This window comes from Triticum urartu, chromosome 5A (assembly GCF_056163025.1).
Source record: "Triticum urartu cultivar PI428250 chromosome 5A, HENAU_Tu73, whole genome shotgun sequence".
Lineage (NCBI taxonomy): Eukaryota > Viridiplantae > Streptophyta > Magnoliopsida > Poales > Poaceae > Triticum > Triticum urartu.
In genome coordinates, this window is record NC_141877.1 from 29,671,353 (window position 1) to 29,743,441 (window position 72,089).

Here is a 72,089-nt window from a genome sequence, read left to right on the forward strand (position 1 = left end):
AGACCAATGAATTGTGGGTTTATGATCAAGTCTATCTATGAACAATATTTGAATCTTCTCTGAATTCTTTTATGTATGATTGGTTATCTTTGCAAGTCTCTTCGAATTATCCGTTTGGTTTGGCCAACTAGATTGGTAGTTCTTGCCATGGGAGAAGTGCTTAGCTTTGGGTTCGATCTTGCGGTGTTCTTTCCCAGTGACAGAAGGGGCAGCAAGAAACATATTGTATCGTTGCCATCGAGGATAACAAGATGGGGTTTATTTCATATTGCATGAATTTATCTCTCTACATCATGTCATCTTGCTTAAAGCGTTACTCTGTTTTTAACTTAATACTCTAGATGCATGCTGGATAGCGGTCAATGAGTGGAGTAATAGTAGTAGATGCAGAATCGTTTCGATCTACTTGTCACGGACGTGATGCCTATATACATGATCATGCCTAGATATTCTCATAACTATGCTCAATTATGTCAATTGATCAACAGTAATTTGTTCACCCACCATAGAAAACGTATGCTCTCGAGAGAAGCCACTAGTGAAACCTATGGCCCCCGGGTCTATTCTCATCATATCAATCTCCATCACTTTTATATTGTTTTTCTATTTACTTTGCTTTTACTTTTTACTTTGCATCTTTATATCAAAAATACCAAAAATATTCTATCTATCAGATCTCACTCTCGTAAGTGACCGTGAAGGGCTTGACAACCCCTAATCGCGTTGGTTGCGGGTAGCTATCGCTTTGTGCAGGTACGAGGGACTTGCGCGTGGCCTCCTACTGGATTGATACCTTGGTTCTCGAAAACTGAGGGAAATACTTATGCTACTCTGCTGCATCATCCCTTCCTCTTCGGGGAAAACCAACGCAAGCTCAAGACGTAGCACCACTCTCGCCCCCGCTCGCCCCTTCCTCGACATTTTGCTCCTACACTCCATTGGGCATCGAATACATATCAATAAGAGCCTGAAAAAACAATGAACAAAAGAAATACAGTCGACCGTTAACAAGATGTTACACGGTGAATCAATAAGATACTTGACAATGCAGAATCATACCTGTTCCGGCTGGCGCAATTGGTCGAATGGAATCACGAGCTTGATGTATCGCAAGCTTTGCTATTATATTTGGATCCTATGATGTTTCTTCCTCCCTCTTATCGTATTGAGTTTCCCTTTGAAGTTTCCCTTTGAAGTAATCTTATCGGATTGAGTCTTTAAAGATTTGAGAACACTTGATGTATGTCTTGTCGTGCGTATCTGTGGTGACAATGGGATATCACGTGATTCACTTGATGTATGTTTTGGTGATCAACTTGTGGGTTCCACCCATGAACCTATGCATAGGGGTTGGCACACGTTTTCATCGTGATTCTTCAGTAGAACTTTGGGGCACTCTTTGAGGTCCTTTGTGTTGGTTGAATAGATGAATCTGAGATTGTGTGATGCATATCGTATAATCATACGCACGGATACTTGAGGTGACATTGGAGTATCTAGGTGACATTAGGGTTTTGGTTGATTTGTGTCCTAAGGCGTTATTCTAGTACGAACTCTAGGGCTGTTTGTGACACTTATAGGAATAGCCCAACGGATTGATTGGAAAGAATAACTTTGAGGTGGTTTCGTACCCTACCATAATCTCTTCGTTTGTTCTCCGCTATTAGTGACTTTGGAGTGACTCTTTGTTGCATGTTGAGGGATAGTTATGTGATCCAATTATGTTAGTATTGTTGAGGGAACTTGCACTAGCGAAAGTATGAACCCTAGGCCTTGTTTCAACACATTGCAATACCGTTTACGCTCACTTTTATCACTTGCTACCTTGCTGTTTTTATTATTTCAGATTACAAAAACCTTTATCTACTATCCATATTGCACTTGTATCACCATCTCTTCGCCGAACTAGTGCACCTATATAATTTACCATTGTATTGGGTGTGTTGGGGACACAAGAGACTCTTTGTTATTTGGTTGCAGGGTTGCTTGAGAGAGACCATCTTCATCCTATGCCTCCTACGGATTGATAAACCTTAAGTCATCCACTTGAGGGAAATTTGCTACTGTCCTACAAACCTCTGCACTTGGAGGCCCAACAACGTCTACAAGAAGAAGGTTGTGTAGTAGACATCAATGACCCGCTCGACCAACACCTTCACATGTGCCTTCTCTTCCGGGATCACCCTCAAGGAGGAGGGCTTCTCCACTCGACCCAAGGAAAAGGGGGGAAGTACAGTCGACTAACCCGGGGTTGGCTGGTCCTTGCAGTAAAACCAGGTCGACTGCCAGCCCCGGACCGAGTCGGGAAGTATCATAGCTGGGAAGGTGCTCTTGTTCCTCATTTGAATTCCAAGGCCCCCGCACATTTGTATCATGTGCGTCCTCTCGTCACTCGGGTTGGCCTTCTTGACCGTCTGGGAGCACCACGTGAATATGTGCTTGAAGAGACCCCAGTGCGGTCGGCAGCCCAAGAAATTCTCGCACATGGACACGAAAGCAGCAAGATACACGATGGTGTTTGGAGTAAAGAGGTGGAGTTGAGCCCCGAAGAAGTTCAAGAAACCACGAAAGAAAGGGTGGGGAGGCAAAGAAAACCTGTCAGGACCCCGATTCCAAGTCACACCGATCTAGCCTGTAACACCTCATATCACTTTGCGGCCTCACGCACGGTATTCACACGGGTGTCGCCTTACCATGGCCTGGGGCCGTTTGCGCCTTTTGGCTCACGTATATGATAGTGTCGCTAGCATCCATATGACAGAGAACCCGGGCCGACATGACTAGTCGTGAACCCAAAGTGGCACTAACTTACGGGGGCAGGCATACATGAATCAACGTCGAGCATGTCGGTCAGCAGCGTGCGAAACCGGGCTGTAGCACTGGGCTAACAGGACTCCAGGAACCCGGGATATAGCAGGCTAGGCAGGACTCTGGATGTCACCGCGTGACATTTCCCCGAAGGGACAGACACAAGAAGTGAATCACATGCCGGCAAGTCAAGTGTTCCGGAGCAGTAGTGCTGGGCTAGCAGGACTTCGGTGAACCGGGCTGTAGCGGACTACTATGGCTCATGGAAGCACAAGACTACATTTCCCCATAAGAGAGACTACCAAGGATAAATAACTAGGTTGTCGGATCCCACACATACCAAGCATTTCAATCATACACACAATATGCTCGATATGTGTAAATACAACATGGCATCACAACATAACTCTATGACTCTTATTCATTAGGCTCCGAGGAGTGAGATATATCAAACATGGGTCTCATGACCCAACATTCAGAGCATACAAGTCAAAGCACATGCGGAAGCTTAACATGTCTGGGTACAGACATCTACAAATGAAAAAGGCTGAGAAGCCTGACTATCTCCCAGATCCTGCCGAGGGCACAAGATCGTAGCTGAGGTAACAAGCTAAGCGTCGAAGTCCACGCGGAACTACTAGCGAGACTAACGTCTCTCTGCAAAACATAAAATAGGCAAACGTGAGTACAAATGTACCCAGCAAGACTTACATCAGAACTAACTACATATGCATCGGTATCAACAAAAGGGGGTGGTGGAGTTTAACTGCAGCAAGCCATCTTTGACTCGGTGGCTATCTTAAACTACGACTGCAAGTAACTCTTTTGAGGTGGCGCACACGAGTCCACATATTCACCATATCAATACACCACTATGGATCCGCTCCCGTCTCCCTACGAGAAGGCCATCCATAGCACCCACGCTTATCTTGCGAGTTTTAGAGTATCCACTTTTGACTTGTCTATGAACTGTATAGGCAACCAAGTAGTCCTTTACCGCGGACGCGGCTATTCGAATAGATGATGTTAACCCTGCAGGGGTATACTTCTTCACACACGCTCTCACCACTTACCGTCGTTTACATGACATGTACTCGACAACCTTCAAGCGGAAGCCCAACGAGGGTGTCGGCCACGGCCTACCTAAACACTCAAGTCTCTAGTCCAGGTTTATCGCCTATCCAGGTTCCATCCGCAGGGAGTCCGGCCGAGGTTTCCACATACGGCCCCAAATGATGTGTATAGGATTCCGAGACACCAAACGGGTGCCCGGCATGCCCAGCCACGGTGTATCTACCGCATCATAGCCCACCCCTAGGGTCAGCGCTATGCACGGCCACCAACACATAACCTATAAACACCAGAAACTAGTTGCAACTCCTGGACAGAGGAATAGGGTGGTTAAGAAACCAAGAGGGTCAATTAACGATCCCAATGCATGGTAGTAACTAGTTCTTAAATCACATATACAGATCTCGGTGCTTATGGACGATTCCAATGAAACAACCCACCATGTACTCCTACATGGCCTCTCATCGATACCTTTACCAAATCGTGTTCAACACACTTAGCTCACACACAGTAGGACTTGTTCACAACTTTCCAATTCATCCCCGATGAATCAGACCTGACACAACTCTAAGCAATAGCAGGCATGACAAACAATCATGGATGAGTAGGCACATCAGGGCTCAAACAACTCCGACTCATGCTAGTGGGTTTCATCTATTTACTGTGGCAATGACAGGTCATGCAGAGGATAAGGGGTTCAACTACCGCAGCAAGTAACAGATGAATCGTTGTTTTCCTAATGCAGTAAAAGAGAGCAGGAGCGATAGAGTGGGATTGTATTGGAATGAACAAGGGGGTTTTGCTTGCCTGGCACTTCTGAAGATAATATAGTTCTTCATCGGTGTCATCGATCACGTCGTCGGAAACATCGTCGACTGAGAGGGGATGGTTAGCGATAAACAGAGAAGGACACAATCAATGTAATGCAACAATATGATGCATGAATGTGACATGGCAATATGCTGTTGATTGGCCTAATGTAACTAGCAACAAGTTAAATGGAGTTGGTTTGAACACTAGGTTCAAATTCAAACTCCATATGCGCTTTCTTATATGCCATTTAATTGAATTGTCCTAAACAGAGGATATAAGTTGCTCTAACATGCATGAAAGTGCCATAAACATATTCTTTGGATTTTTCTGATCATTTTTCATATATAAATTATTTCATTTGGAGTTACGGTTGAATTTCTATGATTTTTAGAAGTTTTAGCTATTTTTTGGAATTTCCTATATAAGAATAAATCCAGAAAAGGATTTACTGTGTCAGCCTAGCGTCAGTGTGACATCAGCGGTCAACTGAGACGGTCCGGGCCAACCCTGACCTGTGGGTCCCGTCTATCAGTGTCAATTAAACTAACTAAGTTTAGTTAGCGTTAAACTAATACTAACCTAGTTTAGTTAGTGGCCTGGGGCCCACACGTCAGTGAGTCAGGGGGGAAGTCAAACCTAGTCAACCGGGGTCAAACTCGCTAGAGTTGACCCGCGGCTCGTCGCCGGCAAGGCCAGAGACGGTGGAGGGGCTCGGGATTTGACCTCCGGCGACCAAATCGACGGCTGAGCCCATCTACGAGGAGCTGGAGCTCGCGCGCATCGACTCGTAGGGTTAGCTTCGGTCGGGTGGTCTAAGACGACGGCGGTGGCAACGGCAACGGCGGCCGAAGTTCAGCCGAGCTCGGGGACGAGGCTATGGTGGCCGTGGGGTTGCGTGCTTGGCTCCCACGGCACCTACACGGCACGGCGAGCACGTGGGTGAGCTCGGTTGGAGGCTACGGCGTATTCGGTGGTGCTGCGGGGAGAGCAACAGAGGAGGGGAGAAAGCACGGGAGAGAGTGAGAGAGCGGTCGGGGCTGCGTGGCGTCGCGAGGGAGGCCCAGGGGGACGAGGGGGAGCGGCAGGAAGCAGGAGGTGGCCGGGCGCGTGCCGACGTGCCTCGGCCACGCGCGCTGCCTATTGGCGCGGGGAGGAAGACGACAGGGGAGGGGCCAGGTGGGCTGGGCCGGCCACTTGGGCCGCCAGGTGGCTGCACAGGTGAGTTGGCCCAGGTAAGTTATGTTCTTTCCATTTATTTCTCTTTTCTATTATTCTGTAGACTTTAGGGCTTTATTAAAAATGCCAGGGCATTTCCAAAAACCATGAAACTAATCATGGCTACTGTTTAGAATATATCCCACAGTAAACATTTTAGTTTATGATTATTTGAGCATTTAAAATGTTTTGTAGTATTTAAATGCCCAAATGCAAATAGAGTAAGATTTAATTCAGAGCCCAAATATGTCATGGAAAAATGTGCATCACCTTTGGTTACTGTTTACAGCATTTTCCATAAATGATGAACATTTTTGAAAGCCATTTGGATTTATTGAAAATATTTTAGGTGAACCTAGTGCATTCCTTTGATGCTAGGGGTTTGGTCAGTCCCCATTTCAAGTTTCTGAGAAAATTAAACATGATGATATGATGATCATGCAAGGACAAGCAAAGGCTAAGCTAGGGCTGTGACAAAACCCGTGGTCGACATGAGTGGCGAGGAGGACGCACTCACCCTCCTGCGGCTGCGGCTCGGTCTCATTCCCCGGGAGCCGCGCCGATTGGTGAGGGATCAGTCCCCCTCAACCAGGCCGTCGATGTTGTCTAGACTGATTGTCGAGCGGAACCAGTCACCCAGGATCTAGCCTGGCGGCAGACCGGACCTCGACGAAGATCCGCCCCGGCTGGTCTTCTTCCCTTTCGCCTTCGTCGTCGCCTTCTTTGCGTGCTCCAACGCCACCATCTTCTCCTTCCCCATGGCAGCGAATCGAGTCCGAGCGGGGCTATGACGCCGAGAGCGGAAGCAGGCGCAGCGGAGAAATCTGAGGAAGAAGAAGGAGAATGAGGGCGCATTGTTCAAAAGCCCGGTCCGGTGCCTTTTATAAGGACACTTTCGAGTGACTGACTTGTAGGCCCGGACAATTTTATCAAATCCCACAACAGTCATGTGCGCGATACATGGCGAAAAAGGTGGCGCGGGGATCGAGGCGACCTGCCTAATCCGTCCCGATTACCGCGGCCTCCCCCACCCGGCACGCTTCCCTAGATTCGAATCCCACGAAATTCGCGGACAGCAGAACAACTTGACAGATGGAAGACATCCTCCGCATCATCACTCAGAATTCTTCAGTAAAAGTTCACTGGGCAAAAACTAAGAATGGATCAAGGCGACTGAAAAAGAAGTTGGTGTCATCACCTCAGTTCATTGATCCAGAACAAGATATACTCATAGCACTAAATATGAGTCGGAAGTGTTCTCAACTCCTTCCTCACTCAAACTCTGATCCATTCGGGGGCTAATGATGAAGCTATGTGCCTAGGGTAGGGTCATGGATCTGTCCAAGATACCCTCCCCAAGGACATCTCTAAAGGAACCAGAAGCATTTGAAGAAAAATCATCATCCACTCGACCATTAAGCTATGTTCCACTCGACAGTATCGAAGACACTCGGCCGTATGGACAATCACTCGACTACCAGGAGATCTAGAACCACTCCACTCTGCAATGGTCGGGAATTAAGTCATAGCTTTAATGGTCATTATGTATCTTTATTGCAGGCGTTACCAGTAACATCCCCATCTTTATGTACCTTAAACCCTTTGTAACTGAGGGCGGGAGGAGTCTGGCGAACTCTATATAAGCCACCCTCCTCCTTAGGGACAGGGGTTCGCACCCTCTGTAACACACATGCATATAATCCAGTCGACCGCCTCTGGGCTCCGAGACGTAGGGCTGTTACTTCCTCTGAGAAGGGCCTGAACTCGTAAAACTCACGTGTACAACTCCTCCATAGCTAAGATCTTGCCTCTATATCCCTACCCCCATTCTACTGTCAGACTTAGAACCACGACACATGGTGCACAACGGGATGCCCGCGATTACCTTTGCATCGAACGGGAGGAAGGTGACATTGATCCTATGCTTGTCCCATGTGGCCGTAGTGGCGTCTATGATTTCTGAGACCAACTCGGGTGGGTTTGCTGAGATACAGCCGTGTCGTGCTGTGCTGGCCCGTGACCGGCCGGGCACGTGGGCTATCGTGCCAGCCCAACAAAACTGGTTTGTTTGGTCAGGTTTGGTTGCAATTGACGGTGGCATTATAAATGCCGGGAAAAGTTTGTTTTTGCCACTCTTGCTTTTGCCAATTTTGCTTATGCCATTCTACAATTTGACATCTCACTTTTGCCACTCTTTGCTTTAGACAATACATCACTTTGCCATTCCATGGCAAAAATGATAATTTTTCATTTCACTTTTGCCACTCTTAGCTTTTGACAATGAATCACAATTGCCACTCTGAAAATTTTGCTTTTGCCACGGAATGGCAAAAGTGATGTATTATCAAAAGCTAAGAGTGGTAAACGTGGGAAGTCAAATTCTAGAGTGGCATGAGAAAAATTGGCAAAAGCTAGAGTGGTAAAAACAAAGTTTTCCCAATATATAACCGGCCCAAACACTAGCGTTTGGCAGCTCGGTCGGGTCTGTGGCGGGAGGAAGCGGCCAGGTCGGAGGCCTAGCGAGGCCTAAGCAGTCACGCGTGGCTCCCGCGTCGCCCGGTGCCCGCCGCTCCTCCGGCGGCCTGCATCACCGTTGCCTACTGCTGCTCCTGCCGGTTGAAACAGGGAGCTTCGAACTAGGGTTCTTGTTGAGAATTTGGGGGAAAGTAGGTACAGCACGCCACTGGCGGCTAGGGTTTACACCCAATACACAAAGTCATGCCCTCTCACACGCAGGGTTGCTGGCTTTATAGCCATTACAAGTTGGGAAAAGGTGAAAGAAAACAAAACAGAGCACATGCGCTTGTCGGAGCCGCTACAGCTAATTCACTAGCATCGCCAACCCTTGGGTGGTAGATCGATGAAGGAGAGCTGCCCACTAGATCAAACCGTTATCTTCGCTCTAGAGACACGCGATGACAGATCTATGGCTACGGTGTCTTCCGGCATGCGGGAACAGGGGAATGATAAGAACAGAGCCTGACAATACCCCCCCCCAATTGAAACTGAGCTTGTCCTCAAGCTCTGAAAGATGGAAAAACCTTCTGAATAAACGTAGAGTCTTCCCAAGTAGCTTCCTCCACTGGCATATTGGTCCACTTGACTAACCACCTGACGACAGGAATACTGATGTTTCTTTGCTTCCTTGGAATGAGTGTTCTTTCCAGCACAGCTTCAGGCTCCACTTTGATAATACCATCAGGGCCAACTAGTGGTAGCATAGGGGAACGTATGACTGTTGGCCCAATGTGCTTCTTCAACTGGCTGACATGAAATGTGTCATGCAGCTGGCAGCCCTCTGGCAACAGTAATTTGTATGCATGGTTTCCAATACTTTCCATTACTCTGAATGGGCCATAAAACTTGGAGTGCAGCTTCATGTGCCTATGCAGACTGAGAGAACTGTGTCTGTAAGGTTGCAACTTCAAATAGACCATGTCCCCCACTACAAATTCTCTTTCCTTCCTTTTCTTATCAGCAAAGAACTTCATTCTAGATTGAGCTTTCAGCAGATTGTGCTTGATTATTTCCAGTGCCAATTCTCCGTTATGCAACAGATCCTCATTATCCTCACAAATTACATCAAGAAAGGCAGATTCAGCAATCATAGGGGGAGGAAAGCCGTATAAAGCCTGAAAGGGTGTCATTTTTAATGATGTGTGGAAAGAAGTGTTGTACCACCACTCAGCTAGTGACAACTACCCATGCCACTTCCTTGGTAGTTGGAAACACATACATCTCAAGTAGTTCTCCAAACACTGATTAACTCTTTCTGTTTGACCATTAGTTTGAGGGTTGGTAACTGGTGCTCAAGTGTAACTTGATCTTCAAGGACTTAAACAGTTGCTGCCATAGATGACTAGTAAAAATTATGTCTCTGTCAGTGACAATCACCAATGGCATCCCATGTAACCTGAACAAATTATCAGAAAATGCTTTTGCAACAGATTGCACTGTAATGGGATGTTTCATAGCAATGAAATGAGAGTACTTGGTGAATCTGTCAACCACTACCAAAATCAAGTTCTTGTGTTCAGACTTGGGTAGCCCCTCCACAAAATCCATGCTCACATGTGCCCAAGCAAAATCTGGCACAGGAAGTGGTTCCAATAATCCAGGGTAAGGAGTGTGCTCAGCTTTGTTCAACTGGCAAACAGGACATTGCTTGACAAACTGCACCACATCTTGCTTTAAACCCTGCCAGTGAAAAATTAATTTCACTCTCTGGTAAGTAGCTCTTTCACCCGAATGGCCACCCAATTCCGAACTATGGAATGTTTGGAGGATTTCCTGTCTAAGGTTAGTAGCAGCTCCCACTACAATCTTGTTATGAAATCTCAATATTCCATTCTTGAAGGAATAAGCAGTGGTATTATATTTATCCACAATACATTCAGCTATGAGCTCCTTGATTTTACTATCATGATGATAGTTTGCTGTGACTTCCTTGACCTTAGCACAGAAAGAGGGAAAACCTTATGGCTGAAGTAAGATATAGGTTTTCCCTCTTGCATCAACACAGCTCCCAATCCATACCCACAAGCATCTGTTTCCAAAATGAAAGGTTTGGAGAAATCAGGCAGTACTAACATAGGGGTGCTGGTAAGCTTGTTTTTCAATGTCACAAATGCTTCTTGTTGCTCTTCTTTCCAGGAGAAACCCTCCTTCTTTAAGCAATCAAATAGTGGTCTACAAATTACTCCATATCCCTGGATAAACCTTCTATAATATCCACTTAGCCCCAAAAAGCTTCTCAATTCAGTTACAGTAGTAGGAGTTGGCCAATCTCTAATGGATTGTATCTTAGATGGGTCAATAGAGACTCCCTCAGAGTTAATAACATGACCCAAATATTCAATCGCATGCTGTCCGAAAGTGCACTTTTCCATTTTTGCATATAGTTTGTTTGTTTGCAATATATCAAACACCTGCTTTAAGTGGTCCTTGTGTTCTTCCAGAGAGAAACTGAACACCAAGATATCATCAAAGAAAACCACAAAAAATTTGAGATGGCCAAACAATAAGTTCATTAATGCCTGGAAGGATGGAGGACCATTAGTTAGTCCAAAGGACATAACTAGAAATTCAAACAGTCCCATGTGAGTAGTGAATGCAGTTTTTGGTATATCCTCTTCTGCCATCCTGATTTGGTGATATCCATTTCTGAGATCAATTTTAGAGAAAATCTTTGCTCCTTTGAGTTGATCCAGAAGGTCCTCAATCATAGGAATGGGATATTTAGTTTTGATAGTTATAGCATTCAATTTTCTATAATCAGTGCATAACCTCCAAGATCCATCTTTTTTCTTGACCAGTAGCATAGGAGAAGAAAAAGGGCTTGTGCTAGGTCTGATGATCCTATTTTTCAGCAGCTCCTTGATGATTTTCTCCAAAATTTCATTTTGATGGTGAGGAATTCTATAAGGCCTTTGGTTAACCACCTTTGCTCCTTCCACTAAGGGAATTCTGTGATCACAAGGCCTGCTAGGAGGCAATTCAGTTGGCTCTTGAAACAACTGTTCATATTGGTCCAACAGTGGCTGCAATTCAATAGGGATTGCTGGACTAGCTGATGTGAATTCAGTACCAGAAGTTGTGAACAAGAAAAATCCATAGACAGCTTGTTCTAACATTTTTTCAGTGTTGTCCTTAGCCTCAGCTATAGGAGCCAGGGGAACAGTCTCATCCACAAATGTGATGAACTGTCCAGAGCTGTCAGGAATTTTCATTTCCATTTTAATAAAGTCCATTTGTATTGGACTATATTTCCTGAGCCAATCAACTCCCAAAATCATGTCATACCCCTTCAGTTTCAATACTCTGAAGTTGTCACTAAAGTGATGGCCTTATATTTCATAAGGGCAATCTTTTGCTTGAAATTCAGTCCATAGCACTCCCCACTAGCAACCACCACCTTTATCTTGGGTGTAGGGCTTGTAGTGATAGGTAACTTGCCTGCCATTTCAGGAGAAATGAAGGTAGAAGTGCTACCACTATCCACCAGTGTTGTGGCAACTGTATTTCCTACTTTCAAAGTCAATATAAAAGTATTTTTGTGTGCTCCTATACCCATTGCAGCATGCATTGACACTCAACACTGCTTCACTAGATGGCTGCTCATGTGTTTCCAAATCAGGGTCATCAAAGTCTGTGACAAAGATTGTTTCAGGGTTTTCAACTTCCTCAGCTTGTAGTGCTTGGATCTGACCTCTCTGGCTTATTTTACAGACCTGCTTGTGACCTGGCACCCATGGCTCTCTGCACTTATAACACACTTGGTTTTGTTTTGCCTGCTGAATAACAGTGTTTCTATTTGGTGTGGCAGTAGTTGTAGGGGTTTTGGGCTGATCAAATATTACTTGCCTTCTAGGTTGAGGAATATATGGTTTAGTTTGCACTGCTGTAGTTGGTACCTGAGCCTTTTCCATCCTCCTAGCATACCACACCGTAGTTTGCATATCCTTAGGCCTGAAGCACTCCACATGACTCTTAATATATGGGTTAAGTCCTGCCACAAAGCTGGAAACATAATAATCATCAGGGATTCCAGGGTTTTCCCTTCTCATGATGTTCATCAGTTGCTCAAACTGCTCCACATATGCAGTAACGATAGTAGTTTGCTGTGCTGCATGGAAGGAGCTGACAATGTCACAAACAGAATCCCCAGAAAATCTGTCAGAAATGTAAGAGCAAAATTTGTGCCATGGAACATTGCTAGGAGCAAATCCTGTTCCTCTCCACCACTGTACAGCAGGCCCTTTGAGGTAAGAAATGGCCAGTTCAGTTCTGTGCTCAATAGGAGTTCTAGCTGCAGCAAAGTACTGCTCTAAATTCTGAATCCAAGACTCTGGGTCTTGACCCTCAAATTCAAAGATATTTAACTTTGCTGGCTTTATAGTTAGAACATTTCTTCTTCCATCAACAGGGAAATTGGGCCCTCTTCTGTATTGTGGATCAATGACCTCTTCCTCCTGCCGTTCTTCTAGTTGCACCACAATGTTTGGTGTTGTTTCCTTACCTTGACCAAAATTTGGATGCGTGTAAGGTACTTTCAGAGTCCCATCCAAATTGAGCTCTTATCCAGTGTGATCACGCAGAGTTGCATTTCCTACTGGCAAAGGGGCTCCTTTCTCTGGCATTGTTACTGATGGAGGAGTCGGAGCTTGGAGCTGTTTGGGTCGTCTAGGAGCTATTTGAGGAGATTGATTGTGGTTGTCCTTGACTTGGACACTGCCCTGACCTTCTCTTTCCTCTGCAGTAACTGGCTCCGGGTCCAACAGTAAACGCATGAAATTGTCTTTGACCTTTTCAAAATTCTTCTGCATCGTGGCAAAGTTTCTGTTCATTGTCGCCTGGAACTGCTGAAATTATTTGCGATCTTCTTCTCTGTCACGCTGCAGCGTCTTGATGTCCAACTCCAGTGACTCAAGCTGCAACTCTGCAGTTGTGCCCGAATCGGCTTGACCTGTCATCTTGTCTGCTTTAGCAATTCACACCAGTGGTTGGGAGGGAGGGAATTCTCGTCGCCGCTGGTACACGGTCAGATCGTAGGAGCTGGGGTTTTACCACCAGAGAATTACTCTCCGGCAACCAGGCTGCAATTCCGACTATACCCGAACTCTGCCACTCCGGCCACCTTTCGAATACTCCGCCGCCCGATTCAAGCGTGAAGAGGGATTTTACGGCCGACGACCAACCCCAACACTGCTCAAATCAAATTCGCCCCCGAGGAAGGACTGGCGTCTGATACCAATTGTTAGGACCAGAGCACTGTTCTACGCAACTTAGCTCACAAATGATGAATTTAGGGACGAAACAGGGAGCTTAGAACTAGGGTTCTTATTGAGAATTTGGGGGAAAGTAGGTACAGCACGCCACCGGCGACTAGGGTTTACACCCAATACACAAAGTCATGCCCTCTCACACGCAGGGTTGCTGGCTTTATAGCCATTACAAGTTGGGAAAAGGTGAAAGAAAACAAAACAGAGCACATGCGCTTACCGGAGCCGCTACAACTAATTCACTAGCATCGCCAACCCTTGGATGGCAGATCGACGAAGGAGAGTTGCCCACTAGATCGAACTGTTATCTTCGCTCCAGAGCCACACGATGACAGATCTATGGCTACGGTGTCTTCTGGCACGCGGGAACAGGGGAATGATAAGAACAGAGCCTGGCACTCCTGGTAGCCGCCTCGCCTAGCCGGTTTCCCTCCTCCGCATCCAAGCGCATCGCTGCCATCGTGTTCCCGTTCTTCGTCACTGGGACATCATGTTCCTGCTGTCCCTGTTCCGTCCCAGTCTTAGGCCATTGTGTCTCCTTTGAGGTATGAGCTAGGTTGTTTCCATCCAGCGATTCTCTTAGTGGGGGTGTACCTTCGTGATTTCTGGGCGTGCCGAACTGCCGGTGCATAGCCGGGCACCCGACACACCGCCTAGATCAGCCCCTGCCTAAGCAGCTAAGCTGCTAGCTATCCTTCTAAACATGTGCCCTCAAGGTTTGTTTCTCGTCTGGTAGCATGGGATTATCAACTCTTGATTGCTCTCTTTCATCAGGAAATATGATGCATCTATTCTGTTTCAGTGTGCCAGGTTCATGTCCTAGTCTCAGCCAGATGTCTTTTAAAAAAACGAGCTATTCCCCTTTCCATTAAAGCATGACGGAAATACATGCAGCATCCGTTTAGAGTTCAGGAAATGTGATGTCTATTTGTTGGCTGCCGTTCTATGAAAATGCCCAGTGCATTGTGGGTTGTTTGGTACTTTGCCACTGTAACGCGCTGTCATGCTTGAAACCGAAACGAGTACCACTTTGCGCACATTACCTGCTTGATCGTATTCTTGATATTCGTTCTCGGACGTTTTCCGAATGGCACGTGTTTTTGAGTTGGACTTGGTTGAGCGGAGATTCTGAGACTGGCATAATCAAGATGAGAATGGCAAAGTAATGTTGTGTCTATTATCAAACACACGCATTTCTGTGTTGTAATTCTGTAGTTTTTCCTACCCTAGAATCATTTGTCCTATTTATAATTTCTAAATGACAAATATGAAGTCATTTTTTGGCTGAGAAATGTAAGCCTATCATTTTGATAGTGCTAATTTAGATACCTACAAATATATTCATGGCCAAAAACATATTAGGAAAGTTATCTCGCTGCTCCACTGTTTTGCTGCTACATGTGTATGACAAATGACAGAAAGAACAAGTAGGGATGGTAATCTGAAATATCTTCAATGTTCCCTAAGTACCTTCCATTGCTCCATGGACTGTTTTTTTTTACAGAATCCTGTTATTAGTCAAAGTGCACTTTGAATAGTTGAGTCCTATAGCCGTTTCTAGTATATTGATATTTGAAAGGCCTGATGTTTTTCAAGCACTACATTTTTTTGTTCATCATACTGTATTCCGAAATCTTTTTTATTCCACTCATATGATGTTGCTCATCTTTTGCTTTATGTCCTGCTGCCTTGTGTATTTACAGTATGGATGCTCTAACCTTTATGTTTCTTGAACATGGTTAGGGAAATGGTTAAAATCTAGATGCTAAGTTGCCTTCTTGTCGGCAGATTTGCTAATCATAAAGATGCAGAAAGAGACTACGGCTCCAGCATTGGATGCTAAGAAACTAGAAGTTTCTTCACCAAAGGAAGGAAGTAATTCCACAATTTATGAAGCTCCTACAGGTATAGAAAACTTTGAAATTATTTAGTTTATATTGGCAGAGAAAAAAATACATCTGAGGATATAAGAACCTCACTTACTGCCTAACTTATCAAGAAATCGGAGGAAGGAAAACCTCCATGGCCTGAGGAAAAACAGAGCTCCAAACCAGGACCAAAAACCGAAAACGATGCCAAGGATTATAGAGTACCACAACCACATATCTCCTCCAAGTTCTTGGTGGTCTTCAGTTCCCTCATCCAAACAAGCTATGCTCAACGGGAAGCCACAAAGCCCCGGATTGTTGCCATAAATTGATTCGTCTACAAATGTCTGCATCTGACTTCCAGTGGGTATGACGCCCCTTAAGAGATTGTTGGACAGATTTAACACACCAAGTGACTTCAATTTTGAAATGGTAGGAGGGATAGCACCTGAAAGTTCATTCCATGAGAGGTCAAGGGACTCCAATAGCTCCAAACCGCCAATGCTTTCTGGAATACTGCCTGACAGATCATTTCTAGACAAGTTCAAGAATAGGAGACCTTGAGGGTATATTAGCTCCTCAGGGATGTTATCGGTAAGTAGATTGCTTGATAAATCGATACCTAATATTGTGATTGTTTTCTGGAAAGTTTGTTCACGGCCCTTCCAGAAAATGTTAACTCTGTCTCGGTACTTATCCAGCGGCGATGGGTTATTGGCTAGCACTGTCCTCCAAGAAAATGTGGAAATCCGTCTCACTTGGACAAAATCATGCCTTCCAGAAGATTCTACTTTTTTGCTGGAGAAAACTTGTTTTGGTTGTTTCATCATTGACGTTAAGTTGCTGAACATTCCTGGGATCGATCCAGTAAAGCTATTCTTGGACATGTCAAGTACTTGCAGATTAGAAAGTTTGGACACCTCGGACGGAATGACACCACTGAACTTGTTGGATGCATGGGAGGGTCAGAACTCTTAGAAGAGGAACACTTGTTCCAATACAAGACGGAATATCACCAACAAACATGTTGTCCCCAAGATCTAATGTGATGAGCATACTGCAACAAGTCTCAATGACAGATGGGAATTCTCCGGAGAAGCTATTGTTAGCAAGATGAAGTGATTGGAGAGGAAAGTCATCCAAGCTCGTTGAGGCAGGAAAGTTACCCCACAGACCATTGTTGGACACATCCATAAACACTAGTGCCTTTAATTTCAACCAGCAGGGTGGGAGCTCCCCGGTGAATTGGTTATTTGATAGATCCAGTGATCGGAGAGAGGTCAATCGACACAAGGCTGCAGGGATACTGCCAGACATGAGGTTGTTGTCCATGGATAGAACTGTAAGATCGATGCACTGTGACCAATGAGGCGACAATTTCCCTGTCAGCTGATTCTTCGAGGCATCCAAGGAATCCAAGATGGGATGGACGCCAAACACCTCTGAGATGTCGTCGGTGAATTGGTTCTGCTCCAGTCTCACATGGTACAGGCCTGCGCAGTTCTTCAGGCATGGCGGCAGGGTGCCGCTGAAGTTGTTGTGGTTTGCCATGAAGTTCTGCAGCGCGAGGCCATGGCACAGGCTCTGTGGCAGCTCACCGTAGAAGATGTTGTTCCTGAAGGCGGCATCGGTTAAGCTCAGCCCCTTCCAAAGGTTCGGTGGTATAGTACCACTGAAGTTGTTATCAAACATCGTAAGGTATTGGAGATTACCGAGTGATGTGATGGCCGTGGGCAGCTCGCCTTCCAAACGGTTGGTGTTGACGTCCAGTACTTACAGTGTTGTCATGTCGCCGATCTGCGGTGGGATGGCACCAGTGAGCTCATTAAAAAACAGCGCCAGCCGTGTGAGCTGCTTGAGGTTCCCAAGCGAGTGAGGTATTGGCCCTGTGAGCCAGTTCACACACAGGTCCAATAGACTCAGGTTCACCAACTGGCCAATTTCTACCAGATAAAGCCGGTAAGGTTGTTGCTGAAGAGATGCAAGACTTGTAGTTTGGTTGCCTTGCCGATTTCCATCGAAATATTCCCAGTGAACAAGTTACTCTGCGCTTGGAACCCTATGAGGTATGGCCAGCTCGTGAACAGAGCGGGTGGGATCTGACCAGCGAGTTTGTTCGACGATATGCCAAACTTCCCGCATTTTGTGCATCCCGGCCAACTCTGGTGGTAGTACACCGGTGAGCTGGTTCGTGGACAGGTCCGCAAAACTGAGATTACCAAGGTTGCCCAGCTGCGGTGGAATTGCGGAAACCAACATGGCACTCCTCAGGTCAAGGCGATGTAGCATTTGGAGCCTGCCAAGAACCGGCGGGATCGGACCGCCAAACAGGTTGCCGCCGAGTACAAGAACTCTTAGCTGGGACATCGACCCAAGGAAATCTGGGATGCCTCTAGTCAGATTGTTGGCCGCAATCTACAGGTCCCGGAGCTTCCTCAACATCGATAGCGACACTGGTATCCAACCGGAGAATGCATTGGCGGACAAGTTGAGGTACATGAGGCTGGGGAGCTTCTTCGGCAGTGTGTTCGGTAATGGCCTTGAGAAATTGTTCTCCGACAGGTCGAGGTAGGTGACGTTGCCGCTCTTGAGCACGAATTCCGGGAAGCTGTCGGTGAGGTGTTGGGGATCGTAGCAGAAATTTAAAATTTTCTATGCATCACCAAGATCAATCTATGGAGTCATCTAGCAACGAGAGGGAGAGGAGTGCATCTACATACTCTTGTAGATCGCGAGCGGAAGCGTTCAAGAGAACGGGGTTGATGGAGTCGTACTCGACGTGATCCAAATCACGGATGATCCTAGCGCCGAACGCACGGAACCTCCACGCTCAACACATGTACGGAGCGGAGATGTCTCCCGCACCTTGATCCAGCAAGGAGGAGGGAGAGGTTGAGGAAGAGAGCTCCAATAGCAGCATGACGGCGTGGTGGTGGTGGAGCGGCAGTACTCCGGCAGGGCTTGCCAAGCTCTTAACGGAGGAGGAGAGGTGTTGGGGAGGGGAGGGGCTGCGCCTTTGATGTGGTATGCAGCCCTCCCCTTGCCCCTCTATTTATAGGGGAAGGAGGAAGGGGGCCGGCCCCCTCTAGATGAGATCTAGAGGGGGGGCGGTGGCCAAGGGGGTGGCTTGCCCCTCGAGCAAGGGGGGCGCCCCCTCTAGGGTTTCCCCCCCAACCCTAGGCACATGGGCCCAAGGGGGGTGCGCCCAGCCCACTTGGGGCTGGTTCCCTTTCCTCTACGGCCCATGAGGCCCTCCGAGAGAGGTGGACCCTCCCGGTGGACCCCCGGAACCCCTCCGGTGGCCCCGGTATAATACCGATATGCCCCCGAACCTTTCCGGTGATCGTATGACAACTTCCTACATATAAATCTTCACCTCTGGACCATTCCGGAACTCCTCGTGACGTCCGGGATCTCATCCGGGACTCCGAACAACATTCGGTAATCACATACAAGTCTTCCTAATAACCCTAGCGTCATCGAACCTTAAGTGTGTAGACCCTACGGGTTCGGGAACCATGCAGACATGACCAAGAAAACTCTCTGGCCAATAACCAATAGCGGAATCTAGATACCCATGTTGGCTCCCATATGTTCCACGATGATCTCATAGGATGAACCACGATGTCGAGGATTCAAGCAATCTCGTATACAATTCCCTTTTGTCCATCGGTACGTTACTTGCCCGAGATTCGATCGTGGGTATCCCAATACCTCGTTCAATCTCGTTACCGGCAAGTCACTTTACTCGTTCCGTAACACATCATCCTGTGACCAATCCTTAGTCACATTGAGCTCATTATGATGATGCATCACCAAGTGGGCCTAGAGATACCTCTCCGTCATACGGAGTGACAAATCCCAGTCTCGATTCGTGCCAACCCAACAGACACTTTTGGAGATACCCGTAGTGCACCTTTATAGTCACCCAGTTATGTTGTGATGTTTGGCACACCCAAAGTATTCCTACAGTATCCGGGAGTTGCACAATCTCATGGTCTAAGAAAAAGATACTTGACATTAGAAAAGCTCTAGCAGACGAACTACACGATCTTGCGCTATGATTAGGATTGGGTCTTGTTCATCACATCATTCTCCTAATGATGTGATCCTGTTATCAATGACATCCAATGTCCATGGTCAGGAAACCGTAACCATCTATTGATCAACGAGCCAGTCAACTAGAGGCTCACTAGGGACATGTCGTGGTCTATGTATTCACACATGTATTACGATTTCCGGATAACACAATTATAGCATGAACAATAGACAATTATCATGAACAAGGAAATATAATAATAACCATTTTATTATTGCCTCTAGGGCATATTTCGAACAGTCTCCCGCTTGCACTAGAGTCAGTGATCTAGTTACATTGTGATGAATCGAACACCCATAGAGTTCTGGTGTTGATCATGTTTTGCTCGAGGAAGAGGTTTAGTCAACGGATCTGTGACATTCAGGTTCGTATGCACTTTACAAATATCTATGTCTCCATTTTGAACATTTTCACGAATGGAGTTGAAGCGACGCTTGATATGCCTGGTCTTCCTGTGAAACCTGGGATCCTTGGCAAGGGCAATAGCTCCAGTGTTATCACAGAAGAGAGTCATCGGGCCCGATGCATTGGGAATAACTCCTAGGTCAGTAATGAACTCCTTTATCCAGATTGCTTCCTGTGTTGCCTCCGAGGCTGCCATGTACTCCGCTTCACATGTAGATCCCGCCACGACGCTTTGCTTGCAACTACACCAGCTGACTGCCCCACCATTCAAAATATACACGTATCCGGTTTGTGACTTAGAGTCATCCAGATCTGTGTCGAAGCTAGCATCGACGTAACCCTTTATGACGAGATCTTCGTCACCTCCATAAACGAGAAACATATTCTTAGTCCTCTTCAGGTACTTCAGGATATTCTTGACCGCTGTCCAGTGTTCCATGCCGGGATTACTTTGGTACCTTCCTACCAAACTTACGTCAAGGTTTACATCAGGTCTGGTACACAACATGGCATACATGATAGACCCTATGGCCGAGGCATAGGGGACGACACTCATCTTTTCTCTATCTTCTGTCGTGGTCGGGCATTGAGTCGTGCTCAATCTCATACCTTGCAATACAGGCAATAAACCCTTCTTGGACTGATCCATATTGAACTTCTTCAATATCTTGTCAAGGTACATACTTTGTGAAAGACCAATGAGGCGTCTCGATCTATCTCTATAGATCTTGATGCCTAATATATAAGCACCTTCTCCAAGGTCCTTCATTGAAAAACACTTGTTCAAGTAGGCCTTTATGCTTTCCAAGAATTCTATATCATTTCCCATCAATAGTATGTCATCCACATATAATATGAGAAATGCTACAGAGCTCCCACTCACTTTCTTGTAAACACAGGCTTCTCCATAAGTCTGCGTAAACCCAAACGCTTTGATCATCTCATCAAATCGAATGTTCCAACTCCGAGATGCTTGCACCAGCCCATAGATTGAGCGTTGGAGCTTGCACACCTTGTCAGCATTTTTAGGATTGACAAAACCTTCTGGCTGCATCATATACAATTCTTCCTTAAGGAAACCATTAAGGAATGTCGTTTTGACGTCCATTTGCCATATCTCATAATCATAGAATGCGGCAATTGCTAACATGATTCGGACGGACTTCAGCTTCGCTACGGGTGAGAAAGTCTCATCGTAGTCAACCCCTTGAACTTGTCGATAACCCTTAGCGACAAGCCGAGCCTTATAGATGGTCACATTACCATCCGCGTCTTTCTTCTTCTTAAAGATCCATTTATTTTCTATGGCTCGCCGATCATCGGGCAAGTCAGTCAAAGTCCATACTTCGTTTTCATACATGGATCCTATCTCGGATTTCATGGCTTCCAGCCATTTGTCGGAATCTGGGCCTGCCATTGCTTCTTCATAGTTCGAAGGTTCACCATTGTCTAACAACATGATTTCCAGGACAGGGTTGCTGTACCACTCTGGTGCGGAACGTGTCCTTGTGGACCTACGAAGTTCAGTAGCAACTTGATCTGAAGTTTCATGATCATCATCATTAACTTCCTCTCTAGTTGGTGCACGCACCTCAGAAACATTTTCTTGAGCTGCGCCACTCTCTGGTTCAAGAGGCAATACTTCATCAAGTTCTACTTTCCTCCCACTTACTTCTTTCGAGAGAAACTCTTTCTCTAGAAAGGATCCATTCTTGGCAACAAAGATCTTGCCTTCGGATCTGAGGTAGAAGGTATACCCAATAGTTTCTTTAGGGTATCCTATGAAGACGCATTTTTCCGATTTGGATTCGAGCTTTTCAGGTTGAAGTTTCTTGACATAAGCATCGCATCCCCAAACTTTCAGAAACGACAGCTTAGGTTTCTTACCAAACCACAATTCATACGGTGTCGTCTCAACGGATTTCGATGGAGCCCTATTTAAAGTGAATGCGGCAGTCTCTATAGCATAACCCCAAAATGATAGCGGTAGATCGGTAAGAGACATCATAGATCGCACCATATCCAATAGGGTGCGATTACGACGTTCGGACACACCATTACGCTGTGGTGTTCCAGGCGGCGTGAGTTGTGAAACTATTCCACATTTCCTTAAGTGTGTGCCAAATTTGTGACTCGAATATTCTCCCCCACGATCTGATCGTAAGAACTTGATTTTTCTATCACGTTGATTCTCAACCTCACTCTGAAATTCCTTGAACTTTTCAAAGGTCTCAGACTTGTGTTTCATTAAGTAGACATACCCATATCTACTCAAGTCATCAGTGAGGGTGAGAACATAACGATAGCCACCGCGAGCCTCTACACTCATTGGACCACACACATCAGTATGTATGATTTCCAATAAGTTGGTTGCTCGCTCCATTGTTCCAGAGAACGGAGTCTTGGTCATTTTGCCCATGAGGCATGGTTCGCACGTGTCAAATGATTCATAATCAAGAGACTCCAAAAGTCCATCTGCATGGAGTTTCTTCATGCGTTTGACACCAATGTGACCAAGGCGGCACTGCCACAAGTATGTGGGACTATCATTATCAACCTTACACCTTTTGGCATTCACACTATGAATATGTGTAACATCACGTTCGAGATTAAATAAGAATAAACCATTGACCAGCGGGGCATGACCATAAAACATGTCTCTCATATAAATAGAACAACCATTATTCTCATATTTAAATGAGTAGCCATCTCGCATTAAATGAGATCCAGATACAATGTTCATGCTCAAAGCTGGTACGAAATAACAATTATTGAGGTTTAAAACTAATCTCGTAGGTAAATGTAGAGGTAGCGTGCCGACGGCGATCACATCGACCTTGGAACCATTCCCGACGCGCATCGTCACCTCGTCCTTTGCCAGTCTCCGTTTATTCCGCAGTTCCTGTTTTGAGTTACAAATATGAGCAACGGCACCGGTATCAAATACCCAGGAGCTACTACGAGCGCTGGTTAGGTACACATCAATAACATGTATATCACATATATCTTTGGTATTGTCGGCCTTCTTATCCGCTAAGTACTTGGGGCAGTTCCGCTTCCAGTGACCGTTTCCCTTGCAATAAAAGCACTCAGTCTCAGGCTTGGGTCCAATCTTTGGCTTCTTCCCGGCAGCTTTCTTACCGGGCGCGGCAACTCCCTTGCCGTCCTTCTTGAAGTTCTTTTTACCCTTGCCTTTCTTGAACTTAGTGGTTTTATTCACCATCAACACTTGATGTTCCTTTTTGATTTCCACCTCCGCTGATTTCAGCATTGAATATACCTCGGGAATGGTCTTTTCCATCCCCTGCATATTGAAGTTCATCACGAAGCTCTTGTAGCTAGGTGGGAGCGACTGAAGGATTCTGTCAATGACCACATCATCCGGGAGATTAACTCCCAGTTGAGACAAGCGGTTGTGCAACCCAGACATTTTGAGTATGTGCTCGCTGACGGAACTATTCTCCTCCATCTTACAACGGTAGAACTTGTCGGAGCTTCATATCTCTCGACCCGGGCATGAGCTTGGAAAACCATTTTCAGCTCTTGGAACATCGCATATGCTCCGTGTTGCTCAAAACGCTTTTGGAGCCCCGGTTCTAAGCTGTAAAGCATGCCGCACTGAACCAGGGAGTAATCATCACTACGCGTCTGTCAAGCGTTCATAACGTCTTGTTCTGCAGGGAAAATAGGTGCTTCACCTAGCGGTGCATCAAGGACATATGCTTTCCTGGCAACTATGAGGATAACCTCAGGTTACGGACCCAGTCCGTGTAGTTGCTGCCATCGTCTTTCAGCTTGGTTTTCTCTAGGAATGCGTTGAAGTTGAGGGCAACATTAGCGTGGGCCATCTGATCTAAAAGACATATTGCAAAGGTTTTTAGACTATGTTCATGATAATTAAGTTCATATAATCAAATTATTTAATGAACTCCCACTCAGATAGACATCCCTCTAGTCATCTGAGTGATACATGATCCGAGTCAACTAGGTCGTGTCCGATCATCACGTGAGACAGATTAGTCATCATCGGTGAACATTTTCATGTTGATCGTATCTTCTATACGACTCATGTTCGACCTTTCGGTCTTCCGTGTTCCGAGGCCATGTCTGTACATGCTAGGCTCGTCAAGTCAACCTAAGTGTATTGTGTGTGTAAACCTGGCTTACACCCGTTGTATGCGAACGTTAGAACCTATCACACCCGATCGTCACGTGGTGCTTCGGAACAACGGACCTTAGCAATGGTGCATAGTTAGGGGGAACACTTTCTTGAAATTATTGCGAGGGATCATCTTATTTATGCTACCGTCGTTCTAAGAAAATAAGATGTAAAACATGATAAACATCACATGCAATCAAATAGTGACATGATATGGCCAATATCATTTTGCTCCTTTTGATCTCCATCTTCGGGGCGCCAGGATCATCATCGTCACCGGCATGACACCATGACCTCCTTCATCATGATCTCCATCATCGTGTCTTCATGAAGTTGTCTCGCCAACTATTACTTCTACTACTATGGCTAACGGTTAGCAATAAAGTAAAGTAATTACATGACGTTTATGTTGACACGCAGGTCATAAATAAATTAAGACAACTCCTATGGCTCCTGCTGGTTGTCATACTCATCGACATGCAAGTCGTGATTCCTATTACAAGAACATGATCAATCTCATACATCACATATATCATTCAACACATCCTTTTGGCCATATCACATCACACGGCATATGCTGCAAAAACAAGTTAGACGTCCTCTAATTGTTGTTGCAAGTTTTACGTGGCTGCTATAGGTTTCTAGTAAGAACGTTTCTTACCTACGCCAAAACCACAATGTGATATGCCAATTTCTATTTACCCTTCATAAGGACCCTTTTCATCGAATCTGATCCGACTAAAGTGGGAGAGACAGACACCCGCTAGCCACCTTATGCAACTAGTGCATGTCAGTCGGTGGAATCAGTCTCACATAAGCGTACGTGTAAGGTCGGTCCAGGCCGCTTCATCCCACGATGCCGTCGAATCAAGATAAGACTAGTAACGGCAAGTAAATTGACAAAATCGACGCCCACAACAACTTGTGTTCTACTCGTGCATAGAAACTACGCATACACCTAGCTCATGATGCCACTGTTGGGGATCGTAGCAGAAATTTAAAATTTTCTACGCATCACAAGATCAATCTATGGAGTCATCTAGCAATGATAGGGAGAGGAGTGCATCTACATACCCTTGTAGATCGTGAGCGGAAGCGTTCAAGAGAACGGGGATGATGGAGTTGTACTCGACGTGATCCAAATCACCGATGATCCTAGCGCCGAACGGACGGCACCTCCGCGTTCAACACACGTACGGAGCGGAGACGTCTCCCGCGCCTTTATCCAGCAAGGAGGAGGGAGAGGTTGAGGAAGAGAGCTCCAATAGCAGCACGACGGCGTGGTGGTGGTGGAGCGGCAGTACTCCGGCAGGGCTTCGCCAAGCTCTTAACGGAGGAGGAGAGGTGTTGGGGAGGGGAGGGGCTGCGCCTTTGATGTGGTATGCAGCCCTCCCTTTGCCCCTCTATTTATAGGGGAAGGAGGAAGGGGGGCCGCCCCCTCTAGATGAGATCTAGAGGGGGGGGCGGCGGCCAAGGGGGTGGCTTTCCCCCCAAGCAAGGGGGGGCGCCCCCTCTAGGGTTTCCCCCCCCCCCCCCCGACCCTAGGCGCATGGGCCCAAGGGGGGTGCACCCAGCCCACTTGGGGCTGGTTCCCTTTCCTCTACGGCCCATGAGGCCCTCCGAGAGAGGTGGCCCCTCCCGGTGGACCCCCGGAACCCCTCCGGTGGCCCCGGTATAATACTGATATGCCCCCGAACCTTTCCGGTGATCGTATGACAACTTCCTATATATAAATCTTCACCTCCGGACCATTCCGGAACTCCTCGTGACGTCCGGGATCTCATCCGGGACTCCGAACAACATTCGGTAATCACATACAAGTCTTCCTAATAACCCTAGCGTCATCGAACCTTAAGTGTGTAGACCCTACGGGTTCGGGAACCATGCAGACATGACCGAGACAACTCTCCGGCCAATAACCAACAGCGGGATCTGGATACCCATGTTGGCTCCCACATGTTCCACGATGATCTCATCGGATGAACCACGATGTCGAGGATTCAAGCAATCCCGTATACAATTCCCTTTGTCAATCGGTACGTTACTTGCCCGAGATTCGATCGTCGGTATCCCAATACCTCGTTCAATCTCGTTACCGGCAAGTCACTTTACTCGTTCCGTAACACATCATCCGTGACCAACCCTTAGTCACATTGAGCTCATTACGATGATGTCTTACCGAGTGGGCCCAGAGATACCTCTCCGTCATACGGAGTGACAAATCCAAGTCTCGATTCATGCCAACCCAACAGACACTTTCGGAGATACCCGTAGTGCACCTTTATAGTCACTCAGTTACGTTGTGACGTTTGGCACACCCAAAGTATTCCTACAGTATCCGGGAGTTGCACAATCTCATGGTCTAAGGAAAAGATACTTGACATTAGAAAAGCTCTAGCAGACGAACTACACGATCTTGCGCTATGCTTAGGATTGGGTCTTGTCCATCACATCATTCTCCTAATGATGTGATCTCGTTATCAATGACATCCAATGTCCATGGTCAGGAAACCGTAACCATCTATTGATCAACGAGCCAGTCAACTAGAGGCTCACTAGGGACATGTTGTGGTCTATGTATTCACACATGTATTACGATTTCCGGATAACACAATTATAGCATGAACAATAGAAAATTATCATGAACAAGGAAATATAATAATAACCATTTTAGTATTGCCTCTAGGGCATATTTCCAACATGAGGTAGTTGAGGTAGAGCGACATGAAGTTGACGGTGGGCATCGGCGAGAACCTACTGTAGTCCGGGTCGGTGAGGAAATTGGAGCCCAGGTCGAAATGCCATAACATATAATAGAACACCTGCACCCAGGTCCTCCCTATCTAGCCATCCATTCTGTGCATCGCGATTCATGCAAACACATTTCTCTTTTTTGTTTCTCTCGCATAAAACATGTTTTGAAGTTCAAACCTTTGCAGCGTTGCAAAGTTTTCTATCTAGAATTTAGGATAAATGTTTCAGATTTTTTGGTCAAATATAAATATATAAATTATGATTGTCTACATTAAAAAACATATTTTGTATATTTATGTTTGATAAAAAATTCTGAAAGATTTATCCTAGATTCTAGATAGAAAGCTTTGTCACGCTGCAAAGGTTTGAACTTCAAGACATGTTCTATGTGAGAGAAGCAAAAAAGAGAAAATTTCATATAGGAAGTCAGTTGTGTTGCACATATCTTAAAGAAATATTGGACAGCCAGGATAGCAGGGCCCGGGTGCAGATGTTCTAAAAATCCACGTCCGGTCGAAATGCTTGACCCTGGGGAGCCTGCTGAGCTGGTGGGGGATGGCATCGGCGAGGTTGTTGTTGTAGAGCCGGAGGTCCATGAGGCCGGAGAGGTCGCCAAGCTGCGGCGGGATGGAGCCGTCGAACCCGTTGCTGCCGAGGTCGAGCGTGGCCAGGGAGCGGAGGCACGAGAGGCTCGCCAGGATGGCGCCAAAGAGGTTGTTGCCGTTGAGGTCGAGCGTGGCCAGATCCGGGAGGGCCGTGAAGTCGAGCTTGTCGAGCGTGCCGGCGAGGCCGAGGCCCACGAGCCTGAGCGAAAGGACGTGTCCGGCAGCGCCGCAGGACACCCCGAGCCAGGAGCAGGCCGGCACGGCCTCGGTCCAGCTGGACAGGACGGGTGTGTCATGTGCACCTACACCCGAGTGCCACACGTCCGCGCCCAAAGAAACCAAACCAAAAAACCATAGGAAACCGGATAAGCAAATAGAACAGGAAAAAACTAAAGAAAAATCAGAAATTAGAAGAAAAAAATAAGAAAAAGACCATGCAAAAGGCAAATACCGATGAGAAAAACCAGAGAAAATTGGTTGAAAACCGATAAACCAGCCGAGGACGTGTATCCTTGTGCTTTTGGGCGACTGTATGACACAATAAAGGCTGTATAGAATTTTTAGAGAGAAGGCATCAGCCCGACTTTATAAATAAAGCCACCAGGCAGCGTTCACCACAAGACAGACAACCGGACATAAGAGTAGCAACAACACAAAGAGTACTGGAAGGCAAGAAGTACATGGCACCCAGGCCAACAACCGGCATGCAAGCAGAGAGATTAAGACAGAGCACGACAAAAGGGACCACCAAGTTCCTGTAGCCGCCTAACTGATGCTGCGAAAGTGAAGTAGCAGTGGCTCGAATCTTGACAGTCATCAAGTCAAAAGCCTCACGGTCGGCCTCCTTAGTCAATAATCTCCACTGCTGCAGGAATAGGCAGGTTTTAAATAAGCAATCGGCAGGTTTAGCATGAAAAATATGCTTGATAGTGAACTTGTTCCTAGTAGTCCACAACGCCCGGCAAATAGCCGGGAATCCCACCTAGAACAATCGTTTAAAGGCCCCAACTAGACCAGAAGCAAGGTTCCTGAGGTCAGAGAAGGTGGAAGATTCCAAGTCACGTGGAGCCAGGACCTGATACAACACCAGACGAGCTTTGCCAAAGCACATTTGAAAAAGATGTGATCCGTGTCCTCCATCTCACCACACAGCGCACACCTGCCGGACCCAGGTCCATTACGTTTACGAATTTGATCAGCCGTAGACAACCGCCCTCTATAGGCTTGCCACAGAAATATCTTGACCATAGGAGGAATATGGGCCCGCCAAATCAGCTTGAACTTGCTAGTAGGAGTGCCAGAAATAAGCTTAGCATATAGAGACTTAACAGAAAAATGTCCGGAGGCAGAGTGGGGCCAAACCACCGAGTCCTCCCCCTCCGAGAGCACAGGGATGCAGGCAACAAGATGCTGCCAGTCATCCAACTCTTCAGGAGAGAGAGAGAGAGAGAGCGACGAAGGGCCAAGTCCCAATTATTACCAGAGAACTCAGAGATAGAGATCTCCATATCCGGGCAATAGGAGAAAAGAACCGGAAAGGAAACCGCTAGGGGGGAGGTACCGCACCACCAATCAAGCCAAGAGCGAGTGGACTTACCATTCCCAACCACAAATTTAACAAGAGATTTAAACACCGGCCCGACTTTGACAAGGTCTTTCCAAAATTGAGTCCACCCGATGAGGAGGCAAACATAGGACTAGAGTTAGGGTAGTATTTGGCCTTAAGAATATTGAGCCAGAGCGGGTTCTTCGAGATAGTCATGATCTTCCACCATCATTTGATGATAAGGCACTTGTTCATAGTCACAGTATCGATAATGCCCAACCCCCCAAGGTTCTTGGGTCTGACATGTGTTTCCATTTAACCAGCCTATATTTGTGTTTATTATCCACCACATTCCAATAGAACGCACCCCTGTGCTTATCAAACCCCGCGTGCGTACCAGCAGAGAGAAGGTAAAAGCACATCAAGAACATGGGGAGGGACAAGAGGCAAGCATTAATAAGGGCAACCTTGCTATCTTGGGTATTATATCTGCCCCTCCAAGGCATAACTCGATTGCCCACTTTAGTTACCATAGGAGCGAAGTCTCTAGCAAGAAGTTTCTCGTGAGAGATAGGGAGGCCAAGATATTTGAGAGGAAAGGAGCCCAAAGAACAGTTAAGCAGATGAGAGACCCGCAGGGCCTCGGCTTCCGACACCCCTGTCACAATAACTTCGCTCTTAGCAAAGTTGATCTTAAGCCCTGACAGGGCTTCAAAGCAGAGCAGCAGAAACTTAAGGTGAGCGATACACTCATCGTTGAGTTCGACCATGATAATCGTGCCATCTGCGCATTGAAGGTGAGTGATCCCCTCAGGAACAAAGTGAGAGCTAACGGGGGGAATGTGCCCGGCCGCGGCAGCCCTTGACGGGATATTGGATAAGTCATCTGCGATGAAATTAAACAGAAGAGGGGAAGCCAGGTCTCCTTGCCTGAGCCCCCTACCGTTGTTGAAAAAATTACTAACCCTGCCATTAACCGAGACCGCAGTGTGACCGCCCGTCACCAACTACATAATCCTGTGCACGTATGCCCCATCAAACCCTTTTGCCAGCAGGACCTGCCGCAAAAAATTTCAACTAACCAAATCGTAGGCCTTCTCAAAGTCAATCTTAAGGATCACCGCCTTGGTGCCTCTCATACGGAGGGGAGGAGGAGAGATCTATCTATATTCTGTATAGGATTCACCATGGACATGTGATAAAAGTGACCCAACAAAAATAAATAAAGTGAGAAGACTTGGCTTCAGCTTGGCAAGAGAGGCCTACCCCTGTATGGCAAAGGAAAACTTTGTAGTTGATCCGGACATGGCAAGATGGCGTTTCAGTTCTTCCGGTTACAGTGTCAAGTCCCAGCCTCCCCAGGCTTCAGTAACAAGCGACGCGGAGGAGCTCGGATGGCTTGTGCTCCATGCGTCTGATCTCTGATGTCTTGCAGCAGCAGTTACTTTTGTGTTTGCCTGCAGATTAAACCTACCAACCATGTGCGGTCCAAGCCAGCTTGTCCCATACACATCCAGTAGGCTTTTCCAAGGGTGTGACCCTGGAAACAGAGCTCATTCCGACAATTCCAAAAGCACCATAAGGTTGCAGAGGTTAACATATTTAACATTCACCATACTTCCTTCGTTCCTAAATATAAGTGATTTTAGACATTTCAAATGAACTACAACATACAGATGTATGTAGGGCATATTTTAGAGTATAGATTCATTCATTTTGCTCCGTATGTATTCACTTGTTGGAATCTCTAAAATGACTTACATTTGAGAATGGAGGGCGTACTTTTAAGGACCAACTCAACATTTATAGCTACAGATTCATACTCATGGCCCACATTCATTGGTAAAATGATGATTAGATCTTCACCGAACCTCTGAATTTTGTGGGTTTTGTCGTATATATGTATCGAACTAAAAGCTTGGTTGGAATTATAGACGACTTTTTTTCCTTGTCCTACAAGGTCTTCAGATTTTCTTTCATATCTCTAAATTAGAACCACAACACATGTTTTGGACCGGAGGGAGTACTTTTCATATGACAGTCCCACTTTCTAGCATTTGTTCCAGCAAATCAGTCAAAGTTATCAAATCGCTGCATTCCAGTGCCTAAGAAATAAGAAATAAACGGTGCAAGATCAAATAACACAACTAAAGTTCAAATATGAAAAAGAGTGCTTTACATCCGCACTTGTTCATTTCTTTCCTGGTTAAGTCCTTGATGTAATTACTGCCCGGTTGTTGACTTATAATTCTGAGCCGTTCGCACATTCGACCAGGTCACCTTCACTGAGATAGAGGCAAGCTCAAGCATGATTTGTTGACAATCGTACCCATGTTTTTTTGCTTTGAAGGAACAATGGCGATCAAGATCACCATCATTTTTACAACTTCTCTGACCTACCTTGAACTTCAAATGCATCCAAGTATCCTCCTTTACAGCAATCACATGTCTTCTTAAGCCATACGACTCACCAATACTGCCACGAAAGAGCTTAATCTCATGTAACCCATCGATAATAAAAACAAACGAACTGAGAGATAAATCGAATCTACTCTGCACTTTTGATACGGTAACATCTATTGTGGCCTCAAATGCCCAACGAACGAGGGCTAAAGTAATGTCAACCGTGCCGCAATCGCCATTAATACGATCTGTGAATGGGTATTCAGATGTGCATAGATTGCCGTACTCTATTGCACCATCAATTAGTTGTAGATCATCCTCTTCTTGCTCTCCTTTCTTGATCCTCATGTCAAACTCAACTAGAACAGGGGCTAGCGTTGCGATGTATCGCTTAGGGCCAGTCATCCCAATAACAGAACCTGCAAAACTATTATTATTTAGTAGCTCCTCATGTAAAGTAAGAAATGTCACTTTTCTTTCTAGCCAAACAACAGATCTAAGATAAATGATAGCATAAAATCTAAACCCTCGAAAACAAAACAATTTGAGATATTTTGTCAACAAATATAATTCAGTTGCATATATAACACAACTAAATCATGCCAAGATAATTAACCACAAACTTGCCTAATATATGCAAGGTCAACCCCATCATTATATAACATGCATTTGCATAAACGAATCCATACACTGATACAAATGAGATCATCAAAGTACAGCCACCTCAAATGTTTGACCTGTTTGATTGCAGGATTCCCAAAATGTGGTAACACCAAAGCACAAATTACAGTGTTGTGCCATCTTCAGTATAAGAGGACTGAAAGAATGTTTGATTGTGGACAGGAAAGGCATAATTTTTTTTCCTAAAATGTTGGAGTGGATAGATTTTTAATGAATTATAGTGCAAATGAATCCTAAGAGAGAGAAAAATCCTATAATTTGCAACCCTGAGGTAGGAAGAATTTTCGCTCGGACTAGAATCCTTCAAAAACCTATTGGAAATCCTTCCTATCAAAGAGGCCCTATAAAAGTGAAGGATACTGTTTCACTTATGACAACAAGAGAGAAGGGTATTTGTAGTTTATGTGCTAACAAATTTAGTGTGTTTGGATAATTCATGGTATGAACCCTCATATGCATTGAAGGAAAGAAAATAAATTATTGTACTAAGTAATTGCCTTACATGAAGTAAGCTTCCAGAATTATGCCGGTTGATTTTACTTTAAAAACCTATAACTCACTGATAGATCACTCAAATAAATTATAATCCATAAGCAGCACGAATGTCAATCATGTCTACTTTAGGTAAAGGTAACGGAAGTGAGGGTTCGACAGCAAGTAAAATCCTCTTGATCTTCCTTGGCTGGCCAATGGGACCGAACCTTAGTGTTCTCGAGAAGTTGATGAGTTATAGCTACAGAGACCGTAGGACAAGACGGAGACATGTGTGTCCAAGTCTGCGTCAACCGTCAAGGAGAGAGCGCTAACACAGGCTCTACATTTTGTTGGGACAGATATGGATGAAAAGTGTGTAAGACATTAAGACGGTATGCCATGCCATGCTGGCAATGTAGTAGGGGCGTGCTGAGGATCTGCAAGCACGACGCGTTCGGTGCGAACAAGCAGATGTGGTCGCACACGTGCCATGTTGTCTGCCGACTAGGTGGCAAGGTATGCAGCCAATGCGGTACGCGGTAATGTTGGGCGGTGAAAAAGAGTAGAAACGTTGCTTGGTGCAGCCTTAATCATACTCATAGGCAGAGGGATCGACAAAACAGTCAGCATAAGGATGAGGTTAGCAACACCTACGAGACGACTTGAGATGGGAATGTGTGTGGGTCCATCAAAGAGACTACCGTTCAACGAATGAACTTAGGTCTACTTTTATTCAACCTGGCAATGGCCTATTTTTAAAAAGAAACCCGTGGGCTAATTTTGAACCAATCCAACTTAAAGGGCAAGACTAGTCGAGGTTAATCAGCAACTAGTCCATTAGTCGCTTGATGTGCCAACCAGTCGAGTCAAGATATCAAGTCAACAACCAAACTTATGACCACTAGTCTTTGACTCTTAAACACCAATTACATGGTTATAGTATGACATACAAATATTTATATCTCAATCAGTTAGCTTTATGCATAAAACACCGAGATTGAGCTTTATTATTAAATGAATCCAATACTAAATATAATTGCATATATGTAAAGATGTGCACCTGTTCAACAATGATGGGATCATCTCTGCTACTATTGACAACATAATTAAGCAACGAATCATGATAATCCCGCACTGCTATATATCCATATAGCTGTACCAACCCGACGTTGGTACTAGTTTTAGCCAATTTTAATGAGAAAATCTGCATCATATGAGTTGCATAATGTATATCACATTTTTCCCGATTCGGGGAGCAATTCATGGGCTGCGAGGACATCATTGGCTCGAGTTGTGCTTCATGAAAAAATTACGAATATTTTATTTCAACAAATAATGAATTAGACAATATTTCTCACGAGAAGTAGAATTATAATTATGATTTGCCAACACATATTTGTGTTAATTTAGGGAAAATAATAAAAATAAGCATAGTGACTTTCAGCTTCATGAGTCAGAGCTTGTTGGTTTATGAGTAAAACTGACACATATTTATGTAACTAAAAATAGTGTTGATTTGTTCAAAAGAACTAGTGTTAAGACCTTAACCATGCATGATATATAAACAAATTAATATCTAGAAATTTTATATAAGACATTCAACCTGTAAATACTTTTTTGCTAATTCATATATTCTCTATAACAATCTATATATATATTGCAATTTTTTTAAACACGATAATGCATTTTTAATCGATCAACCAAACCATGTTATAGATTATGATAGGGAAGAGATTATGATGACTTACTCTCATCACGTCGGGTAAGTGGCCATAAACCTAGAAAACCAGAGTGTTTCTTGTATATAGAACCGTCCCGGTGGGTGGTGTTGTTAAGGATGTGGGCTGTATATACACGAGAAGAGGTCCGCCCCTTCATCTCTGCTCTATCCATGGCTTCGGCAATGGCAGATTGGTCGCCATTGGCGTAGGTGGAGGTGCAGAAATAGTTACTGCAACAAGGGGGGCAGCAGAGCCAATTCGACTTGCCCCATGTATTCTCGCCTTTTACTGCAATGTTCCTTGCCATGACGACCATGGATGCATAAGCAGATCTGCACCGAAAGAGCAATATTAGAACCCGGTCAGTAATCCATGTCAGTCTCAATCCAGAGCCAAGAGATCTCCAGCAGCATGGTTAATTTACTTATTTCCGATTTAATTAAGGAGCTCAGCCCCCGATTTCAACCAGGCATTTAACAATCCAGGAACTCGTACGAAGAGCAGACCGGCCGGCTAACATACATACATACTACATACACCCACCCAACCCAAAGATCACAAACAAACTACATACATCAATGATTGACACTCATTAAAAAGACAGAAGAAGAAGAAGAAGCAGCACATGCTCTCTGTGTGTTAGACCAGCAGCATGCATTGCAGGGTTCTGAGGAGAAGAAAGAATCTACACAAGGCCAGGACGCACCGTGAAACGCGGTCCAGATGGGGCATCCCGTAGCGAAAGTTCCGGACGCCCGGAGAGGGGGGCACCATATCCAAATCGGGGGACGAGGCGCAGCGACTGGGCGAACCCTAGATTGGATGGTGTGGGCGGAAAATTAGGGTTCACAAGATTTGGGGATCTCTCGCTATGTGACGACTGAACGCCCGGGACGAGGAGATCGGGCGCACGGCGAGAGGAGCAAGGTAGGTCACGTAGGTGAAACAGGGGATGAGAAGCAATTAGGCCAACTCCAACAGGAGACATAAATCTTGCGTGAGTTTGTTCGTTTGGGTCGGCAAAATGGGAGCAAATTGATAATATGACATACTTTTCCTGGCACGTAATTAGGCCAACTCCAACGGGAGACATAAATCTTGTGTGAGTTTGTCCGTTTGGGTCGGCAAAATGGAAGCAAATTGATAATATGACATACTTTTCCTAGCACTTTGATCTGATGACACATCTTTCTTTTAGATTGATTAGATGACCCAGATTTGATTGATAGCTGGATTAAATGACACAACTTGAGTTTTTCTCTCCTTTTCTAGGTATAGGCCCCCACGTCATATTTTTGTAGGACAATTTTGCCCCTGGTCGTTTCACCTGCCTGGCTCCGATCCCTTGTTCGATCGATCGTTCCTGGAAGTGCGAACGAAACGAGGCACAGAAGAGACCCGCTGCGCCGCCGCTCCCACTTCCTCCTGCCCGCGCCGCCAGTGCCCAGCATCGCCCCGCCGCTCCTGCTTCCTCCCACTGCGCCGCCAGTGCCCAGCACCGCCCCGTCGTGCCTCTTCCCCGAGTGCTGCCAGTTCCCCGCTCCTGTCCGTTTTTCTCATCCGGCAACGCTCCAGCCGTTCCGCCCTATCGACGCCTCGTCCATCGACTCACAGGTGGAATCGCATCTCTCTCTCTCCCTCCTTCTCCCTCTCCCTCTCTGTCTAACTGTCTCAGCCAGGAAGTTGAGGCATACACGAACCCTAGACATGGAGATTATGGTGGAGGAGAGATAGTGGGAAGGCTTCACGACGAGTAGAACCCACTGATTGTGGTGATGGAGCCAGATGTCGCAGCTCCGGATGGGTTAGTAGCTTCTGAATTGGATCATTGTCTGATTTTTTTATCGGAAGTTTATGAAAAGTTAGGCCTAATCATTGATTTTGTTTGAAAAATTATGTAATTTTGTAGGGAAGAAAGTGCAGGGCTGCGCGTTGTCATTTATAAACTAATTGTTAGAGTTCTTCGATTTGTCGCAAAGCTTGATGATGGCAGCGAGCGCCAAGTTGCCGAACATGATGTGGAGTTTGAGGTTAACATGAAACATTTTACGGTTGAAAAATTGATAGAACTCATTAGATCAAAAATTATATGGGGGGTTGGTCAAGAGGTCTATATTTTGTGTCAAGATAAGCACTTTGAATCAGTTGAGAGGATTGATAGCTATTGGAAGTTGTTGACAACATTTCTTGAGAGATGGGAAGAGAAAGAATTGCTTGTGCTTGCTCAAGTTGTGGACAATGCAAAGGGGGTTACAACATCATCTTGTTCTGGAAATATCCCATCTAGTGATATAGTGGACAATATCATTAGTTCAAGTTCCGATGTTTATCACTCAAATGCTAGCAGTGCACCATGTATCAGTGATTCCGCAACTTGTAATTTGCTTCCTAGTAATCAGAGATATGTGCAATCTGATGATGAAGTTGTCATTGATTGGTCCACTTTTGAGATAACTCCTATTGGTGATGATGTAATAGCACCTATGTCCGAGGAAAACATGTGTGCGGTTCTTGGAATTGAGGATGAGGCCGAGGATGCTCAACAACGAAATGAGCCAGCTCCAGTTGTTGTGTGCCATGTTAGTGAGGAATTAATGGCTGAGGGAGCCATACCAGTAGATGACCAAGTTCCTAAAGACATAGAAATTTTATATGACAAAGATCATCCAAAAGTTGAGAAAGGTTCGATCTTTCCAACAATGATAGATTGTAGGAGGGCTGTGAGACAATGGGCAATTAATGAAGAATTCAACCTTGGAACTTATAAAGCTAACAAGAGTAGGTGGATGGCACATTGTATGGCTGAAGATTGTCCATGAAAAATAACATGTCGTTTGATGGCTGATAAGACAAAGACCAGGGTACTAACATAGCTTAAATAACTTCGTTTTTTCTGTTATGTTCTATTATGGTAGCATCCTATTATTGTAGGTACTAACAACTTTGTCATGTATGCAGGTTAACCAAATAGGACCATCGCACACATATGTTTCAAGTAGCAGGCTAACTTCGGCAATGGCCTCGCAGGATTGGGTTCAAGAAAGGTCTAAGAAAATATTGAGGAAAACTCCAAATATAGGTTGCAAGGATTTACAAGACACGTTGGAGGAAGACTGGAATGTAACCACTAGCTATGACACTGTATGGAAGGGGATGCAGAGAGCAAAGGATGAGATATATGGTTCGTGGGGTAGTAGCTTCCGGTACCTATTCAATTTCAAAGCAGAGATAGAACTGAGATCTCCTAGAACCATTGTTGAGGTCGACACTAAACTAAAGGACGGTAATGTTTACTTTCATAGATTCTTTATGGCACTTAAGCCTTGTGTCGATGGGTTCCATGCTGGATGTAGGCCTTTTCTTAGCATAGACTCAACTGCATTGAATGGGAAGTGGAATGGTCATTTAGCTGCATGTACCGCTTTAGATGGACATAATTGGATGTCTCCTCTTGCATTTGGTTTTATCGAGGTTGAGGATGACGATAATTGGACATGGTTCATGACACAGTTGCATAGAGCACTAGGGCCAATTCCAAAGCTTGCTATAAGTACCGATGCATGTAAATGTTTAGAAAATGCAGTTAAGAAAGTTTTCCCTCAAGCAGAACAAAGGGAGTGTTTTAGGCATTTGATGCAGAATTTTTCCAAAAGATACCGCGGTGACATAATTGGTCGTATGTGGGCTGCTGGAAAGACATATAGACCTTCAATGTTTGAGTATCACTTCTCTAAGGTTCTAGAATCAAGTCCAACTGTTGGTAAGTACTTACATGATTACCACAACTTGAAGTGGATGAGGTCTAGTTTTGACACCGAAATCAAGTGTGATTACATTCATAACAACCTTGCCGAGTCCTTCAATAATTGGATAAGAGGAATCAAAGATCTTCCTGTAGATGGGCTAGCTGACACACTTAATGGAAAGATAATGAAATTAATTGAAAAAAAAAGAAAGATTGGGGAAAAGCTACATGGAGAAATGTTGCCAGCAGTTGTACAACAAGTGAATAATAGAACAAGAGGGCTTGGGCACTTGAAAGTAACTAGAGCAAGTAACTGGAAAGGTGAGGTCAGGGACATCAATAAAGACAATCTGAGGCATGTGGTTAACATAGAGCAAAGTGAGTGCACGTGCCTAGAGTGGCAGCACACAGGTAAACCTTGTGAACATGCACTTGTTTTCTTGATTGGAAAAAGGAACGTGAAGATGGAAAATTATCTCCATGAGTACTACTCTGTACAAAGGTTTAGGGCAGCTTATAGGGGGGTCGTTGAGCCTCTCACAGATAGATCACAGTGGCCTAATGTTGAACTAGACTTTGTATTGCATGCACCGCTCCCCAAAAGTTCAAAAGGAAGAAAAAGGAAGTTGAGATTGAAAAGTTGCCTTGAAAAGGGAGGAGGAAATTATAAGAAGAAACCACCACCAAAGGGTCAATTAGGAAGCCAAAATAGATGCAAGAAGTGTCATGAATTGGGACATAGGCAAGCTCGTTGCCCAACTAATGGGGTGAAGAAAAGGTAATGTCTATTGATTCACATTTACTCAACTCATATTTGATGTTCTATTATTTTCTTGTAAAACTCATTGATTTTGTTGTTAGGAAACCAAAACCTAGGAAGATAAAACCAAACACTGAAGTTAATGTCGAATGTACAATCCCAGGAGATGCTCTCCTACAAGCTAGCCCTCGACCTAGGACGAGGAGGTAATGTTTTCCTTCTCTTCAATATCTCTACAACCGTGGCATGTTTTTCTCTTGAGCAATGTCTTATGTGTAGTCAAACATCTCTTGGAAGCACTCTTCAAGTGACATCTTCATCGGCTATTCCACAACGCAGCCCTGGTCCAATGACAAGGAGGTATTTTTTTTGCAATTTCTTCAATATATGTACAAATGTGTTATGTTTTCATCTAAAACAATGCCTTTTTCTATAGCCAATCATCTCTTGGAAGCCCTCTTGGAGGGGAATCTTCATTCGCTATTCCACAACGCAGCCTTGGTCCAATGACAAGGAGGTATTTTTTTGCAATTTGTTAAATACCTGTATAAATGTGTTAGGTTATTATCTTAAACAATGCATTATTCTGTAGCCAATCATCTCTTGGTAGACCTCTTGGAGGGACATCTTCATTGGCTATCCCACAACGCAGCCCTCGTCCAATGACAAGGAGGTATTTTTTTTCTGATGTTCTTCAATATCACTACAAATGTGTTATGTTTCTATCTTAAACAAGGCTTGTTTATGTAGTCAATCATCTCTTGGTAGCCCTCTTGGAGGGACATCTTCATTGGCTATCCTACAAGGCATCCCTGGCCCAATCACAAAGAGGTAAAAAAACTGAAGTTTTTCTTCAATTGTGTGTAACATTTGTCTGTTTTTTAATTCAAGGAATCGATGCATTATGTAGGAAACTTTCTATGGAAACAAGGACTCCCTCTACTCCAACAAAGGTTGTTGTGAAGGCCGCAAAGAAGATCACGCCGAGGAAGAGAAAAACAATGTAGCATGTCATGTTATGATTTGTCGTGCGTGTTGTGATTTTCATGAAATTGATGCCACATGTTCACGAAGTAGATGCTTTCGGATTGAATTCTTGCCCTGTCTTCTTTGATCTTTTCGTGTGTAGTGAGATGATGACTCACTTTATGCTTTTGAAAGCAACTTGTCATACATGACTCACTTTCTGCTTCAAATATAAAATTCATACCTATAAACTATGGATTGTCAAGTCTATGGGTACATATGCACCTTATTCTGCTGATTTTGTGGATTCACATATATATTCTTGTGTCATGTGAAAATGGTACAAAATAAAGAGAGATCATGTCAAAATTTGGTGAAAATGGTGTCAATTTTATTTAATAAAACTGTACATAATTTCATGCTTCAAACAACAACAGCGAGCAGCTACAGCAGGCTCCAGCCAACAGCAATAAGCTAGCAAGAAGACGTACATTCTACAAAAGCTACTCATACAAGAACATCGAATACCTACAAGCTACTAGCGATGGCACGCTCCGGCGACGCGGCCGTGCCGGCGACGGGAAGGAGACAACGAGGTGGTGGCGCGCCGGCGGGAAGGAGCCACGGCGAGTTAAGGCGCCGGGAAGCATGCAGCGGGATCACCACGCTCCATGCGTAGAGCTACCATATGTATGTGTGCATGCATAGAGCCTGGCATGTGCTGATCGAGGCGTGTTCTCTATCAGGGATGATCGATCGAACAAGGGATCAAGCCAGGCAGGTGAAACGACCAGGGGCAAAATTGTCCTACAAAAATATGACGTGTGGGCCCATACCTAGAAAAAGAGAGAAAAACTCAAGTTGTGTCATTTAATCCAGCTATCAATTAAATCTGGGTCATCTAATCAAACTAAAAGAAAGGTGTGTCATCAGATCAAAGTGCCAGGAAAAGTGTGTCATATTATCAATTTGCTCGCAAAATGGACAGCGGATAGACGGACGCGTCTGAAGAAAAAAAGCATATGTACCCAACATGAATGACCTATTTGGAGCGGATAGCAGTGGCGGAGCTTTGTGTAGACCAACGGGGGCAATAGCCCCCCCTTAACTTTTACAACCATTTGAAGAATATGCTCTATTTTAGGCCTAACTAGTGTTTAAACTAGAGATTAGCCCCTCCTTCCCTATTAATTTGCCTCCCTTCAGCTAATGGCCCCGTCTTGGATTATGTTCAAACTCCGCCTCTGGCGGATAGGACAACTTTTTGAAGAAAAAACAGCCGCCGGGCTCGCAGGGGAGCAGCCGCATGGAGTAGACGGACATCGGCATGCTCTGCCCGAGCGGAGCAGCCACTGGGCTTGCAGGGGAGGAGTTGGCCGCCACGGAAGATCTCACAGGGGGGAAGCCGGCCGCCCCGCTCCCAACACCCCCGCTCGACTCACTGACAGACCGAAGAGCAACGCCATGGCGCAAGCAAGGGGGGCGCCGAGGTGGCGATGTAGGCCTCGGGCAGGCCATGGCGCAAGGCGACGCAAGAGGAGGAGATGGTGGCCGCCGCCAGATGCAGAGGAGGGGCCAACTTTGGGTCGGGCGCTGCAACAGACCCAAATGGACGAGGAGGACGCGCATAACGTTTCGTTTGTGTATGCTTTGATCCTAAATCTGACCCAATTTTGAGATGAAAATGGGTCCGAGCACACACAAAGTGGACGGAATAATGAGATGGAGTGTTTGACAAAAAACTATCATAACTGGGGCTTCCGTCCCACAGAACTATCATATTTTTAAAAGTGGCTGAGAACTACCAAAAAATAGAATCTCGTGACTAAAAATTACCACTTTCGGATAATGGCCAGTTTAGACGATTTAAACGCGTTTATGACAGGTGAGACCTGTCTATCAGGGCTGATGTGGCAGGAAAGTCAACTCCGTTATTCCGGACCGTTAAGTTGACCGTTATGACAGGGGGGCCACACGGCATTCTTCCTCTTACTCTCTCTCTCTCTGGCATTTTAACAAACACTTTCAGTGCATGAAGGGAAGCGGGTGAGCTCCGTCGCACAAGTCGGTGGTTGATAACCCACAAGTATAGGGGATCGCAACAGTTATCGAGGGAAGAGTATTCAATCCAAATTTATTGATTCGATACAAGGGGAGCCAAAGAATATTCTCAAGTATTAGCAGCTGAGTTGTCAATTCAACCACACCTAGAAACTTAGTATCTGCAGCAAAGTATTTAGTAGCAAAGTAATATGATATAGTGTTAACGGTAGCAAAAGGTATCAGTAGTAAAAGTAATGTTTTTGGTATTTTATAGTGATGATAGCAATAGCAACGGGAAAGTAAATAAGCGAAGAACAATATATAGAAAGCTCGTAGGCAATGGACCGGTGATGGAGAATTATGCCGGATGCGGTTCATCATGTAACAGTTATAACCTAGGGTGACACAGAACTAGCTTCAGTTCATTGATATAATGTAGGCATGTATTCCGAACATAGTCATACGTGCTTATGGAAAAGAACTTGCATGACATCTTTTGTCCTACCCTCCCGTGGCAGCGGGGTCCTAGCGGAAACTAAGGGATATTAAGGCCTCCTTCTAATAGAGTACCGGACCAAAGCATTAACACATGGTAAATACATGAACTCCTCAAACTATGGTCATCACCGGGAGTGCGCCCGATTATTGTCACTTCGGGGTTGCCGGATCATAACACATAGTAGGTGACTATATACTTGCAAGATAGGATCAAGAACTCACATATATTCATGAAAACATAATAGGTTCAGATCTGAAATAATGGCACTCGGGCCCTAATACCAAGCATTAAGCATAGCAAAGTCATAGCAATATCAATCTCAGAACATAGTGGATACTAGGATCAAACACTAACAAAACTAACTCAATTACATGATAAATCTCATCCAACCCATCACCGTCCAGCAAGCCTACGATGGAATTACTCATGCACGGCGGTGAGCATCATGAAATTGGTGACGGAGGATGGTTGATGATGACAATGGTGACAAATTCCCCTCCCTGGAGCCCCGAACGGACTCCAGATCAGCCCTCCCGAGAGGTTTTAGTGCTTGGCGGCGGCTCCGTATCGTAAAATGCAATGAATTCTTCTCTCTGGTTTTTTCTCCCTGAAACACAATATATAGAGTTGGAGTTGGAGTTGAAGGAGCTCCAGGGGGCCCACGAGGTAGGGGGCGCGCCCTAGGGAGCAGGCGCGCCCTCCACCCTCATGGATAGGTGGTGGGCCCCCTGACCTTCATCTTTTGCAGGTATTTTTTATATTTTCCAAAAAGTTGCTCCGTGAAGTTTTAGGTCATTCCGAGAACGTTTGTTTCTTCACATAAATAACACCATGGTAATTCTGCTGAAAACAGCGTCAGTCCGGATTAGTCCATTCAAATCATACAAGTTAGAGTCCAAAACAAGGGCAAAAGTGTTTGGAAAAGTAGATACGACGGAGACGTATCAACTCCCCAAGCTTAAACATTTGCTTGTCCTCAAGCAATACAGTTGATAAACTGAAAGTGATAAAGAAAAACTTTTACAAACTCTGTTTGCTATTTTTGTTGTAAATATGTAAAGCCAGCATTCAAGTTTTCAGCAAAGATTATAACTAACCACATTCGCAATAACTCTTAGGTCTCAAGTTTACTCATATCAATAGCATAATCAACTAGCGAGCAATAATAATAAATCTCGGATGACAACACTTTCTCAAAACAATCATAATATGATAGAACAAGATGGTATCTCGCTAGCCCTTTCTGAGACCGCAAAACATAAATGCAGAGCACCTTTAAAGACCAAGGACTGACTAGACATTGTAATTCATGGTAAAAGAGATCCAGTCAAGTCATACTCAATGTAAACTAACAATAATGAATGTAAACGACAGCGATGCTCTCCAACTGGTGCTTTTTAATAAGAGGATGATGACTCAACATGAAAGTAAATAGATAGGCCCTTCGCAGAGGGAAGCAGGGATTTGTAGAGGTGCCAGAGCTCGGTTTTGAAATAGAGATGAATAATATTTTGAGCGGTATACTTTCATTGTCAACATAACAACCAAGAGATGGCAATATCTTTCATGCTACACACATTATAGGTGGTTCCCAAACAGAATGGTAAAATTTATACTCCCCCTTCCACCAACAAACATCAATCCATGGCTTGCTCAAAACAATGAGTGCCTCCAACTAACAAGAGTCCCAGGGGGAGTTTTTTTGCAATTATTTTGATTTAGTTTTCATAAAGCATGAGGCTGGGCATCCCGGTGACCAGCCATTTATCTCGTGAGTGAGGAGCGGAGTCCACTCCTCTTGAGAATAACCCGCCTAACATGGAAGATACGAACAACCCTAGTTGATACATGAGCTATTCGAGCATACAAAACAGGATATTTATTTGAAGGTTTAGAGTTTGGCACATACAAATTTACTTGGAACGGCAGGTAGATACCGTATATAGGTAGGTATAGTAGACTCATATGGAATAACTTTGGGGTTTAAGGGATTGGATGCACAAGCAGTATTCCCGCTTAGTACAGGTGAAGGCTAGCAAAAGACTGGGAAGCGACCAGCTAGAGAGCGACAACAGTCATGAACATGCATTAAAATTAATCAACACTGAATGCAAGCATGAGTAGGATATAATCAACCATGAACATAAATATCGTGAAGGCTATGTTGATTTTGTTTCAACTACATGCGTGAACATGCGCCAAGTCAAGTCATTTAAATCATTCAGAGAAGGATACCACCCTATCATATCACATCACAGTCATTTTAATAGCATGTTGGCACGCAAGGTAAACCATTATAACTCATAGCTAATCAAGCATGGCACAAGAAACTATGATCTCTAGTTGTCATTGCAAACATGTTTATTCATAATAGGCTGAACCAGGAACGATAAACTAATCATATTTACAAAAACAAAAGAGGTCGAGTTCATACCATGTTTTCTTATCTCAGTCAGTCCATCATATATCGTCATAATTGCCTTTCACTTGCACGACCGAACGATGTGAATAATAATAATAATAGTGCACGTGCATTGGACTAAGCTGGAATCTGCAACATTCAATAAACAGGAGAAGACAAGGCAAGATGGGCTCTTTTGTCAGATCAAAAAGTATGCATACAAGAGCCACTTCAACAATTTAATTATGGTCTTCTCCTATCGACCCCCAAAGAAAAGAAAAGGAATAAAACTATTTACACGGGAAAGCTCCCAACAAGTAAAAGAAGAAGAGGAAATCTTTTTGGGTTTTCTTTCTAATTACTACTACAAGCATGGAAAGTAAACTAATTAAAAGCTACAACTTTTTTTCTTAAGGTTTATCAAACACACAAGAAGAAAGCATAAAAAGGGAAATAAACTAGCATGGATGATACAATGAAAAAGTATGAGCACCGACATCTAGCAGTGAGTGAGTGAACATAAATGTAATGTCCGTGGAAAATACGTACTCCCCCAAGTTTAGGCTTTTGGCCTAAGTTGGTCTATGGCCACGGCTGGCCTGGCTGATATCCATAGTAAAAGTTGGAGTCGTACTGAGATGCAGCGGCTATCGCCTCCTGAGCTGCAGCGTGGCGACGAGCAGCATCCGCTCTCCTCTCGTACTCATCTGCCTCCTCTCTGGTAATAACATATATTCCTTTTACCTGATGATCAAAGAAGGCAGGAGCAGGGAGAGTAATATGGACAGCACGGCGTCTGTCAAAGATTAGTCGATACTGGAGAGGTGATTCATTCCTCTCGACAAACTGGTGGTGAACCATAGCATTAAAGTCTAGGTAAGCAGGTGGTAATTCAATATCATCTTCGCGTATGGCTACACCAAAAAAATTAGGTATGCGGGTTGCATAAATTCCTCCAAAGAAATCTCCATTAAATCTATTAAGATGCAACCTACGTGCAACAATGGCTCCCAAATTATAAGATTTATCTCCTAACATAGCACTCCTAAGAATACTGAGGTTAGGAACACACATGTGACATGCCTCACCTTTACCATTAATGCATCTACCTATGAAGAGAGCAAAATAATGTATAGCAGGAAAGTGAATGCTCCCTTGATACGTCCATTTTGCATCATGCTTTTATATCGATATTTATTGCATTATGGGCTGTTATTACACATTATGTCACAATACTTATGCCTATTCTCTCTTATTTTACAAGGTTTACATGAAGAGGGAGAATGCCGGCAGCTGGGATTCTGGGCTGGAAAAGGAGCAAATATTAGAGACCTATTCTGCACAGCTCCAAAAGTCCTGAAACTTCACGGAAGACGTTTTCAGAATATATAAAAAAATACTCAGCGGAAGAGATTCACCAAGGGGGCCACACCCTACCCACGAGGGTGGGGGCGCGCCCCCCTACCTCATGGGCCCCCTGGTGGCCCTCCGGTGGCCATCTTCTGCTATATGAAGTCTTTCGATGGGAAAAAATAGGAAGTCATCTTCTCGGACGAAACTCCGCCGCCACGAGGCGGAACCTTGGCGGATCCAATCTAGGGCTCCGGCAGAGTTGTTCTACCGGAGAAACTTCCCTCCCCGAGGGGGAAATCATCGCCATCGTCATTGATACGTCTCCAACGTATCTACTTTTCCAAACACTTTTTCCCTTGTTTTGGACTCTAACTTGCATGATTTGAATGGAACTAACCCGGACTCACGCTGTTTTCAGCAGAATTACCATGGTGTTATTTATGTGCAGGAGCAAACGTTCTCGGAATGACCTGAAACTTCACGGAGCGACTTTTCCAAAAATAAGAAAAATACCTGCAAAAGATGGAGGGCAGGGGGCCCACCACCTTGCCACGAGGGTGGGGGCACGCCTGCCCCCCCCCTAGGGCACGCCCCCTACCTCGTGGGCCCCCTGTTGCCTCTCCGACTCCAACTCCACCTCCATATATTGAGTTTCGATGAGAAAAAAATCAGGGAGAAGAAATCATCACGTTTTACGATACGGAGCCGCCGCCAAGCCCTAAAACCTCTCGGGAGGGCTGATCTGGAGTTCGTTCGGGGCTCCGGAGAGGGGAATCCGTCGCCATCGTCATCATCAACCATCCTCCATCACCAATTTCATGATGCTCACCGTCGTGCGTGAGTAATTCCATCGTAGGCTTGCTAGACGGTGATGGGTTGGATGGGATCTATCATGTAATCGAGTTAGTTTTGTTAGGGTTTGATCCCTAGTGTCCACTATGTTCTGAGATTGATGTTGCTATGACTTTGCTATGCTTAATGCTTGTCACTAGGGCCCGAGTGCCATGATTTCAGATCAATATTATTGACTTTCCTATGGTAGCTTGTGTTATATCTCTAGATTCTCCCACAGTTATGCTAGCAAAAAATCTCTAAATTCAGATTTACGAGGATCCCTTATACTACCCCATTGTGGAAGTTTGCAAGCAGTGGTAAAATCCTCTAAGTACATAGTATAAGAATTTTCATAAAGATTAAACAGGACAGTTGGAGAATTATGTGAAGATGAAAATTCAAACCTCCTCACAAAGGTACTAGTGAGATTGTGATACTGGCTGCACTTCTCTTCCTCGAAGCTCACAAGATCAGCGTTACGCAAATATGCATTGAATTCTTCCTTAATTCCCGCTCGATCCATAAAATTTTCAGAAGGCCACTCACAAGGACGCACTGGAGCGTCTCTTGGTGGCTCTTCATCAGCATCACGCATTGCAAGCCTGGGTCCTTGCTTCCTTGAGGAACCACCTTGGAACATTTTCCTAAGCATTTTTCTTCCTTTGAGAAATTTCTAAAATTTTTAGTAACTTCAAAATAAAAGTAAACCAAACTCAATAATATTGATAGCAACTACTCCTACAAGTGCCTAGAGCCTATATCATGCATCAAAACTACTTGGAACCATACAAATTTGACATGCAAGCTCAAGAACATGGTCACCTAGGCAGCAAAAATTTGCAATGAATAAAGCACTAGAACAAAAACTAATTGGACCAATGGAGGAGTCACATACCAAGGAATAATCTCCCCAAGCAGTTTTGTGAGAGGTGCTTTGAGCAAGGAGATCGAAAATGGCAGCAAAACGAGTTTGGACTCGGGTATGAACTGGATATTCGTGTTTGGGGGAGGAAGAAGGAGTGTGTGGGTGAAAGGATACGTGGAGGAGGGCCACCGTGGGCCCACGAGGCAGGGGGCACGCCTAGGGGTAGGGCGCGCCCTCCACCCTCGTGGGCAGGTGGTTGACCCCCCCCTGTTGTGTTCTCAATGCCAAATATTCTCAAATATTCCAGAAAAAATCATATTTAAATTTCAGGGCATTTGGAGAACTTTTATTTTCTGGGTATTTTTATATTGCACGGAAAATCAGATAACAGACAGAAAAATGCTATTTTTATTTTATTTAATACAAATAATAGAAAGTAAAAGGAGGGTACAGCAGGTTGTGCCTTCTAGTTTCATCGATCTCATGATCATCAAAAGGAATCCACTAACAAGGTTGATCAAGTCTTGTTAACGAACTCATTCCGAATAACATGGAACCGGAGAAATTTTGAATAACACTATGTTACCTCAACGGGGATATGCACATCCCCAATAATAAGAATATCATATTTCTTCTTGACAGTAGGAAGAGGAAATTCAAAACCTCCAAATATAATCGATGGAATTTTTCCAATAGAGTTGATACTATGAACTTGAGGTTGTTTCCTCGGAAAGTGTACCGTATGCTCATTACCATTAACATGAAAAGTGACATTGCCTTTAGTGCAATCAATAAAAGCCCCTGCAGTATTCAAAAAGGGTCTTCCAAGAATAATAGACATACTATCGTCCTCAGGAATATCAAGAATAACAAAGTCCGTTAAAATGGTAACGTTTGTAACTACAACAGGTACATCCTCACAAATACCGACAAGTATAGCAATTGATTTATCAGCCATTTGCAAAGATATTTCAGTAGGTGTCAACTTATTCAAATCAAGTCTACGATATAAAGAGAGAGGCATAACACTAACACCAGCTCCAAGATCACATAAAGCAGTTTTAACATAGTTTCTTTTAATGGAGCATGGTATAGTGGGTACTCCTGGATCTCCAAGTTTCTTTGGTATTCCACCCTTAAAAGTATAATTAGCAAGCATGGTGGAAATTTCAGCTTCCGGTAACTTTTTTTATTAGTAACAATTTCTTTCATGTACTTAGCATAAGGATTGGTTTTGAGCATATCAGTTAATCGCATACGCAAAAAGATAGGTCTAATCATTTCAGCAAAGCGCTCAAAATCCTCATCATCCTTTTTCTTGGATGGTTTGGGTGGAAAAGGCATGGGTTTCTGAACCCATGGTTCTCTTTCTTTACCGTGTTTCCTAGCAACAAAGTCTTCCTTATCATAACGTTGATTCTTTGATTGTGGGTTATCAAGATCAACAGCAGGTTCAATTTCTATATCATTATCATTACTAGGTTGAGCATCATCATGAACATTATTATTAGCATTATCACTAGTTTCAGGTTCATTACCAGATTGAGTTTCAGCATCCGAAACAGAAATATCATTTGGATTCTCAGGTGTTTCAGTAATAGGTTCACTAGAAGCATGCAAAGTCCTATCATTTTTCTTTTTCTTCTTTTTAGAAGGACTAGGTGCATCCAGATTATTTCTCTGAGAATCTTGCTCAATTCTCTTAGGGTGGCCTTCAGGATACAAAGGTTCCTGAGTCATTCTACGACCTCTAGTCATAACTCTAACAAAATTATCATTATTCTTACTATTTAATTCATTGAGCAAATCATTTTGAGCTTTGAGTACTTGTTCTACTTGAGTGGTAACCATAGAAGCATGTTTACTAATAAGTTTAAGTTCACCTTTGACATTAGCCATAGAATCACCCAAGTGTTCAAGCATATTTGAATTGTATTTCAATTGTCTACCAAAATAAGCATTAAAATCTTCTTGCTTAGCCATAAATTTATCAAACTCATCTAAGTATGGGCTAGCAAACTTAGTAAATGGGATTTCAGCTTTATCATATCTATAGAGAGAATTTACCTTTACTACCTGTGTCGGGTTATCAAGACCATGAGTTTCTTCAATAGGTAAAGGATTAAGATCATATGTTTCTTCAACAGGCGGTAAATTAAGACCATGTATTTCTTCAATAGGAGCTAAATTCTTAACATATTCAGCTTTAATACATTTTTCTTTCATAGATTTCTTTGCCTCTTGCATATCTTCAGGACTGAGAAATAGAATACCCCTCTTCTTTGGAGTTGGTTTAGGAATAGGCTCGGGAATTGGCTCTGGAGGTCTCCAATTATTTTCATTTGTCAACATATTATTCAATAGAATTTCAGCTTCATCCGGTGTTCTTTCCCTGAAAACAGAACCAGCACAACTATCCAGGTAATCTCTGGAAGCTTCAGTTAGTCCATTATAAAAGATATCAAGTATTTTATTTTTCTTAGGAGGATGATCAGGCAAAGCATTAAGTAATTGGAGAAGCCTCCCCCAAGCTTGTGGGAGACTCTCTTCTTCAATTTGCCCAAAATTATATGTATCCCTTAAAGCAGCTTGTTTCTTATGAGCAGGGAAATATTTAGCAGAGAAGTAATAAATCATATCCTGGGGACTACGCACACAACGAGGATCAAGAGAATTAAACCATATCTTAGCATCATCCTTTAATGAGAACGGAAATATTTTAAGGATATAAAAGTAACGAGTTCTCTCATCAGTAGTGAACAGGGTGGCTATATCATTTAATTTAGTAAGATGTGCAACAACAGTTTCAGATTCATAGCCATGAAAAGGATCAGATTCAACCAAAGTAATTATATCAGGATCAACAGAGAATTCATAATCCTTATCGGTAACACGGATAGGTGAATTAGCAAAAGCAGGGTCAGGTTTCATCCTAGCATTTAGAGATTGCTTATTCCAGTTAGCTAATAACCTCTTAAGTTCGTATCTATCTTTCTAAGCTAAAATAGCTAAAGAAGTTTCTTTATCAAAAACATAACCCTCAGGAATAATAGGCAAGTCTTCATCATCAATTTCATCAGTATTATCAGATTCAATATTTTCAATCTCTCTAGCCCTAGCAAGTTGTTCGTCAAGAAATTCACCAAGTGGCACAGTAGTATCAAGCATAGAAGTAGTTTCATCATAAGTATCATGTATAGCAGAAGTGGCATCATCAATAACATGCGACATATCAGCACGAATAGCAGAAGCAGGTTTAGGTGTCGCAAGCTTACTCAAAACAGAAGGTGAAACAAGTGCAGAGCTAGATGGCAGTTCCTTACCTCCCCTCGTAGTTGAGGGATAAATCTTAGTTCTTGGATCTTTCAAGTTCTTCATAATGATAAGCAGATATAAACCCCAAATGACTCAAAGAATAGAGCTATGCTCCCCAGCAACGGGCCAGAAAATAGTCTTGATAACCCACAAGTATAGGGGATCGCAACAGTTTTCGAGGGTAGAGTATTCAATCCAAATTTATTGATTCGACACAAGGGGAGCCAAAGAATATTCTCAAGTATTAGCAGCTGAGTTGTCAATTCAACCACACCTGGAAACTTAGTATCTGCAGCAAAGTATTTAGTAGCAAAGTAATATGATAGTAGTGGTAACGGTAGCAAAAGGTAACAGTAGTAAAAGTAATGTTTTTGGTATTTTGTAGTGATGATAGCAATAGCAACGGGAAAGTAAATAAGCGAAGAACAATATATGGAAAGCTCGTAGGCAATGGATCGGTGATGGAGAATTATGTCGGATGCAGTTCATCATGTAACACTCATAACCTAGGGTGACACAGAACTAGCTCCAGTTCATCAATGTAATGTAGGCATATATTCCAAATATAGTCATACGTGCTTATGGAAAAGAACTTGCATGACATCTTTTGTCCTACCCTCCCGTGGCAGCGGGGTCCTTACGGAAACTAAGGGATATTAAGGCCTCTTTTTAATAGAGTACCGGAACAAAGCATTAACACATAGTGAATACATGAACTCCTCAAACTACGGTCATCACCGGTAAGTATCCCGATTATTGTCACTTCGGGGTTAACGGATCATAACACATAATAGGTGACTCTAGACTTGCAAGATAGGATCAAGAACACTCATATATTGATGAAAACATAATAGGTTCAGATCTGAAATCATGGCACTCGGGCCCTAGTGACAAGCATTAAGCATAGCAAAGTCATAGCAACATCAATCTCAGAACATAGTGGATACTAGGGATCAAACCCTAACAAAACTAACTCGATTACATGCTAGATCCCATCCAACCCACACTACTAGGAAAAGGCCTACTAATGGCGCACCTAATTTGGCCATTAATGGTGCATTAGTGGTGCGCCATTAGTGCCACGCCATTAGTATATTTTACTAATGGCGCACCACAGGTGCGCCATTAGTATCTGGTATACTAATGGCGCACCTTAGATGCGCCATTAGTATATACAACAGTGCGCCATTAGTATGCCTCCCAGGGGGCCATGTATACCCAGGTGCTTTGGCATACTAATGGCGCACAACAACAAGATGCACCATTAGTAACTTCGGCATACTAATGGCGCACTGTTTAATGATGTGCCATTAGTATCCTTTGGCATACTAATGGCGCACTGTGATGTGATGCGCCATTAGTATGAATATTAGGTTTTTTTTTGTTTTTTGCACAGGTTACCAAATGTATAATTGGACAAAATATAGACAGCACACATCAACAACAGATTCATCGAATACAATAGAAGATTAGTCTCTGAATACAATTCATCATATTAGTATCCGAATACAATTCATCATATTAGTCTCCGAATTGAAAAGACCGAAGAAAGATAGAACATTATATTACAAGTCTCGAGACCGCGAGTAGCGAGTTTGTCTTCACATTACAAGTCGATATCGATCGTCTAAACTACCATCACATAGAAGAGAGCTGCGGTCATCACGATGAGCATCATCACGATGAAACTCGTCTTCATGCGGTTCCTCCAGCGCTCCCTCCCCTCTCCCGCTAGATAGAGGGTGTATCTAGATTCGGCCTCGGCCCTAGTGGTGTACCCTTTGTAACTGTTACCGCTGAATCGGTGAACCTGTCTCCGACACTCCTCCCAGTCATCGTAGACTCCGGGAACCTTACCCTTGTACACGACATACGACGGCATCGCTATGCAGTAGCCAAACGAAACGTTAGTACCAATTCACAGACAATACATAAGCAATATATAAGTATGCAACGGAACGATCGGAAGAGAAAAGCAAGACATTAATAGCATCGATTACATCTAAGTTGAATGACTCTCGAAACCAAAGAGACATACTACAAGTTCATTAAAGTTTAATTATACATGAGCCAATCGATGTTTCAGAACTAGACACAGCATCACTGCTTTCGACTCGACTCAAGGGACCGGAGCGTGGATGAAGCCGCCGTCTATCGTGGGAGTCATGAAATAACGGTCGTTGTCAGCCTGCATTTGTAGCATTGTGTCGATGTCACTGTTGGACGGTTGATTTCTGAGGTAGAACTGCCCCGAGGTACGAAGGACATCTTGATGGATGATTTCCGCAAACTCCGACTGGATGCGAAAGAATTCTTGTCTGATGTCCGCGTCCTGGATTGCCGACACGCTCGCGGCCCAATCTTTGAGTTTACTCGGTAGCAGAAGTTGATGATGGTCCCGTACGATCGCCCGCATGTGATGGATGGCGTAGTAGGCACCCTTCTGACCGCCAGGCGGCTGCTTGACGCAGCAGAACGTCGTATTGTGGGAGAACACGTGCTTGCCGTACTTACGAATAGGCCTAGTGAAGGTGCCTCCAGATTTGACGTAGCCGGGGAGAACATCATCAAGAACCTTCTTGACATTTGTGTAGTCTACGTTCGACTGACGGTCCGGGTCGAAATACGTGGCCATGGAATATTTGGGGCTTAGGAGGATGAGCGTGTAATGTGTGTCACTGCAGAAAACACGGAATGTTAAAAGAAAAACGATCGAAATCTAAGAATTCATATGTTACGGGGCGGTTGAGGGGAGGACTTACTCGGGAAAGTAAGGCACGAGGAAGTTATCCTTATCTTGGTTTGCCAGAATGACGCCTTCGAGGTAAGAAGTCGCGACTTGCCGGTCCCCAGCGCTGCCCAAGATCTTGGCACGCATGTAGAAGGGGTCGACTATCACGATGTCCGGGGTCTTGTCGCGAATGATCCGCATCTCCATACTCAGCGAAAATAGTCGAACGAAGGTGTAGTGCAGCAGATGAAGGTTCAACATAGCGTGGATGTCATCAAACCGCAGGACGATCGTACCCCCGATGGAGTTATCCACAAAGCCCTTGCCCTCTGGCACCTTGGCCGTGAAAACCGGGTATGCCACATCCTTCTCTCCGAGACGCCGCTTCTCCAAAGAAAGAACACTGTCATGCAAACTCCGCATAGCACCGGTTGCAGCATCGAGCATATTTCTCGGTAGCATCGGCCTACCCGCCACATGCACCCTCCTCGAGATATCCTCAGGTGAAGGTGGCCCGTCTTGAGCACGGATCGTACTCGGTGCAGGCTGGCCCACACCCTTGTTATTCTTTCTTTTGCGTGCCTTCTTCTTCTCCTGTAATGGGACAGAGTTCTGCTCACAGACTGCCTTCTTGAGTGTGTTGGGGCTGATAATATTTCGCACCTTGCCTATCTGAGGCTCGGTGAAGTCGGCAGCTGGAGGCGTCTCCTGAGAGCTGAACAGCAGACGACGCCTGTTGCAACTTGGCTTCTCCGCGGTACCAGCTAGATCGCGCACGTCTTTTGTTGGGTTGGGTTCTTGAGAAGGAGGCCCCATGAAGTCGCCACCGTACCCATGATCGGCAAAGTACTGATCGACGTTGGCAAATGTATCGTCGTCGTCGTTCTGATCCTGTGCCATATGCATGTTTGGATCCAGTGGCATAGGGATGTCAGGCACCGTTGCGGCGGTCTTGCCATGGGGCCGACTTGGCGCCGGCACGACTGGCGGTGTTGTCTTTGGGGTGGTGTCCCCCGCCCCCAAACGAATCTGGCTCTTCGGCCAAAGCAGGGGCCAGCTCAGGCAGGCGCTGAGGGTCATCATGTCATCATCGTCGGCCCCGACGGGTCGAATCGGAGCTAACAACTCATCGCAGCCTAGCAGCACCCGAACCAGTTGAACCCTAAACAAGTTGGGTGGCATCTGGGTACCGTGGAACAAGGGGTTGCCCGGTTGAACGATTTTGCCCTTGGCGACATCGACCAACTCGTTGTTCACGAAGTGCAGGAGAGTGCACGGAACGTCGGCGGCGCCCTGCGAAAACATGTAGGGCGTCAGGGATGCCCAGTAAAAGGCAAGGAGATGAAGTCCTCGGCCGAGAGAGGCTTAATTAGTTACCGTGATGATGGCGTCGAGCTCGGCTAATGTCGAGGCACCGCCAACGGCGGGCGTGCAGTTGACGGAGGGGCCGCTTGCTGCAGAGGTGCCGGCCGGCGTACACCCGGGTGCATTAAGCTCCCGTGCCGGCGTCGGAGACACCAATGCCGCCTCCGCCGGAGGCACCAATGGCCCCGCCATCGCGTTCTGCGAGTTGCTGGCCGTGAAGCTAGGAATCGGGGGCGGCCCCTGTTGGCCGCCCGCAATCCACGCACTAATCCCCTGGATCAAGGTAGGCACAATGGCGGTGATCATCGCTCCGAGTTGTTGTTGCACTTGCTCTTGGACAATCTCCGGAATCCGCGCCACCTGTGCCCTGAGTTCTTGAACCTCGCGCGCCTGGCTTTCCGAGCTGGTCTTTTTCTCCTTTCGCCCACCAGTGTTATAGTATGACGACCATTTTGTCGACAAGCCTTTGCCGGCCACACGACCAGCTGACGTCGGCTTACTGAGCTTATCCTTGTTCTTCATTACATTCAACGCCCTATTTAGAGTGGTGTCCCAAGGGTTGCTCTTAGTCGACCCCATGCTACTGCTTTCAGTCGCCTGCGGAAGGAATGTGAACCATTTAGAAATTTGGCTTCATTAATTAGAATGCAACCATATGGAGCTAATTACGCGGGGGTGTATTCCTTACCAGAACAAGCTCAAGCGCCCTGGTCTTCGGATCCGTGGTAAGTTCCTTTGTTTTCGGGTCCTTCTTATGCCGGGCCCTGACAAAGTTCCTGGTCTGCTTGTCACCGTATTTATCGAAGAGGGGCGGTAGGCCTTGCTCGGCACGGTCCGCCTCCTCCTTGTCCCATATAGGCTCCGCCACTCTGTAACCGCCGGGACCGAGTGTGTGTTCCCCTAAGTTCAGCTCCCGCATTTCTTTCCCCCACTTACTTGATTCGGAGTTTGCGGTGCTCGAGCAATTGATCTTGAAGTCGTTGTAGTCATCTTCGGTGATCGAAGGATTTTTCTCCTTGATCTTCTTGTAACTCTCACCTTTCTCGATCATTCTCTTCACATTGCTTTTCCAAGTAGACAGGGCCTTGCTCATCTTCGTGAGGGCAGCATTGTTCACTTTATTCCCTTTGAGGCTTGTGTTTTCAAATTCAGCGGGGAACTTGTATCGTTCGTGCAGCTTCGTGAAGAGGAGGTTGCGCAAATTCCCTCGGTCAGGATGCCTCAGGTTCTCGGTGTTGATCGAGACGGTGTTCCGGAGAATGCACCCGAGCTGAAGCGAGTACCCCTTGACTATTCGTTCGGGCACCGTTGGATTCCTGTCGGAGTCCACTTCAGTAACTTCCTCCTTGAGGGTGCGGAGCACGGTCGGGCGCCGGTCCTTCTGTTGCCTCTTTGGTTGGCTGCCATCTGTGCGTGCGCCGCCATCATCAGTGGTGGCATCCTCGGCGGCACCATCAGTGGTGGCATCAGTGGGGTCATCCTCGGCGGTACCATCAGTGGTCTCAGGATCGGTGGGGAAGGCGGCGTCCTCATACAAGTGAGGTTGTTCCTCCATCTCCTGGGACAGCTCCCAGAATGCCTTGACGCCCGAACCCCTGGCCTCATCGTTGTTGGCCATGTTTCTCTCTAAATAGGAACAAAGTTTGGTCAAAAAGTTGGTTATTGTCAAGGAACAAGATCATGGTCTCATCATTTAGGGTTTGTCGACACCGAGGCATCCTAAAAGCTAAGCTTTTATCATTGAGGGTTTTTCGACGCCAAGGCACCCTAAAAGCCTAAGCTTTTATCATTTCGGTTTTTATCGACACCGAGGCACCCTAAAAGCCATGCATTAGTCACAAGTACGCTGGGGCACTTGATCCTACTTAATTAACTACTAAGATACCCCGGCCCATGCATTAGTCACAAGTACCCCATATGTCCTATTTTTAGCAAAGTCATGCTAAAATTCACAGAAAATTTCAGCATGACCTTTGCTGAAAATAGGACATATGGAGTACCCGAATTTGCCGGAACGGAAGTTAATCGACATTCCGGCAAACTCAAGGGCCTCTCGGGGTACCTACAAAATCATTATCCAATGAAGGAATTGTGTCGCACACTGCTGCCTCACACTGCTGCAAAAATCATTATCGACATGCTGAACTTGTATTTCACTCTGCATAGCTGAACAGTCTAACAACCAAAAATATATAACAAGAACTGCACTGCAACGATACAAAGAATATATAACAAGAATGAGCCTCAAATAAAAAAACAAAAATTATGGAAAGCATGAGGGTTACACTATAATTATAGGAAAATTTACACTGTTATTAGGGGAAGTTTTATACTGTAATTACATATAAGAAGCATCAGGGCTACACTGAAAATTATGGGAAAACTTACACTCTACTTATATATAAGTAGCATGAGGGTTACACTATAATTATCGGGACAAATTACACTATAATTATAGCGTAAATTACACTCTAATACACTGTAAATACAAAAAATTTAATCATGGAGATTACACTGAAAATATGGGCTAAATTACACTGTAATTCTAGGGTATATTACACTGATAAATACACTCAAAATATGGGATAAATTGCACTATAATTCTGGGGTATATTACACTGAGAATTCATCAAAAGTTGCTGAGCTTACACTAAAATACATCTGCACTGCAGGGCTTGTACACACAAATTCAGTGAGATGATCTAACACTGACAAAATAAAGGAAACACCTACTGAACCAATACAGGGCTAAAAACACATGGGGATTACACTTAAAAACATCCAGTGAAAGGCACTAGAAAACCATATAGACACAGGAATAAAGCAGAGTTGACTCATTAAATCTGATACACTGAGAAAACCCTAAACTAGGGAAACTAATCACCTGCATCTAACCTACCAGGAGGTAACTGAACAAATTCAAGAACTACAACAGCAACACGAACCAATACAGAGATATGAAAGCACAAGTTACTAGCATTTGCCTAAAAACTACATAACTAGGGTATGAAAGCACAAGTTACTAGCATTTTCCTAAAAACTACATAACTAGTGGACCAACTCTCTGTCTGTAACAAGAACTATAACTAGGAAGCTAGCACCAGATGCACTTGGGGATATACTAGTTATGCACTTCACATCCGGATGGCAATTACCTAGTATTTTAAGCTAAAATTACCTAGTAAGTGCTCAATCAATAAGGTACAAGGTAAACTGAATTGACTTTCCAAATTGACAAGCGCAGACAGAGCATAAGCAAAGAGGTCAACTGCTAATATCTATTCAATGCAAATAGTAGACATCTGAGTTCTGGTGCTCATATTGGAACATTCAGAACACCAAAGGCATCTTCAAAGTGAAAATTCTTACCCCTACACAACTATTCGGCATAATCAGAATTCAAAAGTAACATTCTTCGATATAGATCATGGGTGCTCGGGGGAAAGTAGCACAAACAGACAATGCAAACAACCAATCAACTAGTGAAGCCAATCAAGAACCTAGAGATATAGCTAGCAAACTGAGAAGCACATGCAGAGCAAAAGCGAAAAGGTTACATGTTCACTACGAAATAATAGATGCGTGAGTTCCAGTGCCCATATATGAAAAATCTTGAGCAGCAAGGGGCATCATCATCAAAGTGAAACTCTTAAGCCCTACATAATTATGCAGCCTTGATCACACATGACATTACTGGATTTAGATCTATTGTAGTAAATATAAGTACTTGGATGCTCAGATTTAAAGTAAAGTGCACGAGCAGGCAATGCAAACACACAATCAATTGGTGAAAACCATCGACAACCTTGGGACAAATACGGTGCATCAAACCTAGATAATCAGTGGACCAATTCTAAGTATGTATCAAGAACTATAGCTAGGAAGTTAGCAACAGTTGAACTTCGGGATATACTAATCATGAACAATCTCTCCTGGTCGGTCCAACTCAGAAATCATACCATTGTCTAAAACTGCTTAATAGATTCAGATCATCTAATTGTGAATCATGTGATTTGGGGTTTCAATTTCAGATCATCTTTTACTTATCAACAAGATTGCAACAATTGCAGACACCTCACACTAACAGTTTCAGACTTGAATAGATTCAGATAACTAAGAAGAACATATCCGAATGAGGGAGGGAGGATGGGGGTGCATTACCCTAATGTGCTAAACGACGTAAGCGCGTGCGCGCGAGGGGGAGAGGGGGAGAGGAGGAGGGGGAGCTCACGGTGGCCGTAGGGATAGGGCAGTGGGGCGCGGGGAGGATGTCGGGGACGACGACGACGCAGGGGAGGAGGCGACGAGGTCCGGGTGGTGGTGGTGCTCCGGCGACGGTGGTGTGGACGGGGCGGCGTCCGGGCCGCCGGCGACGAGGGCGGCGGTGCGATGGCGTCCAACGAGGTGGGGCGACGGGGAGAGCGGCGCCGACGTCGGGGCCTCAGGCGGCGGTGGTTGGAGACGTCGCGGCGGGGTCGAGGCGGCGTCGGGGCAGCGGCGTCGGGAGAGGAGAGGGGAAGGGGATCGAGGGCGATGGCGAGGGAGAGAGAGGGGATAGGTTTGGGCCGGCCGGGGTGGAAATATGGATGGGGGCGGCACAATACTAATGGCGCACCACCCCTCGGTGCGCCATAAGTACATCCATACTAATGGCGCACCTCATCCTGGTGCGCCATTAGTACATCCATGCTAATGGCGCACCTCACCCCGGTGCGCCATTAGTATTTGTGTTTAAATATGTTCAAACTTGTTTTATAAGACAGTAATAAATTTTTTATAAGACAGTAATAATTTTTTTTATAAGATGGCTACTGCAATAGTAATATTTTTTTATAAGACAGTAATAATTTTTTAAAAAATATCATCAAACAGTAATGCCGGTGGAGTGGGGGAGGGTGCGCGGGGTGCGGGGGGTCGGTGGCGGCGGTTGAGTAGGGGAGGGGTGCGGGGGGTCGGCGGCAGCGGTTGAGTAGGGGAATCGAGGGTGCGGGGGGTCGGCGGCGGCGGCCGGTGGACCGGGGGGTGCTCGGCGACGAGGGGGACCGGATCTGGCGAGGTGGGATAGCGATCAAGATGGAGGGGGATCGAGATCGAGTGTCCATGAAATTTAAAAATATTCATGATAGTTCAAAAAGTGCCCATGAAATACAATCGAGAAATGAAGGCTGCGATTTAAATACAATCGATCTTAGCTAGCTATCTGTTCACAATCTTCTTGCCCTTCTCTTTCGCAAATGGAGTTCTTCTGTGGAACGGACATCCTTTAGGTAGGGTGGTCCTGCTTCTTCTTGTGGTGTATGCTGCTACTTCATCGTCGTCGTCATGTTCGATCCTCGGGTCGCCGTACTTGTCGAAGTCTTGCTCATTGGCTACTCCATCCATTCCGATGATCTTCCTTTTGCCTCTCCTCACGACAACACGACTGGGCTTTGACGGGTCGGTAATGAAGAAGCATTGGTCCACTTGGGAAGCCAGTACCCATGGCTCATTTTTCGCGGTGACGTTTGCGCCCGCGATCTTGGATTTGGCTTCGGGTATAACCATGGTGGTGAAATACCGGTCTTCTTTTAGGACGCTCTTCGCCCATCTGACACGGAACATCGGGACCTTCTCTCCAGCGTAGCTCAGCTCCCAGATCTCCTCGATCCTTCCGTAGTATCTGTCCTTGTCGTTACCGGTGTAGGATTCCATCATTACCCCGGAGTTATGATAACCATCGCTCTTCATGTCCTTGGCCTCGGTGTAGAATGTGTAGCCGTTGATATCGTACGCCTCATAGGTCATCAGGTTGTGCTCGGCACCCTGTGACAAGGCGAATATGAGTTGTTCTTCCGCGGAAGAATCCTCATTTAAAGGGTACGACAGAAGCTTCTGCCTGAACCAACGCGTGAAACATGAGTTGTGCTCTTTGAGTATATCTCCGTCCGTCCTTTGTTGGCCTCGGTCATTGTACGTCTTCTTAATAAAGGTTTTGTGCTCTACCACCCAAGGATCAACCACGTCTATGTGTTGTAGCGCGACTAGGTTTGCTCTTTCAAAGTCGGCGAGTCGACCCTCGAAGTCGACATGCATTTCGCGGCGACCCTCACGGTGACCCCATCCAGCGAGCCTGCCGAGGTGCCTGTTGACGGGCAAACCAACGGGGTTCTCGATGCCTAGATAATTCGTGCAGTAGGAGATGCACTCTTCGGTAAGAAAGCCCCTGGCTATGCTTCCCTCTGGACGTGACATGTTGCGAACGTATCCTTTGATGACACCATTCATCCTTTCGAACGGTATCATGCTGTGCAGGAACGTCGGCCCGAGTTGGATGATATCGTCCATGATATGGACCAGCAGATGCACCATAATGTCGAAGAATGTGGGCGGGAAGTACATCTCAAGCTCGCATAGTATCACCACGATCTCTTCCTGTAGCCTTATGAGTTGCCTCACTCCAACAGACTTCCGAGAGATGACGTCGAAAAAGTTGCATAGGCCAAATAGCGTTTCACGGACGTGCGCGTCCATGATCCCACGGATTGCAACTGGAAGTATCTGCGTCATCAGCACGTGACAGTCGTGAGACTTCATCCCGCTGAACTTCTGCTTCGCTGGGTCTAGGTATCTGCTTATCTTCCCCGCGTAACCGTAAGGAAGTTTTACTCCTAGGAGGCAGGTGAAAAACTGCTTGATCTCCTCCTGACTTAGAGTGAAGCACGCGGGAGGGTAGTCATTTCCGGTCTTCTTGGCCTTTTTGCCTTTGCGACGACTTCCCGTGTCCTGCTTCGCCTCATCATCATCATCATCATCATATATAGCGTGAAGCTCCTGCTTGATGCCCATTGATTTCAAGTCTGCCCTTACTTTCGGCCCATCTTTGGTCCTCTCTGGCATGTTGAGCAGGGTACCAAGCAGACTCTTGCACACGTTCTTCGTGATATGCATTACATCAAGGCTGTGAGGCACACGGTGGATCTTCCAGTACGGCAAGTCCTAGAAAACAGACCTCGTTTTCCATACCTTCACCAGCGGCTCTGGCGCCTTTCGCTTCTTTCCCGGCTCTGGCGCCTTTTGCTTCTTTCCCGGCAGTGGGCAATCTTTCCAATTTTTCAACAGCTCGTCTATTTCCTCGCCGCTCCTCGTACGCGGGCGTCCTCGGGGTTCGGTTTCACCATCGAACAGATCCTTGCGTTTTCTCCACGGGTCATCATCGCGAAGCCACCTTCGATGTCCCATGAACACGGTTTTCGAAGACCCGGGATCTCTATCTAGCTGGCGATACGTTGTGTCATCCATGCACCTGACGCATCCAGAAAATCCGTGGACCACCTGCCCCGCGACATATCCGTAACCGAGATAGTCGTGCACCGTCGTGAGCAGCGCGGCTCTCATAGGGAAATATTCTTTCTCTGCGGCGTCCCACGTATTGGCTGGCGTTTTCCACAGCGTGTCAAGCTCCTCTTTCAGCAGCCCCAGATACAGATTGATGTCGTTCCCTGGTTGTTTCGGTCCTTCAATTAGCATACTCATGTGAATGTACTTCCTCTTCATGCACAACCAGGGGGAAGGTTGTACATCCACACAAACACAGGCCAGGTGTTATGTGTGCTTCTCTGGCTGCCAAACGGATTGACTCCATCGATGCTCGCGCCCAGCACGATGTTCATTGGATCGTTCCCAAATTCTAGGTCTTCGAAGTTCAACGCTTGCCACTGGCTCGCATCCTTAGGGTGACTCAGCATCTTGTCTTTTTTATCTATCTCCGGATCATTTGCGTCATCTTCTCGCTTCTTCTCCTCCCTATCCGCGTGCCAACGCAGGAGCTTTGCTACCTTAGGGTCCGCGAAATACCGCTGCAGACGAGGAGTGATCGGAAAGTACCACACCACTTTTCGAGGAGCTTTCTTCCTCTTCTTGTATCGAGTGACGCCGCACACCAGACATATGGTAGACTCCGCGTGCTCGTCCCGATAAATGATGCAATTGTTCATGCACACATGGTATTTCACGTGCGGTAAATCCAGAGGACACACGATTTTCTTCGCCTCCTCCAAACTGGTCGGGCACTTGTTCCCCTTGGGAAGACGTTCGTGCCAGAATGACATGTTCTCGTCGAAGCATGCGTCGGTCATTTTGTGTTTTACCTTCATCTCCAGAGCCATGAGCGTTACTTTCAGGCGGGTATCCTCGGGCCTGCATCCTTCATACAATGGAGTAACCGCGTCTAACTCAAGTTGATCCATCTTGGCTTTCTCTCGGGCGGCAGCTCTTGCGTTATCCGTCTGCTTGAGAAGCAGCTCTTGAATATGAGGGTCCTGCACCCAGCCCATCGATGGTCCAGCGTCGTCTGCTCCGCTGGCATCATCATCTTCATGATCATGCCCGTCGTCTGCTCCGGCATCTTCCTCATCATCATGTCCTGCATCTTCTACATGATGACTGTGTACAGCATCACCGTCGTGATCATCTCCTGGGGATTCTTCGTCTTCTCGCCCGCCCGAGCCGCGGTGGTTGTCTTGCTGCCCTTCCTCATTTCTTGCCCGGCCCCCATGGACGACTTCATAGTCATCTTCATCACCTTGCCACCGATAGCCATCCATGAAACCACGCAAGAGCAGGTGGTCCCGCACCTGCCCGGATTCTGGGTCCGCAATAAGGCTCTTCAGCTTGCATCTTCGACACGGACATCTTATCTCCGTCTCGTTCTTTTGAAGCATCTCGGCCTTCGCGGACCTCAAAAACCTATTCACGATGCCTTCGGTCATCGTGCGGACCATGGTCGCCTGCGGGGTAGAGCAAAACGATATTTTAGAACCAAGAAAAAATTTGGCATGACTTTCCCTAAAAATAGGACCAAAAAGAATGCTTAATGCCAAAATTCTCGCCGAAACAGAAATGAATCAACATTCTGGCAAAATATTGGCAACTATCGCATTTCAAATACCGGTACACCTCCAAACACAAACACATATGCAACACCACAAATATATGCAACACCACGAACATACATAGATCTAGCTAGGCCATAAAAAGTGCATGTGCACATTGTTGTAGGGAGAACAACATAAATATAGCTTCCCCCCTTACTTACCTATCAAAACAAGGTAATTTAACCACTTAAATTGAATGAATCTGTGGTGGAAATGAGGTGAAAAAGAGGAGGCACCCGAGACAAGGAGGAGGTGGAGAGAATGAAGTGGGGAGAAAGTGAGTGTGGGTAGGAGAGGCTGTCCAAAATATCTTGTTGCTGCCCACTTACTAATGGCGCACCAACTCTAAATGCGTCATTAGTAATCCAGGTTACTAATGGCGCACCTTCTGGTGGTGCGCCATTAGTAGTTTTGCAAAAAAAAAACATATTAATGGCGCACTGTTCCACAGTGCGCCATTACTAGTTTAAACTAGTAATGGCGCACGGTCGAACAGTGCGCCATTAGTAGTTTTGCAAAAAAAAGAAATAAAAAATATAATAAAAAAAACAACATTAGTGGCGCACTTTCCGACAGGTGCGCCATTACTAGTTACAACTAGTAATGGCGCACTATGTCTGGATGCGCCATTAGTATGTTTGGACAGGCGCACTAGTTCAAAAAAAATTGATACTAATGGCGCACCCTGGGCCAGGTGCGTCATTAGTAGTTTCAGCTCTAATGGCGTATCAGAAGGTGGTGCGCCATTAGTATATACTAATGGCGCACCGCTTGTCTGATGCGCCATTAGTGTCAATCTCATCTATAGCCCTTTTTCTAGTAGTGCCATCACCGTCCAGCAAGCCTACGATGGAATTACTCACGCACGGCGGTGAGCATCATGAAATTGGTGATGGTTGATGATGATGATGGCGACGGATTCTCCTCTCCGGAGCCCTGAACGGACTCCGGATCAGCCCTCCTGAGAGGCTTTAGAGCTTGGCGGCGGCTCCGTATCGTAAAACACGATGAATTCTTCTCTCTGATTTTTTCTCCCCGAAACACAATATATAGAGTTGGAGTTGGAGTCGGAGGAGCTCCAGGGGGCCCACGAGGTAGGGGGCGCGCCCCCCACCCTCGTGGACAGGTGGTGGGCCCCCTGGCCTTCATCTTTTGCAGGTATTTTTTATATTTTCCAAAAAGTTGCTCCGTGAAGTTTCAGGTCATTCCAAGAACGTTTGTTTCTGCACATAAAATAACACCATGATAATTCTGCTGAAAACAGCGTCAGTCTGGGTTAGTTTCATTCAAATCATACAAGTTAGAGTCCAAAATAAGGGTAAAAGTGTTTGGAAAGTAGATACGATGGAGACGTATCAGCGGTCGAGGACATCGGCGAGATGTGGTTGTTGGCCATGGTGGATAGCTATGGCCGGCTTGGTCGAATTCAGGTCGTCGCGGCTCGCCCTCCCCGTCTTCATGCGGCCGCTGCTCGCGCTCGCCGTAGCAGCCCGGCTCCTATTCGCCACAGCCCCACGCGGCAAGGAATAAGCCGCATCAGGGAGATGCAGTCGGTAGAGGGTACTGCTCGTGGCCCAGCGGCGACCCTGGCGTACATGCCCTCCTCGTCACCGACGGCGTCCTCCTGGTGCGGGAAGGAGGTGGGAAGGGGAGGGAGCGACCCGTGACCAGGTTGGGCATGGGCGTGGGCTCGAGCAGCAAGGAGAAGCAGAGGAGCACGAGCAACGCCGACACGGCGCCTGCCGCGAATACGAGCGCGTTGTGGACGTGGCCGGCGAGCGTGCGGCTTGTGCGCCGGGGCGGGTGGGCGGCGCGGCGATGGCAGGGTGGAACAGGCGCGCAGGGCGTGGATTTCTCTGGTATGCATCAGCCGCCGGCTTCGATCGCGGTTAACTGCTCACCGGCGTTAGGGGCGCCCGGCGCGGTGGCGGAAGCTCGATAACAGCGGATAGCTTTACGTCATCTACCTGCTCATGGACGATGTACACGAGGTGTTTGTTAAAATGCCAGAGAGAGAGGAGGAAGAAGAATGACATGTGGGCCCCACCTGTTATAACGGTCTACTTAACGGTCCGGAATAACAAAGTTAACTTTCCTGCCACATCAGCGCTGACGGGTGGGATCCGCCTGTCATAAACGCGTTTAAATCGTCTAAACTGGCCATTATCCAAAAGTGATAGTTTTTAGTTACAAGGTTTCAATTTTTTGATAGTTTTCGGTCACTTTTAAAAAGGTGGTAGTTTTGTGGGGCGGAAGCTCCAATTATGATAGTTTTTTTGTCAAACACTCTAATGAGATGGGTCGCTACGTTGGGTCATCGTTTTTATCCGTTTAGACCCAAACGACACACGCAGACGAAATGGGATGTGCACTGGAGTTCGCCTTAGATTTTTTAATTTTTTGTGTGAATAAGTTGGCCTTGGATTCTTTCATTTGCATAACGTGTCCACGGTTTACATGATGCCTAAAGTACTCACGCACACACACGCCCTGCCACATGTGGCCCATTGTTAGTCCAACACACACACACACACTTCTCTCTCTCATTCACAGGTCCGCCGATAATACTGTATCAGGTGTGACATTTGCCTCCCCTTGAGCGCGAGCGTCTTCTTCCCAGAATCTTGCCATAGGGTATCGATGCCGGAGCACTGAGTTGCCCTCCCAGGACGCCAAATCTGCAGCCGGCGAAGAACACTGCACCTTCACTTGTACCACTGAGCTGTTACCTTTCTTGACCAGGATACGCTCGAGGATGGCGATTGGTTCGACCGGTGTAGCTGTGAGATCAGGTGTGCGAGGTAGCTTGGAGAAGACCAGAGTATAATCTGGTGTGTATGGCTTCAGTTGAGAGACATGGAATATCGAGTGTATGCGGTACCGTGGACTGGGTATAGGGCTGAAGCTTGAGCAGAACAGAGTCTTCTCCCTCAAATGATGGCTGTGTACGATTTCTGTCAGCCTTCTGTTTGAACCTGTTCTGAGAGCATGCCAACTGCCCCGGAGCCAACCATTGTGAGTCGCCCAGTCCAATTCAGTGCGAGCACCGACCTCCCTTCGGCCATCCTGAGAGCAAGATGTTGGCCACGCTTGCCGTCAAACCGACGGCCGAGGCAACTTTGGACGCCATGGCCACCATGAGCGTGCTGCCAAGGTGCGGTCGCTTGCCAAGGAGTTCGGGACGATTGAGTTCCGCAGCTGCAAGTTCAATGGACTTAGCAATGAGACTGGATAGCTCGGTGACCAATCTAAAGATCCTCGGCGCTGATGCCTCCCAGGAACAGGCCGGGTGCACGTTATTGAGGCAAACATAACCGCCAACATTCGTACGTGCGTGCGCTCTGGCACAACAGAACTGCCAACATTTACTAGCGAGTCCCAACAAGGACGACAACAAGAACCCATGTATATAAATTCTTTGTCGAGCCAAATATTAGCAGCAGGAGTTCACAGTGCATGATCAGAAACAACCAAGGGAACAACAGCGGTATATATATGATAAATTATCTACCCCCATTTCTCCACCCCAAGAAAATCATGGGTTTCAAACGCACCCGGTAACCAAAATACAAGCCAACAGCCAGCCTGCATTCCTGTCTATATCTGCAGTTATCAGCTTCTCCTCCGCCTTCAAGTCAGGGTGTTGGAAAGAATCACCGCCGCGACTTCCCTTCCATGTCGGTTCCTTTACATTGCAGCCGCACAACAAAATGTCAGTTGATGCCGCTGCAATCATTTGTCCTCACTGGATCTTTCTTGGCAGCACCAATTGTCCCCCCAGGCCCCAATTAACCAATCAGCTATACAATGTCCAGGCTCACAAGTCATCACCCACCGCCGCTACTCCTGATGTTGTACAATCAGTAGACTCTTCTATTGTTGTTGTTTCTGTATCTACTAAGCTAGTATCACCATGTACCCGCCTATAAAAAAGAACATAAGCTGCCGACGTCTTTATGCTATCCTCGTTCTCAAGACCTGAGACACAACGGTCGTCAAAATCATACCACTTCTTTTTCCCATCATTCTGCAACAGAAGGTACCTCGTGTGAGAAGCTGACTAAGCACATGCAGTGTTTGCTTAACGGGCTAAGCACATGCAGAGAATAACAAACAAGTCAGCGGGGAAAAGAACACTTACATAAACATATGCAGTGTAGTGACCTCCTCCCATGCTCCCATAGTGGTTACTGACAGCATACAGTTGATAGTGGTTGGACATCTGCCCGCTTCTGTCGCGGATATAACTCGACAAGTCAAGATCATGAATCGGGAAGTCCACATATGTATCCAGCTTGTTTTTTGTGTACCGACTGTATGAAAATCTTTTTAGGTGTATTATGAGGATCTCCGGTAACCTCCAAAGGTCTAGTTTCTTACTAGCTTGTCGGTGTTCTTTACAACCTGGGCAATACCTGTGAAAAGAAAATGAAATAAACATGAATACTTGTGCATGCTTCTATGTTTTTCCTCCAGCAGTTTTTCTACTTCTTTGGGGAAGTAACTCAAAGCAAGAGATTATAAAACAGTGATACATGACAATATCGATGAAAAATAATTACCACATGTCCTCTGGGCCCAATGGTTCCTCCTTTATAAATGCTTCAAGACATGCATACAGGGAACAGGTTTCCTGTGGTCTCCTTGTAAACAGCACGGTCTTGTAAACCTCAGGAAGCGAATCCAAAGAATCAAGGTTATATTGCTTGAGACCATTATCCTGCCAACTCACAGACACAATCAAACGCTTCTGCAAATTGGAAAGTGTAATAGTTTGATCCATTTCTATCTTCATGCGCTGGTTCGGGAACCTTTCAGTATTCAAGAAAAATAGCATGCCACCTTCAGTCGTCATGTCATCCTCACCAGCATTAGTGTTCATGCTGGAGCACTCTGCAGCATCGGAGCTCATATCGATGTCTGAAGTTTCATTCACAGGGCTGCTTTTGCCAGTTATTTGATCAGCATCCAAAACATCATCTTTTGGTTCTCGGAATGGAGTCAGAGCTTTTAGGAGAAGATTGTAGATAGTACGCCCATCAATTGTGTCGGGGAGATTTGATACAAGAGGAGTGCCAAAATTCTTCCAAGACTTCCTACCAAAACTAGAGATGGAGGACCTGTACATAAAAGGGAGATTTTGTCGTAAGAAGGCTCTATCTGTACTTCTTAAGCAGATAAAACAAAAGAAAACAGACGATGAAGGCGTTGATATCCAACTTTTCTTTTCTTTCAGAAAAACTGAGATCTAACTTTGGCAGCACAACATAACAGACAAGGCGATTATACTTACTCCATACGTTCGCTTTTGAACACCACTACAGCTGCACCTTCACTGTCTTTCGGAAGTCGATATGCAACCAATTTATCTCCATCTCTGATCAAGGAGATATCATCAGAGGGATCCTCCAAGTAGCGGATGAGAGAACTATTGTAAACCTACATGTAAATATCATAAAAATATAGTAAGGAAGCATGCAGGGGATATGTAGTAGCTTTTGGCACAAGAATGATATGCGGGAATGAATAATACCTCAGCAACCAGGAGGCGCTCGTCGTCTCTAAGCGAACAAGCATTGCTTAACGCATTGATGAGTGTCTTAAAGTCTCCAGATTTTGGTATACTCACAGTGTAAGGAGATGGCCCAATAGAGCCGTCAGTACTAAAGACTGTTACGGTCATTGTTCTCATTGTCGTTGAAGGCAGGGGCAAAGATAAATACATAAACGGGTCAAACGTTATGGAAACTTTCTTGCAAAGTGGGCAAACTAGCGTAGACTTGTATTGGCCCTGTCAATGAAGCACCAAAGATGGTCAAAAGTTTGACAAAGCATACAGGTTAAAGGAGCCAGAATAAAAATCGACCATTACCCACATTCATTCCACCCAAAAATAGTGTGTATGGATATACCAGTTTGATCACGAATTACATAGGTTTGAAAAGGGATTCTACTTGCTCTTTCATTCGATATATGTATCCACAAGAATAACGTATAAAGATGCATTGCCTTCCGCCAATTAAATGGATCGGTATGGACAATAGGGAGTCCAACGGAATTGCCTGGGCACTGGTATCACAGCTGTTTAGGTGTTGATGATTTGACTTGCTGATACCCAGCCCCTCACTGACACCCCTAATGGATATTAAAAGGACTAGGAAATGGCTTCCGTAAGTATGGGAGGAATCTAACAGCAGATAACCAGTAATTTCTTAATTCATCCACAGGAAATAGAAGATAATTCAGTTAAGAGTAGTGGCTACTTTATATGAGATATGAGATGGCATATCTTACAAAAATCAAGAAAATGCATGCGCATAAAACTAACCTGGCATGTATCAACTATAATGGAATCATTTCGAGCTAAATGGTTGCCCCAGTACTCATCGGCGACCTCTTCATCAGGACGACCATCTGAATCCTTTGCTTCAGCATAGGGTTTACATTTGACACGATTCAAATCTTCATGTAGTCCATCCAATAAGAAAGCAAGAAGCTCCTACAAATAGCACAGGACAGTCATCTGTAAACCAATCTATTGGCACTCACAAAACATTCCAGGTAAATACTAAACACTATGTGAGTTTGCTAAAATACTACTACATGACTCGGAAGTGTGAAAATAATACAAAGGAAATAATCAACACCCTCAAGAAATATAAGCAATTAAACAGGGCTAGTTTGGTTGCTGCCCTGGGCTGCATGCCTGGGCAGGAGTGTTGTCTGACCCGGGCCTAGGACTTCCGAGTTTTCTAGCCTGGTGAGGCAGCCTGGACTAGCACCTGTCTCGAAACAGGGCCTGGGCCTGGTAGGCAGTATACACATAACTGACGCATCAGCCCACAACCCACCTGCAAATGGATTGATTAGCGCCAGGCAGCAGCTGGCCACGGTCCAGGCAACTAGAATCTGACGCCTGACAGGCTAACTACTGGCCTGAGCTATGCAGGCCAGGCTAGCTCTATTATTTTTAAGGGTTCCAACCAAAACAAATAGCAGGCAGAACCCAGGGAGGCTCCAGGCCAGGCACCACATAGCGTGGATGCAAACCAAACTAGACCACAAACTCACAGGATTCTGGCATTGTAAATTATCGACAGGATTAACACAGTAGCAAGTAACATGACTCGTAAATTTAGGCTAATTGATTCTGAACGTGAAAATGGAAGTAGGATTAAGTGGCTTAACACATTGCGAACCATGCTAAAAACATCTGTGTCTTTCAGAAAACAAGAAATTTACCAACCTGTGAATCATGTTGGTTAAAGCCACTGAATTGGGGGGCAAAGCGTGCAAGTTTTGCCTTAAACTGGCGAGGAGAAAATGAGGTTCCGTCAATAGCCCACAACTTCCTCACCAGATCTCCAAATGAATAAGCAAGCTCCCCCTATTTAAGAAACATTGTCTAGATGAGCAACGGAATAAAAATTAAGAATAAATGAACTGTGTTTATGGTAAAAGAAATTTCAACATGCCTTCATTCCTAGTGGGTTCTGGGTGTTTATTTCCTTCTGGTAATCTCCAAGAAAATAGTCAACCAGCTTTGAAGTATGAGCCAAACACTGGACTGCACTGTTCATGAAACATGTGTTTCCAAGATTGTCTAATCCTATTAAACCAGAGCCAACTTGCTTACAGATTCCACCTGATGAATCCAGATCCATGTCCATGATGCCACCATTGCTCAAAGCTGAGCTACCCATGGTCAATGCTAACTCATCTTTTCTCCCAGCAGCACCATTAGCCGGAGGTTCTGATATATCATAGAATTGTATTTCCAGAGGCATCTGAAGATGTGATCAAAATCATATAAGCACAATATACTACAGAAGTATTCCATTACTCATCTAAAGATATGAATAAAAGGCCATTGAAGATCTTATTTCAGAACTTAACC

General features: G+C 45.4%; 3 protein-coding genes and 2 pseudogenes across 4 annotated transcripts in view; 1 reads left to right on the forward strand and 4 right to left on the reverse strand.

Moving 5' to 3' along the window:
• Positions 1–8,924: 8,924 nt before the first annotated feature.
• LOC147967730 (uncharacterized) lies at positions 8,925–13,232 on the reverse strand (annotated as a pseudogene).
• Positions 13,233–15,547: 2,315 nt separating this feature from the next.
• LOC147967731 (uncharacterized) lies at positions 15,548–30,605 on the reverse strand (annotated as a pseudogene).
• Positions 30,606–31,070: 465 nt separating this feature from the next.
• Positions 31,071–35,410, reverse strand: LOC125531344 (uncharacterized). 2 transcript variants are annotated; one of them, XM_087525363.1, is made up of 4 exons: positions 35,110–35,410; positions 34,431–34,735; positions 33,743–33,978; positions 31,792–31,946 (listed from the first exon to the last, which is right to left on the reverse strand). In XM_087525363.1, exons 1-4 carry the CDS (start codon positions 35,175–35,177, stop codon positions 31,929–31,931), a joined length of 627 nt encoding a protein of 208 aa, XP_087381489.1. In that variant the 5' UTR covers positions 35,178–35,410; the 3' UTR covers positions 31,792–31,928. The 2 variants fall into 2 exon arrangements, with proteins under 2 accessions (XP_048551716.2, XP_087381489.1); XM_048695759.2 differs by lacking the exon at positions 33,743–33,978 and having other exon boundaries at positions 31,071–31,946; positions 35,110–35,406.
• Positions 35,411–37,400: 1,990 nt separating this feature from the next.
• Positions 37,401–40,131, forward strand: LOC147967732 (uncharacterized). The gene is made up of 6 exons (XM_087522522.1): positions 37,401–38,926; positions 39,010–39,114; positions 39,345–39,425; positions 39,501–39,581; positions 39,659–39,739; positions 39,819–40,131. The coding sequence occupies exons 1-6, from the start codon at positions 37,419–37,421 to the stop codon at positions 39,913–39,915; spliced, it is 1,953 nt and encodes a 650-aa protein (XP_087378648.1). The 5' UTR covers positions 37,401–37,418; the 3' UTR covers positions 39,916–40,131.
• Positions 40,132–67,578: 27,447 nt separating this feature from the next.
• The window catches only part of LOC125507458 (ubiquitin carboxyl-terminal hydrolase 8), a 7,738-nt gene continuing 3,227 nt past the window's right edge, over positions 67,579–72,089 (reverse strand). Inside the window, exons 6-13 of the mRNA XM_048672033.2 lie at positions 71,668–71,979; positions 71,439–71,579; positions 70,521–70,691; positions 69,726–69,983; positions 69,486–69,631; positions 68,755–69,312; positions 68,334–68,607; positions 67,579–68,219 (exon numbers count right to left, since the gene is read on the reverse strand). Of these exons, the coding sequence (XP_048527990.1) occupies positions 68,010–68,219; positions 68,334–68,607; positions 68,755–69,312; positions 69,486–69,631; positions 69,726–69,983; positions 70,521–70,691; positions 71,439–71,579; positions 71,668–71,979 (2,070 nt within the window). The 3' untranslated portion in view covers positions 67,579–68,009. The remainder of the gene's footprint in view (positions 68,220–68,333; positions 68,608–68,754; positions 69,313–69,485; positions 69,632–69,725; positions 69,984–70,520; positions 70,692–71,438; positions 71,580–71,667; positions 71,980–72,089) is intronic.

Coding starts and splice junctions, on each gene's coding strand:
- LOC125531344 (XM_048695759.2), bottom strand. CDS start 35,177: ATGGTGCCCCCCTCTCCGGGCGTCCGGAACTTTCGCTACGGGATGCCC. Junction 34,736..35,109: donor CATCTGGACCGCGTTTCACG/GTGCGTCCTGGC, acceptor CTTTCGGTGCAG/ATCTGCTTATGCATCCATGG. Junction 31,947..34,430: donor ACTTACCCGACGTGATGAGA/GTAAGTCATCAT, acceptor ATAGTTTTGCAG/GTTCTGTTATTGGGATGACT.
- LOC147967732 (XM_087522522.1), top strand. CDS start 37,419: ATGGCCTCGCAGGATTGGGTTCAAGAAAGGTCTAAGAAAATATTGAGG. Junction 39,115..39,344: donor CCTCGACCTAGGACGAGGAG/GTAATGTTTTCC, acceptor CTTTTTCTATAG/CCAATCATCTCTTGGAAGCC. Junction 39,740..39,818: donor CCTGGCCCAATCACAAAGAG/GTAAAAAAACTG, acceptor TGCATTATGTAG/GAAACTTTCTATGGAAACAA.